The following is a 72,089-nucleotide window of genomic DNA, read 5'->3' on the forward strand; positions in this document are numbered from 1 at the left end:
GATAGTTTGAGTATTTTAATGACTGGTTAATGTAGTAGGAAACTTTTTAGTGTTGTCACTGATCTGCAATCACGATGGAGTTTGTATGTCACTTCGCGTGCTGCGGACTGCTGCCTGCCAGTCCTAGGCGAACCTTTTTAGTACTTTGTTTAGTGAGCTACATAACTTTTCAAGTCGATGGTCCGCAAATCAAGCAATACTAATATCGTAGTAGACCACATGAGATAGGTCAATATATCCCGTGGAATAGTTGTCTATTTGCTATTTCACCAAAATATTTTGTTATTGTTCTTTTGAAATGTTTGATTTGGTTGACAACAATCATCCATGTTTTCGGGTCTTTCTTTCTTTCATGTTGTACATCAGCTCCCCCCAGGGGCAAGAGGACAGAGGAGGAGGTGGTTGCTGCTGCTGCTGTAGAAGGCCAGGATCGGTCCAGCGAGGGCTCCTTTGCTGGCCCCAGTAAGTTTTCATTTTAATATAGAGTACCTATTTTTTCCTAGCGTTCCTCATTCGATTTTTTCTAAATCGTCTTTGATCTTCTTGTAGACTGTATCTAAATTCTTATCCTGCCTCTACTATGACTCCCTGTGGTATTACTAGATTATTCTTATTAGTCTGTCTGTGTAGCTAACTAAGATTGCACAGTTGGCAAAAGGTGTCAAACAAAACTCCCATTCTAGTCATCAATAGCTCTATGAACTGAGTGCAGTCCTCTGGGATTGTCCATAATGTCTTTTCAAGTCTTCAAAATGTTTATTCTTTGACAATTCCCAACAATAAAATGCGAATGACCACCAAGAAAGAATAAGATACTACTTTACTTTTGGTTTGGATAGGAGGACAATCCATACTACTACTGTTGCAGGGACAAATCTGCACAAACAGAACTATGGACACTAAATAGTGCATTGTTTATCAATTATAAAAGGCGCAGGTAGACTTTCCACATACCTCAGTGATAACAGACTTTGAAGAACCCCCAATCTCCTTACTGACTAGATAGTGTGGCAGAGTCATTTAGCTCCCGAATTCATCGATGATTGATCCCCAATGATGATTATCCAACGCAGGACAAGAGTACGGTGTCAGAGGCACAGACTCATGCTTGCAAATTGCAAAATCTTTTGCTCAGTCACTCTTGACCAAAAACCACAGAGTCTATTTAAGTTTTAAAGCTTTATTAAAAGTAAAAACATTTATTAAAATCAGGTTTGTCAGTCAGTCAAGTCAGCTTTATTCGACAATTGTCATAAAAGCATGTTCCATATATAAATGTACATGTATAAACTTTTAGTAATAAAACCAATTTAAAATCAGATTATAAATGTTATAAATAAATAGATAAAATCGTTACATAAACAGTGCAAATGTGCAAAATATTACTCTTAGCAGAGATGCTTAGCCTGCAACGTTAGCTACAATGTTGTTCTTTCAGGAATCGGGCTCTAATAGTCCATGCCCATCCTAAGAATTTCGCCACGGCTATGTACACAGACATATTAGGACTAGTACGAATAAGTCTAAATGCAAGCATTCCTTTCCTTGTTCCCAATGATCTACAGATCGGTTTTAGCCACTTTCATCTCGGCACTGCATACAATGGGCATTCAAACAAAAGATTGACAATGGTTTCAGGAACATCTGAGCAAGCTGGACAAGCCACCTTGCCCCCACTGGTCCATCTGTTAGAGAATGCCCTTATAGGTAGGCTTCCCACTCTTAACTGAAAGTAGAGCTTGCGATCGAGGGGCTTCGTAATGACATCACAGAATTCCTCACGTTTGGGACAATCTTTGATTTCTAGGAATAAACCTACAAGAGATTGTGACGGAGTAGTACTGAAAATCTTTGTGGCCACTGTTGGACTTGGCCCGCAGGGCAGGTTCACCCCTAAACTTTTTGCTTTATGTGTGACCCTGTGTCAGTGATTTTTTGGGTCTCTGCGCACTTTTCACTGTGTCCCAGAGTGAAAGTGCGTGAGTGTAGTATGGCTGGCCTGCCCTCCCATAGGAATGCATGGGGAATGTGTGTGTCCCTGGTAGTTCCTGATGCGTGGGGAGTGCAGGCTCGAGTTTAGTATGTGTAAACTCGTGAGAGTGAATGCTGCGAGATGGTGTCTGCGGCATGTATGTGTCTAGAAGGGAAGTGCTACTTCTGGACATTGAGATATGTGTGCAGTGAGGGTGCTGGAGCGTGATTGGCTGGAGCTGGCTGGCATGCCAGGCTCCAGGAAGTCTGGATGGGTCTGCCCGGTGGTGAGTGTGAGATTAGCATGAGTGATGTGTGGGAGGAGTGTACCTGTGTCCTGGATGGGCTGGGTTTTCCCCACACAATGCTGGCTCCGCCCCCCTGTGGTTTGTCTAACGACCCAAGCCTCCCCAGTGAATGAAAGGGGTGGTTGGGCCATCAAGGGTACTCCCAAGCCAGCTGCAACTGGTTTCCCCCCACCCTGCACCCTAAAGACAAAGGAATTTACAGTATAAGAAGGGGCTGTGTCCCCTTACAATTGGTTCTCTGTTCTACTTTTGGATCCTGCCAGAGGGGGCTGTTGCTGCTGCTGGGGCCAGGAGGACCGCCACTTGGGGTGTCTCCCTGCTTGGAGACCCAGTGTGCTGGCTCTGGCCCAGCCTTGCCCCCCTGCCTGCCTCCAGCCCTTGCTGGAGCCTTGTCCTGTCCTCCAGTGCTGGGGAGCACTGAGGATTCCTTACCTGCAGCCCTGAGAGCGCTGCTCTCTGCCCTTTAGCGCTGGGGAGCGCTGAAATCTCCTGCCTAGCGCTTGAAAGCGCTTTATTTGGCCCCCAGCGCTGTGAGCGCTGTATTTTGTCCTGTGGCGCTTGGGAGCGCCTGTCCTTCGTGCTAGCGCTGCTAGCGCTTGGTGTGCACAGCCGGTGCCCACCCGGTATCTGATCGCCCCGTGAGGTGGTCTAGCGGTGCGGGTGCCACCCCGCTCATCTGCCGCTGTGATTGTGCCCCTCACGCTGAGAGCGCTGCTCTCTTATCCTTGACGTTTGAGGGCGCTTCATGTTGCCCGTTTTTGATGATTTAATTCGGAGCCGGTGCCCACCCGGCATTGCCCCGTGGTCGTGACTTCATCATCGAGGGAGCCCACCCCTCGTTTGCCCAGGAGATCACCGCCACAGCCCCGGGACCGAGAGAGTGCAGCCGCTGACGTCACCCGGAGAGCTGCGCTGTGATTGGTTACAGCTGCCGGAGGCTCGCCGGGCGACTCGCGACGTGATTGGCTGCCTGCCTGAGAGGCAGGAAGCACCCGAGGAGCCAGCGTCGTCGTTCTCCCCCCCCCCCCGGGCTCCGAGGAGCGAGAGGAGATCCCCGGTGCCGAGGGAAGAGGCCGCGACTGAAGGAGAGTCCCGAGGAGCGGGAGCTCTCCTACCCCAGCCGCCGTCAGACCCGGTGAGTGGGGCAGGAAAAGCGAGTGCAGGGAGGAGGGCGTCGGGGCACATCGGCGGTGCCCGCCCCTCCCCTGCAGTACCCGGGCCTGAGAGAGGCCAGTAGCGTTCGAGCCCAGAGAGGCTCGTGGGACCTTTCCTTGTGTTCTGAGTCCCCCGTGAGGGACTCCAACGAAGCCCGCCTGTGAGAGCAGGAGCCCCGAGGCTCCTGGGGGGCAATTTGTTCTTTGAGCCCGAGTGGCTCTCCAGTGGTTCTTGGGTCCCCCGAGAGGGGCCCCCCGCCCCACCAGTGTTGAGGAACCCTGAGAGGCTCCTAGGGGCACTTCATTCTGCGGGCCCAGAGAGGCTCGAGGTCAGTCCCTTTGTGCGTGAGCCTGAGAGGCTCAAGGGGGCATGTTGATTTCGTGAGAGCCCGGAGAGAGGCTCTTGTGCCCACAGTGGTGGTTCTTGAGCCAGAGAGGCTCCAACGTTGCCCTAACTTTCCCTGCACAGCTGCCCAGCACTTTGTGGGCAGCTGCTACGTTTAGGCCCTGACATTGGGACACAGGGACTGTCACAGGTGGTGACTTATCTGAGTTTTGCGCAACTGTGTTTTATTGCTACACCTCTGAATGTTGATACATCATGTGTTTGGTTCTTACACCCCTACAGGTATTGTGATATGTAGGTGGTTGTTTTCTCCCTAGTACAGGTGGTGCTAGTGAGGTCCTGTTACCAGTGATTACTGGTTGTGTGCTCTATTTTTATATTTTTGTGCTACAGTAATTTTATTCTATGATCTAAGAAGTGCTAAGTTTTAAAAGTGCTGATACCCCTGACAGTGGTCCAAGTGGCCCTGTCCTGTACAATATCCCTTGTAAATTCTGCCCGTGCCTGTTGGCACAGTGAAACAATATGTGTGTTTTATCTGATGTATATTTATTATAATACAAAGGCTATTTTTCTATAACCTTGTGTGAAGCTTCCTTTGTGGTGGGCCTTTGGGTGTTGTTGCTGGGGTGCGTGCGCAAATACTTAACTTACATCGCCTCCAAGTTTAGCCTTGCTGCTCGCGCCACGTTACCTAGAGGGTGAGCAGGGGTTATCTTGGCGTGTAACTCCCTTGCCCTGTCTTGGGAGTGGTGGTCTCTGACTGACTTTGGCGAAAGCCCTGGCCAGCCAGGGATCCCATTTCCAACAGCCACCATGTTCCTGTACAAGGTCTTAAGTGTCTTTTTCGGTGGGAACCTGGCGTGTAATGGATCCTTCCACAGTTCACCTAGTCCTAACTCAATCAAAAGATTTTGGATATGTCCCAGCCATTTCACTTTCCGGGAACCATCACTATTAATCACATCCAACAGTCCTCTAGTGTATGTTTCCAGTTCCGGTGTGGTCCAAATTCGCCGCCAATATAGTATTGGGCGCAGAGATGCAATTAGAGCTATTGGTGTTATACCCAGGTCATAAAACAGAGGATTCAATGGGGGGCTTTGTGGTAACCTTATTAATTTTCTAAAGAATGTATTTTCAGAAACAGTCATCCCCTTTAACTTTTCATTTCCCCACATTTCCACACCATACAGAGTAGAACTAACTACCTTGCCATTGTAAACCGATAACACCGGGCTTACCGGGCTAGTCAAAGACCTAGAATGCTCTATGGCCAATGCTCCTGATAGTTGTCGGTGCTTCAGGGTGGCCAGATCAATCTGTTGCCTCCAGGACAAGTCCTGTTGAATGCAGATACCCAAATAACTAAATGCCTGTACCTTCTCAAGTGGTCCGCTACTCATGTGTACAGTACCCCTGCTGACTTTAGGTGCATTAAAAGACATGTACTTTGATTTAAGAACATTTACTTCCAAACCACGAGCGACACAGAAGTCCTCAAAAATTGTCAGCGCCTTCTGTAGCCCGCTCGGGGTCTTGGAAACTATAAGACAATCGTCTGCAAACATTAATATAGGGATTTTACCTCCAGCAAGAATAGGAGCATCAACATTGGAATCAATTAAAATTTTTGCAACGTCATTTATATATAAGGAAAATAATGTTGTTGCCAGGACACATCCTTGGCGGACTCCTGTTTCTACAGGGAACTGTGGTGTAACATTGCCAGGACTACCCCACCTGATCTGGGCAAAATTTTCCTGGTGGAGCTTACTTATCAGAAACAAAAGTTCCTCTGGCATTCCCATATCATTAAGTACTTTCCATAGCATTTGGCGAGGGACCAGGTCAAATGCTGCCCTCAAATCTATGAAGGCAGCATAGAGGCTGCCTTTGCCAATTAGGACGGTCTTCCAGTATAGCATAGTGAAATGCAAAACCTGATCGACCGTGCTAACGCAAGTTCTAAAGCCGGCCTGCAAGTGGGACAGAATGCAGTGATCCCTTTCCCAGACCTGAACCTTATTTAAAATAAGCCTACCAATGATCTTCTGGGTAGTGTCGATCAAACTAATTGGTCGATAATTTCCAGGCTGGGATTTGTCCCCCTTCTTGTAGACCGGAATTATTTCGGCCCCTTTCCATGAATAGGGGACAGATGCTCCCCTTACCACTGCATTTGCCAATAGTAGTATATATGGTCCCCAAGAATCTCTATTTTGTAGAAATAGATCAGCTGGAATGCCGTCAATTCCTGGCGCTATACCAGGAACAACGTTATCCAATGCCAGCTGTACGTCCCCCAAGGTAAATGGATCCTCCAAAAAGGGTGTATAAGACATCGTAGTAGAAGAATCTTGCCCTGCTGCCATCGCAAACTGAGGTTTGAAATGGGACACCCATTTATCCTGCGGGACCCAGTTCTGTGGTTTATCAGAGTTACTATCCGCACCCCTCTTATAGATGTTCCAGAACTTTCGTGGATCTTTATGAAGTCCAGCTTCCTGCAAATCTGCTCACCTCTGCTCATTCGACAAACGCTTGGATTTAAAGATGACCGATTTATACGCTGCCCTTGCTACACGAACATTTAAACTCGAGCCATTTTTAAGGGCTCTACCTAACTCCTGGCGAGCCTGCCTACAATCTGTTGAATACCAGCGTGGAGAAAGTTGTTTACAAGGGCCATTTGTTTGAGAGGGCTTAACAAACACTGTTCGTAGGTCCTGAAAAAAAACCTCATGTATCCTGGTTGCACTCTCGTTTCCAATAGTTGGGCACTCCTCAGTCACTGACCCTTTCAGATCCTTTGTTGCCTGAATAAGCCTACCAGCTATAAAATCTAGGTTCTCCTGATTGACAGCGACTTTAGTCCAGCGGACGTGACGCATATCGTTTGTAGTAACAACGTCCACTGGATTAACGGCGTCACTCGCCCTGTCCGAAGCAACTGATGATTCCCAATAAGATATTTTGGCCGATAGGGGATTATGGTCACTCTCTACTCTATCTATAATTTGCATATCCTGCAGATACCTCCACAGGCTCAGACTAACGAGAATGTATTCTATTCTACTCTGCCGGGGGCCAGTCTTATATGTATTAGCCCCACTTTTATCACCCGGTGTTCTACCGTTGGCAGGTCTAACTCCTTTATTTAGGCAGAGTGAGTTAAGTTGGATAGCAATTTGCGTCCATCTTTTGATGGGTACTAAATCCAGTTTAGGGACCCCCCATGCCCTATCTTCTTCGTCTGAAAGATCCCAATTGTCATTCAGGAGGGGTTCAAAAGTTGCATTAAAATCTCCTCCTATAATAATATTATTAGTGTGAAGAGAATTACTTTCTAAGTATTCCTCCAGAAGTGTTATCGTTTCCGAGTTCTTTCCCCCGGTACTTCTGGCATATACATTGTATATATGAATAGGGTCACGCTTCGGAAACTCCAGCAGGAGGGCCTGAAGATCCCTATGATTAGTAGGAATTACCTTAATCGATACAGCAAGATCTTGTTTAATCCAGATCATCAGACCGCCTGACGGTCGATCTTTCCCTTTCTTTTTTCCGCTAGGATTCCATCATTTAAATACCCCGGGAAATACAACTGCTCCAGAGCCCAGGTTTCCTGGAATGGACATATATCATGCCGGCTGATAAAAGAAGCCCACTCTGGGGAGTCCATTTTTGTGCTCAGTCCAGCGATGTTCCAGGAAAGAACTGACCCAATGGCAACAGGGGGATTTATAGATTTAGAAATATCCTGGGTGGTGACAGATACTTTGTTTTGTGCAGTTGGCAACCCTAAGAGCGGGGGTTCTACAGTAGAGAAAATGGGATCCATTACAGTTGATGGATGATCTGGGGCCTCATCACTGCTTGTCTCTCTAGGTGGTACTTCTCCGTTCTGGTTCTGTAGTCAATCGTTACTGTCCAGACCAGAGCAGGCCATACCTATACTCCTCTCTGTCATTTCTCTGGTCTGTGTCCTTCTATGCTGGGGTTGTGATCTCATTTGTATCCGGGAGTTGTCTGGGGAACAAGTTCTATATTCCAGGGTTAACAAGCCCTCTGCTATCTTCGGGTTTTTTAAGACTACCTCAATACAATCATGGGTGTCGCCAGGAGATGTAATTCTTGTGGTTTTTTGAATGTCCTCCCTGATAACAGACTTACACCCCCTAATGTATCTTATCCAGTGAATTATCTTATTCGTCAAGGAATCCTGAGTCTCCTGGTCTCGTCCCATGGGTATTTTAGGAACATTCACCAAATAAACAGCCTGTGCATGTTTAGAGTGATCATTACGGTGGAGACTAAACGGTTTGAGGGAACTCGGGGGCATATTATCAAGGGGGTTTATCTCCGCTTTTTGGCTTTAAAAGCCAAGAAAGCGGAGATAAAATTATCTCCCTATTACCAAGCTGTCGCTAACACCAGTTAGCGACAGCTAATAGGAGATAGCGACCATCTTGGGCCCCGCTTTGCATGTCAGTGATATTTATCACTAATGACATGCAAAGTGGGCGTGCCAAGATGTTAGCGACTGGAAACAGTCGCTAACATCGCTATCTCCTATTACCAACTTTTGGAGATATTCGCGCTAAGCGCGAATATCTCCAAAAGCTAACACCTGCCCTGAGCAGTTCTTAGCCATGTTATCCAATGGGAGGTGGATAACATGGCTAAGAGCATTTGCTCGATAATGCATGAATATCGCTGACTTTTCAGCGATATTCATGCATTGCGGGAGTTTTTTATCGCATTTGCGATAAACCTTGCTAATAGCAAGGTTTATCTGCGATAAAAATCGCCGATGTGCGGCGATAATTTTTGTCTCTAAACAAGTTAGAGACAAAAATTATCGCTAGTTGTTGGTAATATACCCCTCGGTCTTAATTCTTGCTGACAATTTTCATTTTTATTCTCACCCTTGCTGTCTCTATCCACCAGTATAACTTTGGGTTTTGTGGGCAAGATTTTGGGCGGGTGTATCAAACTTTTACCCACTAGGTATTGGTGGGGTAACTGTCAAGGGGGCAGATGGAACATGGGTCGTCCCTCCGGTCGTACTAGAATTTGCTGGGCCTGCCATTCGTGCTTTTATAGGGTTAGGTGTGCCTTGTCCAGAGAGATCCTTTTGGGCATTAACTATAACAGTCAGGAGATCGACTTTGACTTGTAATGTCTCCACCAAACCACACAGTTGTTTAATGATTACCCACAGGGGATTAGTTGTGTGCTCGAGGGACATAGGTACATCGATATGCCCAGACACAGCTATAGGAATTTCATTAGTAGTGGGTGTCAACAAGACTCCCACTGGATCCTCACTCCCCATCTGGGACAAAACAGAGAACCTGTTGCTGCTAAATAGGTGTTCTAAGTCCTTAATACCAGCATCAGATTCTGTGGGTGGGTTCAATTGTTCTACACATGGGTCATTTGCAACATTTAATATAGTGTTAGCCCCTGTCCCTGTTACAGATTTGACCAGAAACATGTCAGGAATTATCACCGCCCCCTTTTCCTGCATTTTATGCAGACCAGACACAGTTTTCGTAGGCCCCTCATCAAGTTTCACAGCAATTTTTGGAGCTTTAGTCAATATGTCCCCACAGTCTTGGATCAGATTGTCTATTCGATCCATAACACAGTTTGCTCCTGCGTTGGTCATCCGTTTGGCCAATAGCTTGGTTTTAAATTTTTTGGCTTTTTTCCCACCTTTTGGCACTCCTCCTACTGGCTCACCAGAGTCCTCTACCAGTTTCCGTTTCCCCATTCCGCAGGATCACTAAGCCGTATTAATAATAGCAAACAAATGACAAGTACCTTGTTTTAAGATGCAAGGGGCTTGGCCCAGCCTGGTCCCTGCCTGACCCGGACTGTCACAGACTGTCCGCCATTGTCCGGTCTTCGTCCGGTGCTGCGTCCCGCGCTGCGTCAACCTGGCGAAGTTTTGAGCACCGGTGGGCGGGTGGGCGTGCCTCTACGCCGAGCAGGTCTCGCACGGGCTCCTGGGCAATGGAGTCCCCGTGCGACCTTTCCGGCGAGTGGTGCGGGGCTCCTCCGGGAGCGGGGACTGCTTCAATCACGCTGCGGGACCCGCGCCAGCGTGTCCGGCGAGATGTTTTGAACACTGGTGGGCGGGTGGGCGTGCCTCCACGCCGAACAGGTCTCGCACGGGCTCCTGGGCAATGGAGTCCCCGTGCGACCTTCTGGCGAGTGGTGCGGGGCTCCTCCGGGAGCGGGGACTGCTTCAATCACGCTGCGGGACAGGTTTGTCATAAAACATAAACGGTTGATTAAAAATGGAAAAGTGCTTAGTGATTTATTTCACACATTTATTGTGGGCGAGCCGAGCCCTCACCTGGTTTGAACTTTAATTTTTCTTTTTGGTGCTGAATCGTTGGTCACTCCATCCTAGTGATGATGATCTGATCTTGCTCTTGTTCTTAGAAGTGAAGCTTCTGTCTGGTATGAGAAAAATGGTGCGTGTTAAAAAGCAAGCATTCATCAATTGTGCCAAAAAGTGCAGGAAGACAACACCCTTCCCTGGAAAAAGGGACATTTTTACTTTAGAGTAGACAGTCACAAATTATTAGATTGGTTTCTGTATTCACATTTCTTCATTCCTAGACAAAATACTAGTGAGTGGTGTATGTCTATGACATCTAACATTCTTAAATGTACTTTGTAGGTGGAACATCTGGTGCCGGGGTCAGCGTGGAGGTGGAGGAGGACACTTCTGGGGAGGAGGCGGTGCAAGTGCCGGAGGAAACTGCTGTGTGGGTTGCCACGGTAGTGGCGGTCAGTGGTAAGCTCTTATATTCCTTACTTATTGAGATTGCAGACTGCAGAGTGTGCTCTCTGCACGGGTGTAGTATATATGTTGTACAGTTAAGTTACTATACTGTTAAGAAGACTTTCAAATTTAGAACAAAGTTTTTATCAACCAGGTAGTAGCCTCCTCTAATCTAAATGTACTTCAACTCAGCTGTGAAATTTTTTTGGAGAATCCAAATCAGATCTGAGATGAACTTGATGGATGGGATGAACGAAAAGTGAAAGAAGGATGTAAGTAAGTGTGGAAGGATGAGCAAGTTAAAAGTAATGATGACTGACAAAGAAGAATGATACGTGTTTGATTGATGCCCGAGGTGGCTGGGAAGGAATATGATGCATGGCTGGGTGAAGGATGAAGCAAGGATGGGTGGAAGGAGAACAGCCTTGGTGGGTGAAACAGAAACTGTATGTGTGCGCAATATATCCTTTGGTTGAAATTCAAATGCAAGTCAAGCACGGATGTATGGCTTGCGATTTCCCAAATAAAATGAAAAGGTTGTTTTCCCGTGAGAAAACGTAAGGTTTGTCCAGATGAGAGACATGAAGAAGAATGATTGACATATAGTTTGAATGGATGGATGCCTGGACCATGGTACTATCTGACTCTTAGATAGCATATGTGTATCTAGAGAGAGTAGACGGTCACTGGATGAAGTAAGTGTTACTTTGAAGAGCATGTAACACCGCACCCGCACGTCCGTTCCAGTGTAGGAAAGGCAAGGAAAAGAAGTTTTAATTTTGTCCGAATACTACCATGAATAGTAGCAGTAGTTTGTATTGCAAGCACAACATATATCCGGCTATTACGATGGCCACCTCTGTTAATAAGTTTAGTAGAACTCGGTCATTCATGTGTGGATGTATCACTGTTCACTCAATAAAAAGCAAAGCACCTAAAGTCATCCCATATGTAAGCAAATGCATACCATGTGCAGTGATAAATAATCAGAATATTTATCTTCTTTATTTTCCTTTTCTAGTATTCATTGGCACTGTAGGGTGAAAGTTAAATTAATTAAGCAGTAGCCCTTGTACCAGAGTATTCTCAGTGCCACCCGTAATAGAAAAGTAAGAGCATCACAACCTGCATGTACTGGACCGGTACAGTAACGTAAGTCTGTCTCACTCATCATGGTGGGCGTCTGTTTTTCTCGGGTGCAAGTTGACTGCGCTTGCATTATGCCGGCTGGCAGAAGTTAACGTACCAATTTTGCTAAACAAGAGAGAAGAAGAAGAATAAGACTGGTGTATTGTCATAGTCGACTCTAATGGAGTGAGTCCATAGTGCTCGTAGATTTAATTCCTTAAACTCCCACTAATGTTAGAGCAAGGATGAAGAAGTGGGAGGTTAGATAGATACTGGCCACAATAGTTATGTACTGCGCTTGCAAGTTGCTAGTTCTACTGTGACACAACTTTCTGCTGAATCATTTTGTGTTAATTTTAAAGAGCATTGGTTACAGACTATGTCTTTCTTTCTTCATATAGATGCTCCTTCCAAACCAACACGGAAGGAGCTGGCTAAAAGGGCCCGGCAACGGAGGCTGGAGACGACTGTCGCCGAATATCGGCGGCTGGTGGCCCAGGAGGAGGGAGACACGCAGTCGACCACAACATCGACCGGTACAGCTGCATCCTCCTCCGCGCTCCCTGGGTCAGCCAGTCAGCGCAGCAGGTCTCCAGCGGTACGGAGCCGGGGTACCGCAGCCACCCGCCACCGCCGAGCAGCAAAAAAATCAGCTGCCCCCCACAGCAGTACCAAAAAAAGGTTGCACCGCCTTTCACTAAGGGTGTCCTACCTCGAGCAGGAGCTGCTCAACACCAAAACCCTGCTCGAGACCCTCCGCAAGGAGCATGCCGACCTGGCCCGAAAAGTCAACAGCAGCCAGCAGCAGGAGGAGACTGTCCCTTGTCCCTTTTTTAAAGACTTCTGGGGGGTGGGAATTGGGAGTTGGGTTTTCTACTTTTTTGGACTTAGTTTTCACGGACATTCGTTGGGGTTCGGGAGGGGGAGTGGTTGGGTCTTGCGGGAGATTATTTATTTTAGGGATATAAATATACTTTAAACTTTATCTTAGCATATGTGTTTTTTACTTCTTTTGAGGCTGGTGGGTGGGGGTTTAACAGTAAGTTTGTTTTCCTGAAACTTAAGTGGCATCTTGATTCAAGTTGTGTAAGTAATTGCCCAAATGTTTTCAAAACTAAGTGCCTCTCACAGAGTAAGTGAATTCAATAGTCGTAGGACCGTCAGTCTCTCGTCTCTCCTAATACTCCATTATACTACCTCCCCCCAAACGCTTATCTTACCTGTAATTTGTGTTTGGAAATAGGGCTAGGCACAGGGCTGGCTGCACGGAAAATGGCGATTAAGGTTGGCAATCCTGGGCGGATGGAATGTCATCATTGCGGTGGTACTAGTGGTGTTACACAGAGGCAGTTGCAGCATCTGAAAAAAAAGAAAATGAAACTTTGTTTGTCCTTACCGTAGCATTAGAACTGTACAATAGAGAATATAGCAGGTGACAGTACACTAGAACAGTGCCACAATGTAGCCTAACAAATGGTAAAGTATTGAAAGTACTACTTGCGTTGAATTTCTTTGACATTGGCTACTACTACAAGAAATAGTACTGAAGGTGAAGGACACAGCAGCGTAATCATTTGCCACGCCTAGGAGGGGGATGTTCTTGATGAGCAATCAAGTTGATGGCGCACATGAAAAACTGCTTTCATTTGCCAATAGTCATGGGTCTGTGTCAAGCTGAGTAAGAATATATCCTCGGATTCCTTCACCAGCCTGTTGCTATGACCTTATCCTCCCCAGCAAGTGTATGGAATTATTGCTGTTATTTAGTCACACATCAATCAAAACCACACAGCCCGGGGGAAGAGGGTTAGGGTTTGGAAAATGGATGGGAATGGGGGTTTTTGGGAAAGTTTTGTTGAGAGAAGAAAAAAAAGCACAGCATGGACAAACAATAATTGAAGATAAACACATCTTTGGGTACAAAGCTATCCATAAATCTTTTAAGGGACATAAAGGAAGTGCTTGCACTACTGCATGCATGGTTACTGAAAAGTAAGTAGTACTTTAGACAACCGTGAATGAAAGAATGCGACAGTACAGGGCTGCAGTAATTATGCGTTTTCACTTGCCTATCTCTGCACTCAGAGAAACACTTAAAATTAGGTTTGAAAAATAGCAGAAGTAAAACCTATACAATGGCTGTAGGGGTGAATTTAGAAGCAGAGATCAAAGAAATGCAGAGTCACACTCATAGAAGTTCACAGCAATAACATTACTTAAAAGATAATTAGAAAAGAACGGATACTGTATCTGTATGTTGTTGTAGTTGTCCTGTTGAATTTGGGAAGTTGCATGCGTCCAACCATTCCTCTTATTAGCGGGACTCCTCCATTCCATCTGACGCTCCGTCCATCAATGTTGGTGACCAGAAGACACCCTGTCCACTGCCTGCCTGGCGGATGCTGAATTGCGGCTCGCTAATGTGAAGCCTGACTTCATCATTTTTTTCCCATTGCACAGGCTGAAACCCGGCCTGTAATTATTGATGGAAAAACAGGAAGAGATATTAGAACACCACTGACAAATAAATATAAGGTATGTACGCTGTGTAGTGCAAAAAGTCACACTTTGAGTTTCCTAATAGACAGTACAATATTTTTGAAAGTGCGTACTCTGTCTGAGTCTCCTTTTGAAGGATAAATAAGTATGGGCGAATTAATTTAGCGGAATTTTCCCCTCAAGCTATTTGTCCTGTAAACTGTGTTTTAGAACAAAATTAGACCTTCCCAGCAGTGCTCCCAGACCCTTACTAAACCCAGTTGCAAAAATGTAGAAGACCCCCAATCAGATCTCAAAAAATGTGCGATACTGCTACCTGTCAGAGGCCTAGTAGAAAATGGTGACAAAACGTACTTTGAAAGTAAAGTAGGTCCAAATCCCCCCTTACCCACCATGGATTGTATTCAATCCACTTGCAAGCAAGCAAAAGTATCCATACCCAGCATTGTTCCAAGACTCGCAAACCCCCCCACAAACACCAAGAACCCCCACACACAGCCCCCGAAAACGGTAGAGTGAGCGAAATCTCAGAAAATGCAAAAACTTTTCCCCCAGGGATTGTCTCCAAAACACTTTCTTCCCCTTCCCAGCAATGGCCCCAGAACTGTCAATCCGGGCGAAAACAAGTTTAACACCCCCAACAAGCCAAAAGGCAAAACCCGGGAAAAGCCACACTGGAATTCAGTCCAAATGCGCTCTGCAGATAGGCCCCAACTCCTCTTTTCCACCATGGATTTCCTGTAAAACAAATGCAATCAACATTAGAATGTGCCAGTGCTCACAGACCCCAAAACCCACCCCCAACAACCTAAAAGCCCCCAAACAGCACCCCAAAGACAGGCAAGTGATCAAAAGCGCAAAAACTTTTTCTGCTCCGATTTTCTCCAAACCACTTTTAGCCAGTATTACACCTTCCAAGCAAGGCCCCCAGACCCGTGAACCCGGGCAAAAACAAGTTTCACCCCCCCAAAAAGCCGAAAGCATAACCGGGAAAAGGCACACTTAGGAAACTTTGGGCCTACCTGGAATTCAGTCCAAATGCGCTCTGCAGCTAGGCCCCAACTCCCCTTTTCCACCATGGATTTCCTGTAAAACAAATGCAATCAACATTAGAATGTGCCAGTAGTGCTCACAGACCCCAAAACCCAGCCCCAACAACCTAAAAGCCCCCAAACAGCATCCCAAAGACAGGCAAGTGATCAAAAGCGCAAAAACTTTTTCTGCTCAGATTTTCTCCAAACCACTTTTAATCGGTATTACACCTTCCAAGCAAGGCCCCCAGACCCGTGAACCCGGGCAAAAACAAGCCCCCCCCCCCTCCCCAAAAAGCCGAACAGCAAAACCGGAAAAAGGAACACTTAGGAAACTTTGGGCCTACCTGGAATTCAGTCCAAATGCGCTCTGCAGCTAGGCCCCAACTCCCCTTTTCCACCATGGATTTCCTGTAAAACAAATGCAATCAACATTAGAATGTGCCAGCAGTGCTCACAGACCCCAAAACCCATCCCCAGCAACCTAAAAGCCCCCCAAACAGCACCCAAAGACAGGCAAGTGATCAAAAGCGCAAAAACGTTTTCTGCTCCGATTTTCTCCAAACCCCTTTTAGCCGGTATTACACCTTCCAAGCAAGGCCCCCAGAGCCGTGAACCCGGGCAAAAACAAGTTTCACCCCCCCCAAAAAGCCAAAAAGCAAAACCGGGAAAAGCCACACTTAGGAAACTTTGGGCCTACCTGGAATGCAGTCCAAATAACCTCTGCAGCTAGGCCCTAACTCCCCTTTTCCACCACGGATTTTCTGAAAAACAAATGCAATCGACATTAGACTGTGGCAGCAGTGCTCCCAGACCCCAAAACCCACCCCCAAAAACCTGGAAGCCCCCCAAACAGCACCCCAAAGACAGGAAAGTGAGCAAAAATGCAATATACTTTTTCACCTCCGCTTTTCTCCAAACCACTTTTATCCGGTATTAGACCTTCACAGCAATGCCCCAGACCCGTCAACTCACCCGCAAAGAAGTAGAACACCCCCACAAGTGCAGAGTCTTTCTTCATTGGGCGTAATCCAGCCATCTGCTTTGAGGGAAATAGGAGTCTGGAGGAGGAGGATAGAGGAGCATGTTCTTGTGAACTTGTGAACCTGAGGAATGCAAACTGCGGCACCTTCAAATCAATAAGCAAATAAGGGAAGACAGTTCTGCTGATGGGCTTGTTTTTGTGATTAGGTGATTAAAGTTTTTTTTTTATATAGATTTTGCAAAACAAAGAAAGACAGACACACAGGAATAAAAGGGAATAAGGACGAAAAAGAAAGTTAGTGATTCATTGACTCATTTTCAGGGCTCGTGTCAGGGAAGAAGAGCTCGTCCTCAAACTCTGAGCATTCAGACGGGAGTAAATCTAAGTTGGTGTCCTCCTCGTCTTCTTCCTGCGTGCAGTCTCGTATTTTGTAATCTGGCGGTATGAAGTGCTGATTCATCTTGATCATTGTTAACCTCTCCACATTTTTGGGCGAGAGGCGGGTCCTTTTGGAAGTTACAATGCAACCAGCAGCACTGAAAACACGTTCAGAAGACACGCTTGCGAGTGGGCAAGACAAGTAATTTATAGCCAGGTTGGTGATCTCTGGCCACACACCTCTTTTCCCATGCCAATACGCCAATGGGTCATGATGAACATAGACCTCTGTTGAGTCATTCAGATAGGCCTGCACCATCGACTCAAGGTTCACCAGGGTTCCTCCACTTTGCTTACTTTTTTCTGGGAGCTTTTGAGAAGCAAACCTCTTCTTCACACAATATTACTGTTGTGTCTGGTGCAGATGATACGGTTCCTGGTGTCGTTAACGGCTGAGAGGGAAAATCACTCACTTCTGCCAAAGCCACAGATGCAGAAGTGGTATTTTTTTTACTCCGGATGGCCTGCTGATGCTGATGTACTGCCTTTTCCTTCAATTTCCTGCCGTTCTCTTTCAAACCGAGTGGCTGACACAGCCAGACAATGTTTGTACTTTGTAACATCTGCATCATCAAAAGCAAAGAATACTCTGCCTGCCACTGCCTTTTTGTACCGTGGATCCAGAATAGTAGCAGAAATGTAATGCTGTTCTGTGTGGATCTTTTGAAGATGTTCATCGCGAAGTCGGCGCTGTAATAACTTCTCCGCCAACTCAAATGCTTCTTGCTTTCCATCTTTTTGAAACGTAGAAGACACCGCCTTCAGTTTGTCCTCTAGCATGCGCAACAATGGGATAGCTTTTCCCAAATTACATTCCGCCCTGCTGACTGCACGCGTGAAGACCTCAAAAGGACAAACCATTTCTGTCAGGCTTTTAACTAGCTCCCATTGCTCCACCTGTATTCTCAGGTCTATCATAGGTGTACCCAGTTTAAAGAAATACTGATCGACTACCGCATACTGCTCATACAGACACTCAAGCATGTAGAAGGTTGAGTTCCAACGTGTTACCACCTCCTGGATGAGTGCTTTCACTGGCACTTTACGTTCATGTTGCAGGCACCTCAGCTGCTTCCGGGCCTTAAAAGAATGGTTGAAATGTGTGCACATTCTTCGGCAGGTGGTCAGTAACTCGTAGACTGGACTTTCTTCATGCAAGAATTTTTTAACAACCAGGTTTATACAGTGCGCCAAACACGGCACTATGAAATAGTTACCCATATCCATGGCCTTAACTACATTGGCGCCATTATCCGTAGAAACATAACCAATCATGCGTTTTCTTGGGGACCACCATTGAAAGACCTTTGTGTTAAACTCATACAAAATGTTTTCTCCTGTATGAGTTTTCTCCATGGCAAACATGGCTACTGTTGCATGTTTCCGAGCAGCTTTATAAACTTTGTCCGTGTCAACACCTGCGTTTAGCTTTGCTTTAACCCCGGAAAAAGAGACCCAGTGTGCAGTGATGCACATGTAATCAGTGGCTTGGCAACTGGTCCACATGTCTGTTGTCAGATGTATAGTGTGAACAGCACTCTTCTGCAAAGCTGCCCTAATCACCTCTAGCACATCTTCATGTAGTGCTGGAACCGCAACTCTGGCAAAATAGAACCGGCTAGGAACCTGCCATTTAGGGCAGAGCATTGCCACCATTTCAAGAAAACCCACCCCTTCCACAAAAGAAAAAGGGAGAAGGTCCAGCGCTAGCATTTTAGCCAGCTTAGTTTTAAACTGACGCGCCGTTGGGTGGTTGCGTTCAAATGGCGCATCTGAAAACAACATGCTTCTAATGGTGGGCTGGACCATTTTACGGGATGATGATGACTTTTTCGACCCAGTTACGCTCAGTGATGATGATGAACTTTTTCGCATTGGTGTCTCACTCTCTCCCACATTCTTAGTGTGGCTCATATATCTTGCAGGGGGTGTGCTGCTGACAGGGGTACTGGGTGTAACTGAAGAAATGTTTGACGCTTCTTCCTCCTCGTCATCATCAGATGAAACATCAACGGATACAATTTGTTGACTTGCAATTCGGGCTGCCTTGATCTCCCTTAGGTGCGCATGCCATTTGACAGTGTTCTGTCTTTCAAGATGACCTCTCTGGCCTCCTGTACCATAGTTGGTACCAAGCTTACCACGACTAACTCGAACCTTACAAATGGTACAAATGGCTATGTTTTCCCTTGTTGGGCTAACACTAAAGAAGTCCCAAACTGCGGACTTCAAATGTCTGTGGGGGCGGAGGAGGCGATACTGGGAATGCTAATGCCAGATGAAGTGGAGGATGTGTGTTTTGCCAAAATTTAGTACGTTGTGCACTTACAGCACCACTAATTGAGGAAATGGAGGTCGAGGTGGATGGAGGTCCCTTCTGGCGTGAAAATATGGAAGCTGTAGGTGGTGGTGTACTAGTTAACTGCATTGGTGGTGGTCCCATTGACACGTCGCCAACATCACGCTCAGCAGCATTTCGGGATAGGGTAAAAATGTCTGTTTGCTGCATGCCCGCTGAGGCTGGAGTGACGTCTATGATGACTGTGTCGTCGGCGTGAGAGTCTTCATCAGCAGGAGAATACGCCACGTCTTGTTCAGCGTCATCATCACACACCTAACTATGAGACTTTTGGGGACCTTCCTTTTATGCTTAGCTACCTTTGTCAGATCATGGTGTGCCTCACTCTCAGACAGGCCTGGTGGTTCCCAATTTTCATCCATATCATCAGAAGGAAGGGGGCTTGAAGAAGATGTAGACACCCTCCTTGGTCTTTTCCTTGCTGGGGATCTGGAAGACAGTGAATCATCAGGAGGAGTGGCTTCCTCATATGATACCTCGGCTTGAATGTCGATTTCCTGATGTGCCCCTACTTCAGGAGGAACAACTATTGTGGGCACTTGTGCCGCTCCATGCACCTCTGCTTGCGCCTCTCCTTGCGCCGCCTCTCCTTCCACATGTACTTGGGCTTGTACTTGCACATGTGGTTGTTGTTGCGGCTGTGGTTGTTGAACACTCGTCAGATGAGTTATAACAACCTGTGTTGATTGAGGGATGCTGCTACTTTCTTGCGATGAGCCAACATCACTGGTCGATGGTGATTGAACAACTATACTGGCTGCCTCTGCAGCACTCAAGGGCTTGGACCTAAGTTGGCGTGGTGGTGGCACTGAGCCCAATGGAGCGGAGGTGCTGCTCCCAGCTTGGTCCCCAGCAGACCCCGTTGCTGCTGCAGGTGTACTTTTTTATCCCCCAAAAAATGTGGCGGTCTACACAACAGTCTCCTTGGTAAGTGGTGCCACTTGCTTCTTCTGCTCCTTACTGGCAACTTTCTTGCTAGAGGAGCTATGGGCAACTTTTTTTTGGGCCATCTTCTTCAGATGTCAGAACAGCAGGCCGCAGTTGCACAAGTTGCAGAGTTGTCTGTGGCCACACGTGATGTTGTGCTGCACACACCGCAGCAGGACTTCTTCCTGGCACTGATGAGGAACGATGAGGCTGATGATTCGTCTTTCTGCACCTAAAAGCAAACGAAGCCAGAGGAACATCAGTTAAATAAATGTTGCATATGTAGAGCTTCAATTAATAGTTTGCAAGTAAGCATTTTTATTATACCCACCCCCCAAAAGGGAAAGACCAATAAAATGCACCACTGACAGAGTACCCCTGGGTATAATGGATAAAAGCATAGCAGACTGGGTGCAGGCCTATGACACAACAAAGCACATTGCCTGGCTTCAAAATGGCCCCCTGACCCCCACCACATGGCCAGGCCCTGCCTGGACCAGTCCTCAAAATGGCCCCCACCCACATGGCCATGCCCCATCAACACCCCAAAAAAATCGAAAAACACACAAAAATCACCACAATCCAATGCCATCCATGCCCTCAATGATGTTTACATTCAAGACACCCCACAGAAAGACTAGGCCCATGCACCACTGAGTACCCCTGGGCAAAAGGCCCCAACACGAGCACAAAAATCGAAAAACATATAAAAATCACCACAATCCAATGCCATCTATGCCCTCCATGATGTTTACATCAAAGAGACCCCACAGAAAGACTAGGCCCATGCACCACTTAGTACCCCTGTGCATAATGGATGAAAGCAAGGCACATTGAATGCAGGCCTATGGCACAGAGCACACTGCCTGGATTCAAAATGGCCCCCTGACCCCCACCACATGGCCAAGTCCTGCCTGGACCAGTCCTCAAAATGGCTCCCACCCACATGGCCATGCCCCATCAACACCCCAAAAAATCGAAAAACACACAAAAATCACCACAATCCAATGCCATCCATGCCCTCAATGATGTTTACATTAAAGAGACCCCACAGAAAGACTAGGCCCATGCACCACTGAGTACCCCTGGGCATAATGGATGAAAGCAAGGCACATTGGATGCAGGTCTATGGCACAAAGCACACTGCCTGGATTCAAAATGGCCCTCTGACCCCCACCACATGGCCAGGCCCTGCCTGGACCAGTCCTCAAAATGGCCCCCACCCACATGGCCATGCCCCATCAACACCCCAAAAAATCGAAAAACACACAACAATCACCACAATCCAATGCCATCCATGCCCTCAATGATGTTTACATTCAAGACACCCCACAGAAAGACTAGGCCCATGCACCACTGAGTACCCCTGGGCAAAAGGCCCCAACAACAGCCAAAAAAATAAAAAAACACATAAAAATCACCACAATCCAATGCCATCCATGCCCTCCATGATGTTTACATTAAAGAGACCCCACAGAAAGACTAGGCCCATGCACCACTGAGTACCCCTGGGCATAATGGATGAAAGCAAGGCACATTGGATGCAGGCCTATGGCACAAAGCACACTGCCTGGATTCAAAATGGCCCCCTGACCCCCATGATGTTTACATTAAAGAGACCCCACAGAAAGACTAGGCCCATGCACCACTGAGTACCCCTGAGCATAATGGATGAAAGCAAGGCACATTGGATGCAGGCCTATGGCACAAAGCACACTGTCTGGATTCAAAATGGCCCCCTGACTCCCACCACATTGCCAGGCCCTGCCCTGACCAGTCCTCAAAATGGCCCCCACCCACATGGCCATGCCCCATCAACACCCCAAAAAACCCGAAAAACACACAAAAATCACCACAATCCAATGCCATCCATGCCCTCAATGATGTTTACATTCAAGACACCCCACAGAAAGAATAGGCCCATGCACCACTGAGTACCCCTGGGCAAAAGGCCCCAACAACAGCCAAAAAATCGAAAAACACATACAAATCACCACAATCCAATGCCATCCATGCCCTCCATGATGTTTACATTAAAGAGACCCCACAGAAAGACTCAGTCCATGCACCACTGAGTACCCCTGGGCAAAAGGACCCAACAACAGCCAAAAAATCGAAAAACACACAAAAATCACCACAATCCAATGCCATCCATGCCCTAAATGATGTTGAAATTCAACAAAACAGTTGCATCATGCACCCATAACTAACCCTGGTCCTACTGGATACTTTGGCTACCCACAATATATTTTATTTAATGTTCTGAAAAAGTTCCAAAATTGTAGTTGCAGCAACTGTAATGCCCCAAACAAACAATATCAACTTATTTGTGAAATTTCTAATCCAAAAGTGATCAAAAGAAAGTCAAAAAGGCCTCAAATCCAAATATCCAGCAGCATCCACAAAAAGTAATCCTTCCAGGTCAAGATCCAAATCAAAGTGACCAGGACATGAACAAATCACTGGGAGGAGCCTGCTGGACAGGAACAGGAAGTTGGAGACTGTGGGGCACTTCCTTCCTCCCACCCCCCCCAAAATGGACTCCTTGCAAAAAAAAGTGCAGGCAAATGTCAACCTGAGGAGTTATTCTGTTAAAAATCATCATTTTCAGAAGGTTTATGCTGCCTGCTGGTGGATTTCTTGTGCAGAATTGCAAATTTTGCAATTTCGCAAATGCGAGATTGTCGCTGCCCGCTGCATCTACGTGTTCGCAAATGTTTACTCCCGTGATGCGTGATCACGGGCCTTTATGACGTACTCGTGTTGACAAACTCTCGCTGTGCAATGGCGCAGCACACGCAAACATGGAGAAAAACAACTCTTCAAACGCTGAATGACGGTAAGTGAACGCCACGCGCCTCAATATTGTATTTGTCAAGCGCGACCAAGCAAAAAAATCCGCTTCGTGCGAATTTGCGAATTTTCGGCAAATTCGCGAGAGTTCGCGGATTGCGAATTTGCCGAAAATCTGCAAATTCCGCGAGCGGAACGGATTTTACGCCCATACTTACTTTATATAGTGCTTACAATCCCTGAGGAGGCGTTGTAATAATTTAAATATCACTATTTTTTCTTTTAAAGCACTATGGCTAGAGTAAGCTTTACTCTGATAAAAGGCTGCATTGTTTTATGGGTTTGCAAGTATTCTCGAAATGTGCTCAAATGTACTCATGATACACCTACATGTACGTGAGGGCTTAAGATCTGATGTCACTTCTTGTGATGCCACTTCCTGTGATGTCACGTGCCTCACACGCCGCGATGTCACGCGGCCTGATGTCACGTGCTGTGATGTCACTTGCATACTGATTAACTAGGTTAGTCCCCCCACTTCTTTTTCTGGGACTTGTGCCCTGCAGGTTACTAGCTTAACATTGTAACCTACTTTTATTGAGTTTGCTGGTGAACCCGGTGGTGGCGGACAGGGCATGTTTCCGTGATTAGTTATGTGCCGGTTAGGCTTCTCTATGGTGATACCGGCATATTAATTTCTGTGTATTTACAATGTTTATTGTTTTTTTTAATTCCTGAAGTCCCAGGAAAATCTTACAAGACAGCACTGGTGCTGCTAGGCAGCAGAGCTCAGCCTATACGCAGACAAGCCAAAGAAACGTTGTATTTTTTATTTTGGTAGAGTGCAACCGATCTTTCTGCCAATCACCAAGATGGACAGGATGTATTCTGACAAGAGAAAATGATCAAGGTATGCACATAAAAAGTGAAGAAGATGCTTTGCTTTCGACGGGATTGAAAAAGCTTCTTATTTTTGACATTTTCAAAGATCAGTGTAATAATTCATTTAGGGAAAATATTTTGCGCTGATTGTGTCAAGCAAGCAACTTGTCACCCCCCTCAGTGATGATACCAGGGGCGGCCCGCACCAAGCGCACCCCCCTTCCTACTCCGCTGTCTAAATCTCCCCTATATGCCTCGCTGGATGCCACCTGTTTTATTGAGCAAATAACACCATGTCTCGAGCTTACCTTTGTTTCTCTCGACGAACGTCCTCTGTTCAAAGCTTTCGTTCAAGGTAATGACAAAAGGCCCCTGCAGGTGCACGCACCGCTCTTGTTTCACCTTTGTTTGTGCTATAATTGGCGAGGTGTGGCAATTGTGCCTACCTCCACCCAGCCTTAAATATGTAGTGACGGTGCCACCCGGCCCACACTATACTTTGTTGCACACACACACAGAGGGCAGGCTCGCCTGAAGGGTTAAATAAAAGAGCGTAAGAGCGCTCAAGGTGTTTGGCTCACACCATATGCATTGCCTCTGTGTGAGTGTGTATATTTGGCTGTGTATCACGTCAGAGTCCTAGTCCAAGGGCAGCGGGCGACCCAATAGGCCTGGTCACCACACTGGCAACAAAGCGGGTCCCACCCGTGCCTCCGCCGCACCTCATCTGCCCCAGCTGTGCCGTCAAAGAGTGTGACGTGCAGTCTCCGCGCATCTGCGGGCTGCCCTGCTGTGCCCGTGAAATGGAAGCATGATTGTGTGCTGTCTAGCGGGTGCCCACCCCACTCTTCTGCACGACTGTGAGAGGCGCGCTGTCCTGCGGGTGCCTACCTGGCACAGAAGATCATTGTGGTCACACCAACGCCCTGTGGGTGCCCACCCCACCTGGAGAGGCCGGCGCTCGCTCCTGTGATCTCCGCGGCCCAGGTGAGATTAAATGCGGCCCAGAATGACTGCCGGTGGCGCCATGTGAGTCAGGTGAGGTCTGCCCTGCTCAGCACGCGTGCGCGCCCCCTCGGCGAGAACTGTGCTCCCACCGTCACGTTGTGGTCGAGCCAGTTGCCCAAGAACAGGGCCTAGTCATGCCCACGTGGAAGGTGGAAGTGCGGGCGATTGAGACGCCCTAGGGGCACTAAGAACTGTTGCAGGAGCATGCAAGCATTGGCAAGTGCAATCACCTCAATTGTGAGCTCTCCAGCACGTGGCAGCACACCCCTCGCTTCGGAGAGTCAATAAGCACTGGCAAGTGCAAATAAGCACCCCTGCTTGTGCCTGGTGCTGGGAACTGGACAAAGACAGTACAGAGCACACAGTGACCCGGCACTCCTCAGCTCACTCCTTCACCTCCTGCGCCACGCACAGGCTCCAGCAACGGCCCACGGCCCACCCCAACGCACCATCTGCGACACACCAGTCCCATTGCAGCCACCTGTCACGATGTGGGGAAGTTAGTGCAGGCATCTCGCCAGGAGAAGAGCCAGCCAGGCAGCTGTGCAGCACGCAAACTCACGTACAGGCATGAACTTGCACAATGCAGATGGAGCTGGTGCCCCGGCCGCGCAGCCGCCAGCTCCCCAACTAGCACCTCTGCCTGCGACACTGCATCCAGGTCACGCCACTGCAGTCCCCTTGCCCCATTCAGTGAACTCTTGGATCCTGCAATGAGGGCAGCTCGATGGAAGTCGTAGATCGGCCGCCTGGACCACTGTTTCGTGGGTATGAGAGAGACCGACGGGAGAGTGAAGAGATCACCCCTCATGTGCTATGGTGGAGGTGAACTGTACGATTTGTTCGTGACGCCGCCTGCAACAGGGGCGGACGATGACTACGATGGAGCGGTGGCTGCCCTGAACAGGCATTTTGGTCCACAAATAAACCCTGACTTCAAACGTTTTAAGTTACGCCAGGCAAGACAGGGGGAATCCGAATCCATAGATGTCTTTTACGCCCATCCAAGAAATTTGGCGAGCTCCTGTACACAGCCGGACCAGAGGAAGGAGATCAGAGCGCAGGTCATACAAGGATTCTCCGACAGCCAGGCATCAACTTAGATGAGATTCTTGTGCTCGCCAGATCTCACGAGCTGTCCAACACCCGTTGCGGACTAGATGGATACGGCACTCAACCGGCTGACGTCGCAGCCCATGGCCTCCCAACCCTCAGTAATAAAAGAGGAGAGAGTAGACACAATTCAGAGACAACCTGCAGCACCCAGCGGATCCGGAAGGCCACCCCAGAAGAGTGCGTGTGGTAACTGTGGACTGGATCACACACCAGCGGGGAGATGTTTCACAAGGGTGAAGACATGCTCGCAAAGCGGAAAGCTCAATAATTTTGCGAAGGTCGAAGGAGGTAGAGTGAGAGCGAACACCACCGGCCAGTATGGACTGTCAACAGCAGTGCGACAACTAACTCTCGAAGTCCCGATGGGTCAAGTTGACACCACTCCGCCAGGCTATGGCTTATGCATGGAGGATGATGATGGCTTCGTAGTGTTGTTCATTAGTTGAGAAGGCCTGAAGTGTCGGCCTCCGCCAATGTGCACCATCACGGTGGCAGGCTCATCGTTGAGAGCTCTCATGGATACTGGGGCATCAGTGAATGTGATGGACAGTGACCAGTATGAACAGTTATCGCCGCGACCCCCGCTCACTCCTTCAAGGCAAGAATATACACCTTTGGCGGCACGGAGCCGCTACCCCTCCGAGGACTTCTGGAGGTTGAAGTCGCCAGCGAAGGGCGCTGTTTATGCACGCGATTCCACATCACTGAAGGGAAGCGTGGGATGCTCCTCAGCTGTCGCACAGCGGAAGACCTGGAGTTGTTTTTGTTTGCTAACCAGCTGCATGATCTGCATGCCCGGGAGATTCTTAGAGATTTCCCCATGCTATTTGAAGGCCTGGGGTGCCTCAAAGGGAATGTGTTCAAGCTACAGCTCGATCCAACTGCCAAACCCACGGCTTTGAGGCACACGATGGTGCCGTTCCACCTGCATCCTCAAGTGGAAGAGAAGCTGAGGAAGCTGTAGCAACTGGGCGTGTTCCAGAAAGTGTCATGCCCCAGCCCATGGTCGTCACCTTTGGTCGTTGCCCCCTAAGCAGGGAGCCATTCAACTTTGTGTCGACTTGCGCCTTCCGAACAAGGCAGTGAAGCAGGAAAGACAACTCACGCCCACCATGGATGACATCGTGGCCGGCCTCAAGGGGGCCAAGTGGTTTACAAAGCTCGACCTTAATGCTGGTTACCACCAGTTGGAGCTCCATCCTGACAGCAGGAACATCACCACCTTCTCCACCCATGTAGGGCTACTTAGATAAAAGAGACATTAGCTTCGGGGTGTCCTCCGCAGTGGAGGTGTTTCAGAACGCAAAAAGGGAGACGCTCACAGGTTTGCAAGGCATCATTAACTTGAGTGATGACAACCTTGTGTTCTCGAAGACACTTGAGGATCACCATGTAAACCTCAGAGACACCCTTCGGCGGCTAGCAGAAAGTGGACTTACGCTACACCGAGCGAAGTGCTCTTTCTACCAGGAGTCCGTGGACTTCTTTGGTTACATCTTTTTCAGGGATTCTCTATGCGTCGATCCAAAGAAAGCAGAGGTGATACGCGCTGCTCTAAGGCCCACGTCACCAACAGAGGTCCGCAGTTTCCTCTGCATGGCCACCTACTGTGGCTTGTTCATTCCCAATCTAGCGTCGCTCTCCGAGCCTCTTCGTAATATCACCAAGTCTGGTCAACCATGGGCCTGGACCGTGAGGGATGACATGGCGTTCCATGCTGTGAAGGAGGCCCTCATCTACGACAAGATGATGGTGCATTTTTGTCCAAATCGATGCACAGAAGTGGTGGTGGATGCCAGCCCCTCAGGGCTATATGCGGTTCTCATGCAAGAGACGGAAGCGAAAGAGTGGGTCCCAACTGCGTATGGCAGCAGGGTGTTGACCGGAACAGAGATGCGATGTGCTCAGATCGAGTCGAGGGTGAGGCCCTGGCCATCAAATGGGTGTGGCAGCACTTTCATTTCTACTTCTATGGACAGGAATTTTGTGTGGTCACGGATCACAAACCCCTCGTTCCACTCTTCGCCGGCCCCTCCAGGTTGGCGCCCCCCAATAAGAGAGAGGTGGGCGGTTCAACTGCAGGCCTACCGCTTTGATGTGATAATTTGGGCTGGGGTTAACAATCCAGCGGACTTCCTGTTGCACCATCCTGGCAGGCCTCCTCCATCGGAAAACCTGTCAGATGAGGACACCACCGAACAGTTTATTCGGATGGTCTCTCAAGAGGAGTGCCCAAACGCTGTTATGCTGGCAGATGTTGGGAGAGCTACCGTGTCCGATGAATGCCTGGCCAAAGTCAAAGCGATGTTGGTGAATAGGAATTGGCGTCACTTCCTCGACAGGATCAGTGCCCTGACAGAGGAGGAAAAACTGTGCAGTCAACAGATGTGGAGAGCCCAAAGCAAGTTCAGTGAAGGTCTTCATGAATTTGTTCTGCGTGGCACTGCCTTAGTAATCCCCAGGAGTCTCCAAGAGAGAGTGGTCGGTCTGACACATCAAGGACACCAAGGGATGGCTTAAAACCAAAGCTCAGCTATGAAGAAAAGTCTGGTTCCCAGGCATGGACACGTTGGTCGAGGAAGTTGTTCGCACCTGCCATTCTTGCAACATCACAGGAAGTGACCCGGCACCGCATCCGGTGATCACAGAAGCACCATGTCCGGCACCCTGGACCCGAGCGACTTTGGGTCATTCCCCAACGGACGGAACACCCTGGTCCCACTCCAAATTCCCTGTGGTGGAGTTCGTGCTGTCAGTGGCTTTTCCCCATGTTCAGACCGCATTCGATCGCATCTTCGCGATGATGGGGTTTTCGGAGGAGATCAAGTCAGATAATGGTCCACCCTTCAAAGGGAAAGAATTCCAGGAGTATCTGTCATCCCGCGCCATCTGACATCAGAAAATCACACCACAGTGACCGCAGGTGAATGGAGAAGTTGAGCGGTTCATGCGGACCCTGAAAAGGGCTTTCAGGATTGGCGTTGACAAGGAAATGATGTTACATATCGTCAGACGCCACACGGCACATCCCAATGCGCTCCGGCACGCCTGATGTGCAGGAGAGTTTCACGGGATAGCATCTCTGCTGACCCGTCTTGGAGTCCATCAGAGCTGTATCAGGATGCCACACAGGCAAGAAAGAAAAGCGCCAACAACAAGGCAATCCAAGCACGCCATTCACAACCGATGGCCGCCCAAGTAGGAGACTGAGTCATCGTGAAGGACCGATACCCGGGATGGGAGTATAACACTTCATATGAGCCGGAGGTGTGGAAGTCGTCAATGTGCAGGGTACCATGGAGTCTGCCATGCACCGGTCTCGAGTGGTCACCCGAAACGTGTCCTGGTTCTAGAAAGTGGGGGTCAGCCCACAACTGACGGGTGAAGAGATGGAGACTGAAGAAGGGGGAGAGGACGTGACATCAAGTCTGGTCACCCCACTAAAACAGACAGACTGTGGTGCCACTAAGTCCAGAAGGACGGTCACCGGCTGCTGACGAACAGACAAACCTGAATGCAAATTCCTCGTCATCAGCAGGAGACACTGGGAAAACAGGCAGAGAGAACATCTCCCGAAGCCAGAGGTATGGTCTTTGGCCGAATCCTGCCCCAGCCAAAGACTAAGAGACTTTGCGTGCCTTTATTAAAAGGTCCTGACATCTAAATGTTTGGAGGGATGTAGTGGCGGTGCCACATGGCCTGCACTATACTTTGTTGCACATACACACAAGCACCTAGAGAGCAGGCTCGCCCGAAAGGTTAAATAAATGAGCGCAAGACTGCTTGAGGTCTTTGGCTCACAGCATACGCATTGCCTCTGTGTGAGTGTGTATGGTTGGCTGGGTATCACGTCAGAGGCCTAGCCTCAGCGCAGCGAGGGACCCGATAGGCCGGTTCACCACAAAATCGGAGCAACAAATGGGCGTACAATTAACATTAGAGATCTCGCAATCAAAACTCACTCGGCACTTTTACGGATGGATTACAGTTTATTAATTTGGAAATGAATGCTTTATGAATCTTAAAACTAAATATCATTCATAGGGCCTAAATACATCTTTATTCAGATTGAAGTAAACATGGCCAGGGCCCAAGTCCTAAGCAAAGTCGGAGTTATTGGCATTATCAATGCCAATGTGTTTTACCGAGCCATGTTGCAGGGTGCTATACCCTATGTTGCCAAAAGAGGTCTGAGGTTCTGTGCGACCTCTTTTGGCCACATTGGGTACTGCACTCTACAACATGGCTTCGTAAAACACATTGGCAATAATAATACCAATAACTCTAAGTCCAACAAATGCGAGACCAATTGCATTTTAATGCTTGTTACAGTAGCTTGCATGTGACCCAGTGCTTTGCATATCGCATCGTCACATTTGGATATTTAACCAGCAGCACTCCTCCGCATGCTTGGATTTTTAAGCAGATTATGTTGCTGTCTTGCTGGTTCGTATCAGAGGAAGAGAGTGACGAGTTCCCTGAGTTGTTTCCTGCCGGAAGCAGTTGTCCTTAACTGTGCCCTAAGTTACCTCGCTCCGGTATGCCAAATTAGCATTGCTCTTAAGGAAATCAGACGTTTCAATTGCTAATTACACTGAAGTTAATAGTTCCTTAATAGTTTTTTCTGTAGCTTTTGCAGTCCCACGTGTTTTGCCAGCAGTACAGTACAACCAGAATGGCGGGGCAGTAATTTGTATAATTTGCATACCCAAAGTGCATCTGCCCTGCAATTGCTGTAATGCTGGTATTTTTCCATGGCCAATTTCTTTTTTTTTTAAGAAGAAGGCGGAAGTAATGTCAAAGGGAACCTACCACAAGCGTAATACCCACAGATATCTAGTATGAGATGGCCACCCTTCGTAAGTAGTTTTTCGAAAAATAGACTTTATATACCTCCTCGTACAATGATACATTTGAGGTTGTTTCCTCCGCAGAACACAGGGCAACTATCGTAAAATACTGATTTCCACACACAATAGCCTACCAAAGTTTGTTTACTCACAAGGAGGAAATAAAGTTAACAAGCATTGGTCAATGGAAGAAAATGTGCTACTGTCAATAGAACTGGAGGAAAAGTCAGTTGCCAGCCCAGGAACCAATGAAAAGCCAGAAAAGAAAAATGTTGCAAATCCTTTGCAGGCCATACATACCTAAATAACAAGCCCAATCCCCCTTAAAAGAAAGCCCCAACCAAGCAAATATCCTACTAGAAAAATCCCAAATGACGGTGTAGATTGAAAAATATAAAAAGCCTAATTACAATTGTAACCACGAAGAGGCAGGGATGGCAAAAAAGTAACAAGCATTTACAATGCAATGGTTTCGCCTTTGGAAACGTTAGAGCTATTGGCATTGCTCATGACATTTCTTTTTTTTTTTTTACTTCTAAATAAATGGCATTGTTGTTTACATTGCAATAGGTCTCACATTTGTTGGAGTTGGAGCTACTGGCATTGTAAATGGCAATGTTTTTTATTCATGCTTTGTTAGCAGTGGAGTGATATTTTTTTTTAAGTGCCCACTATACCATATTATAAGCTTTTATAGCAACTATACAGTAAAGCTATAGCTATTTTAACGTAAAAGGGTGTAAATGGATGAATACAAATACCAAAAAGAATCTTAAACTGTATGGTGGAATGTATAGCAGGTGACAGACTACCGATCACAACATACGTACTTTAAGTAATTGTGGAAACCATATGTAATAAAAAAATCGGTAGTATGGGGTGTCAATGACGCTTATGCAAATGATGCTCAGCTGGTGAAGTGGTCAGCTCTGTTTGCAGATGCAAAGTGGTGAAAGGTGAAGTATTCAGCTCTGTCTGCAGGCACAAAGGGATGAATGGTGAAGTGGTCACTCTTCAGCTGTGAACATGCTCTTTACTGTTGCTCATGGGCATCAAGAGAATCTGCCAGGTCTGAGTCATTTCAGACACCTTATGTGAGGGCTGGGGTTTGTAAATGCACCTACATTAAACACCACTAAGAGATGAAGCGATTTCTGTGACATCACGTGATTTTTCTCCAAAATGTTTTTTTCACTTTCACTTTTTGGGTTTTCCGGGATGCTCTGGCATAAGATTCCCGGTTCCACCATGATTCGTTTTGTACAATAAGAAAACACAATAACTAAAAATACTCTCAAACTACGGTTTAACAGAGACACCTTTTTCTGTGTAAAAAGCACCTCACCATGGACCAAGCAGGGGCACGTGCCCCTAATCCACAGCAGGATTGAGACACTTCTCTGACAGGAGTTGTGCCAACCCACCTGCAGCCAACGCCATGGGTCACAGGAACATGAGATAGAGAGAAGGGGAGGAGATAGAGAGAAGGGGAGGAGATAGAGAGAAGGGGAGGAGATAGAGAGAAGGGGAGGAGAGACAAAGGGGGGGGGGGAGAGAGAAGGGGGGATGAGAGAGAGAAGGGGGGATGAGAGAGAGAAGGGGGGATGAGAGAGAGAAGGGGGGATGAGAGAGAGAAGGGGGGAGAGAGAGAGAGAAGGGGGGAGAGAGAGAGAAGGGGGAGAGAGAGAGAAGGGGGGGTACATGGAGAGAGAAATGGGAAATAGGAGAGAGAAATGGGTGACAGAGAGAGAAATGGGGGACAGAGAGAGAAATGGGGGACAGAGAGAGAAATGGGGGACAGAGAGAGAAATGGGGGACAGAGAGAGAAATGGGGGACAGAGAGAGAACGGGGGAAGAGTCTGGAAGGGTGAAACGAAAGGGAGAGAAGGCGATAGTTCGGGGGGTACAGGAAAGGGGCAGGAGGTGGACAGGCAATATACATTTTAAAAACAAGCGGTAGATTTGGAAGAGGAAAGCAAAAGAAAGATAGGGCGAGTACAATGTATCAATGGAGGATGTGAGAGGATGGGAGGGAGAAAGGAAAGGAGGGGGCATACTAAGTGGAGAGGGGTGTGTGAAGACAACGGTGAGCGGGCAGGAGGGACGGCGAATGGAGGAGGTTGAGCTGGTCAGGGTGCGAGGAGAAGAACGAGAGGGAAAGGCAGAGCGAGGAACCAACGAGGAAATAGAGGGGAAACGCGAGAGGGGACGGCTGGGGCATAGGGGAGAGTGAGGGCAGAAGAGAGCTACCCACACACACACACACCCAGAGCCCCCCCCCACACACACACACACACACACACACCCAGAGCAGTCACATACACACACACTCTGGAGCAGTCACACACACACACACACACACTGGAGCAGTCACACACACACACTGGAGCAGTCACACACACACACTGGAGCAGTCACATACACACACACACTCTGGGGCAGTCACATACACACACTCTGAGGCAGTCACATACACACACACCCTGGGGCAGTCACACACACACACACACACACACCCTGGAGCAGTCACACACACACACACACCCTGGAGCAGTCACACACGCACACACACACACCCTGGAGCAGTCACACACGCACGCACACACCCTGGAGCAGTCACACACACACACTGGAGCAGTGACATACACATACTGGAGCAGTCACACACACACACACACACACAAACACACTGGAGCAGTCACATACACACACACACACACACTGGAGCAGTCACATACACACACACTCTGGAGCAGTCACATACACACACACCCTGGAGCCCCGGTGTGTCTAAGACGACAACGTACGTTTATCAAGCATCTCAACAAAGCATCAAGGGAACCCTGTTTTGCAAGACTATTTCACCTCAGTTATCATACCACAAATGAGCGGTTTTAAAAAAGAGACCATATTCCATATTTTTAATTGTACACCATGCACCCATAATGACATTTATCCCATATTCAGGTTTAACCATGCTCATTCTTGCGCCTCAAGTTCCTGCTGAATGACTTGTGCAGAGGTGGTCATGGTGCAGTCAATGAGGAGAAAGGTCACAGTTCAAACCCTCTAATCAATACCACTGTCGAGAAGGCTGCACAGATTTACCAGCCCTGGATTTAAAGGTATCCTGGCAACAGCATCACCCCAAGCCTGGGCGCTGACACAGCAGTGACGGATTCACAGGGAGAGGACCCCCGAGCGGTCACGAACTATCGGGCAAGAGGGCGGCGCACATGTTGACAAAGACAAAAGAAGCCTTGGCAAAGCCAGAATGTTTGGTTTGCATTTTGAGTGCCGGCTAAAACATTAAGAGCGCCTGATGCACAGGAAAAAACGAACTAACTGATTTTTATATACGATGCATCTACGGAATATGTACTTTAATGTCCCATGATTTCAGAGTTCTTTTGAGATATAAAATATTCCTTCATGCGCTGCAATGCAATCATTCCATAGCAGGCTGAATACTATACAAATAAGAAAATAACATGGGGTGAGAGAAATACTGTTCAGGGCAGAGCAAACACCGGCACTATGTGTGTATGTATGTATTAAAGAATTGGTAAACATCGGTCTTCAGATAGCTGCTGTCATGACAAACCTAAAGATAATAGCAACTGGTGGGAGTGCTGCCTGCCTGGGAGAGTCCCAGGTGGCCTCATCTGTGGAAAAAAAAGTCCTCTGCCTGGATGCTTGTAAAAATAAGCCTGATGTTTCTCAAAGCGACAAACCAAAATACCTTCTTCCTACTGAGTAACCAGTCCCACTTTGCAGGCGAGATCTCCCACCAAAGACGGAGGAGAGACAACCAGCGGAAGGCCAAGCACCGGACCAGCCTCGTGTTGGCTCGTGCGGGCTTTGTTCAACAGGTTTACTATGAGTCATGAGGCGAACACCCCAAGTGCAGTCCTGCGGTGTAAGCGGATGTGACCAGCTCCACCGCGGGAAACAGCACACCGACACACAGCTAGACACACAACACATTGAACACCCGAACTTGACTTAATAATACAAAGTAGTGCTGAAGGTTGGCTTGGAGCACTGCTCGCTGTAGGAGCGGTTCTGGAGAATTCGGATTGTCCAATTGGACCTCTTCATTAGTTGCTACTCCACAGCACGTGAGCTCTAAGGAGCTGAAAAACGTTGATAAAGTTAGGAATGCCACTGGTTGCAACCACAACCTCATTCTATACAAATGACCCATACATATCGATTCACCTCATGACCAACACCCCGGACACCATTTATGAGCCAGCTAACTCATTCACATTCAGTGCCCCCCCATGACTCCGTGGTTCTCAGACATACCGTCGGAAACATGTTTGCGGTGGCCAGAGGGCAGTGGCGTGGGAAGTTGCAGCATAGCGCTGGCGGTACACGGACGGGGGGGCGCAAACGGACAGCGGGAGCGGGAACGGCGCAAGAAAAATAAAACGGCACTCACCTTATGTGCTTGAACCTTGACAGCATTCTTTGGACTCTAGCGCCCCTGACAACAAAGACGGGAGGGGGACGGGAGAGGACGAGGGGGGCGGGAGAGTACACGAACGGCGGGAAGGGGGCGGGAGAAGACGAGGGGGCGGGAGAGTACACGAACGGCGGGAAGGGGGCGGGAGAAGACGAGGGGGGCGGGAGAGTACACGAACGGCGGGAAGGGGGCGGGAGAAGACGAGGGGGGCGGGAGAGTACACGAACGGCGGGAGGGGGGCGGGAGAGGACAGGGGGGGACGGCGGGAGGAAGGCAGGACAGCAGCAAGCACGGCCCGGCCGGACCAGATTCGTGAGCTCCTAGGGCGGGGAGGGGTGGGGGCAGCGTGGGCTTGGGGTCTTGGCAATTTGGGTAGCTCTGAGAGACAACTAGGGGTGACAAAAGCTAGCCTCTTCGTTTACAGCACAGAAGGGAAAAAAGCGGAGCCCCGCTGAATTGGAGCAGCAGCAACTGCAAATATGATAGCTATTCGAGGTATTCAACAACTCGGGGCTGGTCAACAAGTCCCGGGCCGGGCCGGGCAGTGCGCACGCGTGTTTGCTAAAACAGCGATTGTCCCGGCTCTTGAGAGCCAGCAGCTGCTGTTTTGTTTAGCTGGAGGAGCCCGGGCTATGCCTCGAGGAGGAGGATCGGTCTCTGGGCGCACCTTGGCCAGGAACAGAAGCAGCTGTGAGTAATCACGCCCTCACTCGCTTTCTGAACAAGCACCTACGAAGACACAGGGGGCGGGGGAGGACACGGACGGCGGGAGGAGGGCGGGAGAAGACACGAACGGCGGGAGGGGGGCGGGAGAGGACACGAACGGCGGGAGGGGGGCGGGAGAGGACACGAACGGCGGGAGGGGGGCGGGAGAGGACACGGACGGCGGGAGGGGGCGGGAGAGGACACGGACGGCGGGAAACGTGCACAGGACAGCGAGGGAGGGGCGGGGAGGCACACGGAGGGGGCGGGAATGGACAGCGCATCTGAATTCACTTTCAGTGAAAGGGGAGGGAACGGGAAAAAACGTAACTCCGCCCTGGGAAAAAATCTCGGGAACGCCCCCGAATCTGGTCCGGCCTTGACGGACAGATCCGGCACTCAATGGCTAGCCTCCATTTATGGAGCTAGCCAATGAGAGCCGGGGGACGTTCCCGAAGTGCTTAGTGTCGACATAGGATTTCACCTGCGCTGAAGAGCTGCGCAGAGCGCAGCCTTCGGCAGGCGAAACCCAAAAAGTACCCCCAATACAACTGTGGAATTGGGAGGAGGTGGAAGGGAGAAAAACTATATTAAAATGTAATCATCTAAGGTGCCAAAACTACATATAGTAGAACAGAAACAAAGAAATAAAGTAGTCCCTCAGAGAACAGACAAAGATCTGTAGAGTTATGACACAGTACTTAGTCCCTGCTGCAAGGGAGGAACGGAAGAGAGAAAGGAGAGACAAAGAGGCAGGACTGACCACTGGCAAGCAAGGATTTTTAAGGACACTGAAACAAACAAATTAAAAGCTGGGAGATGGCTTTAACCCAACCTGAGAAATTACTATAGGTCTTGAATGCTCGACCTGAAAAGGAAGGTTTAGGCCTAGCCAAAGAAGTGATTTTGCCACATTGAAATGGCATTTTAAAACTGCACAAGAGGCGGCAGTAGCAGGCCTAAGACATGTTTTACAGGGCTACTTAAGTCAGTGGTACAATGAGTGCTGTAGCCCACTTATAGCATTTAATTTACAGGCCAAAGATACATGTAGTACTAGTTAATGGGAACCTACAATTAAATTAAATATGCCAATTAGTTGTCTGTCAATTTTACCATGTTTGGAAAGCAGAACACAAGCACTTTACCACCAGTTAGAAGGAGTAAAGTGTGCAAAGTCCTAATGTCACCAAAATGAGTACACCAAAACCAAGGTATTGAAGGTAAAAATCTGGGCGAATACAATGCAAAAGACGCTCATTTCCAATATGTGCCCAATCCCAGTAAAAAGCAGGAAAAACTACCCACCATCATGAGAACTCTCATTGCTGAGATGGCATATGATGTCCACTAGTTCTAGTGGGAACCATGCACCAGTCTAATCAACCCTTATTGATGGTGGTTCTAAAGTCAACCTTATAGAAAGCTATCCTAGTGGTAGCATGAACCAGCAGTCTTCAGGCTAAGACTTCAGTAGGCGAGTTACGCAAGTTGTTTTACGATATATAATCCCTTGAATACCAAATGAAAGGACCCCACAGAAGGTATATATCAAATATATATGTATTTAATCTAAACACAACCCCTCTGCACTCTTTATGAGGTCAGAGGTCAAAATACAATACAAATCACACAATGAATATACAATAAGTTGAACAGTATACGTTAAGTCCTAGGGGCCTCACAAACCATATACTAAGAAAGTGGTATAAGTACCATGTGAGAGTTAGAAAGCAGGCCTGGGACCTGTGGAATCGCTGGGGCTACACTACACAATCAAAGGTTAGGAAGTTGGAGGCCCATGGGAGATGCATGCAGTGTCTAAACACAGACGCGGGTTACCATTGACTTTCTATGGGAAACAAATAAGTTACAAATATGCAATTTAAGGACACTTCTGGAGGGACTAGGATGGAACCATTTTAAACTAGGACACTTTGAGAGTCAAGACCAACGGGAGCACCGGAGTACTCGTGTTACCTCACCCAGGGAAGCCGGGTGCATAGGTGTCTTTTCGTGTCGGGTTTCGTCGTCGTTTTCTATGGAGAGCTGCAAAGAAGTGCTGCAGGCGACCAGAGGAAAAGTGTCCAGGTGGATCCAAGGTTGGATCGGTGATGCGAAGAACCTGAAAGCAGAGGGGACAGAGTCTGGGTCACTAGCCAGTGACCAGGAAGGTACCAGGAACGAACCACACGGTGTTGGGTACTTGAAGGTGAAAAGGTGAGTTTGTCTCTTCAGCCACGAGGTCCAGGAGGCATCGATGATGACCAGGCGCTGGATTCGAGCTGAGCCACAATGGATCTAGATGACTGCGGTGCCAACAAGCATTGGCAACCGCAACCCATACAGGCTGTCAAGATTGGCTCTGTTGCAGACCAGCAAGGTTTGTGGTGCTTCTCCTTTTCGAAGAAGCTGGAGCAAGCCTGGAGCAACCGGGAACGCAAGTTAGATTCAAGATGGCATCTTCAGGGGGCTCACTAGTCAACGGGCAAGGAACTGGGAAGACGCGTCAAGCTCAAATGCAAAAGCGGGGTCCACGGAACACTTGCAGAGTGTGGGGGCCTGGGCTTCAGAGCAAATGGTGCACGGGGATGGGGCTTCTCGTACCCCAATGCACAACTTACTGAGGCTTCAGGAAAGGAGTGCAGGTAGCAAAATACAGGATGTACAAGATGTCTGGTCCCACGTCTCTCGTGTCCGCCATGGGTCTCAGTTCTGCTGTGAATGTGGATCGTGGTCAGAGAAGTCTGGAAGTCCAGTTTTTGACTCGCAGAGTCTTCAGGTTCTGACGGGAGCCTTGAAACTGCAGACTGGCGAAGTTGCTGTTGGTGCCTGTTTGCACTGGGTGGTCACTCCTTGACCACAAGTGAGATGTCTTCCATCTTCCAGTCAGAATGGAATGTTGAAGGTCCAAGATATGTCTTTCAAATATTCGTCCAGGATAATCTAAAGTCCTGGGGACACAGCTCCTATACTTATACTAGGAATGGGGGCTGGATTACCTGACTAGGTCCCTCCTATGGATAGACCTGAGAAGGGGGTGGTTACACCCCTTTCCCTTTGCCCAGTTTTGTGCCAGAGCAGGGCTGGAGTGCCCCAGCAACTGGTTTGAACCGGGCTATGCATGGAGCACCTTGTGTGCCCCAGGCAGTGTCTGGAAAAGCATCTGCTGATGCAGCCCTCCATGCCCCAAAACGCAAAACCCTGTCTGGGGAGGTGCTGGCTCCTCCTTGGACAGAAAACCTATTGTCCAGGCCTCCCCTGCCGGAGTTTCGTCCAGCAGCAGGAGGTCAGACTAGTATCTGTGGCAGCAGCACCCATTTTGTGATGCTGAGGCTCTGTTTAACTTTAACCGGGTAAAGTAGTAGCTACATGTCTTCTCCCTCTAGAAGGGTGAAATGCTCCCCCTGCCGCCAGGACTGGCGGGGGGGGGGGGGTAGTATTCCAAAGTGTTTGACATCTTACACAACATGTTTTGATAAAGCCAAACCAAAGTTAGCATTAACCGCAAGGATTATAATGCACTTAAGAGTATATGGTATGGCTATATCATAGAACAGATATAAGGAGATGGTTCTGAAAGCTGCAGAGGGGCTCAGCTCATGCTAGGGCACCCTCTCACAATCAACCAAGCACTCTGCCTCCAGGATTGTCGAGGCCTACCATAGGAGTGGCTTATAGGTGTATGTGTGTCTATATTTAAAGGTAGATATAGGTATACTAAAAGTAAGGGGTGATTACACCACCTTACCCAGGCTGTGTGAACAGACCTGTGGTGTCAGTTTGGAAGGCAAACCAGGGGTGCACAGTACATGCTGCAGTCCCTGGTAGGCCTAAGGTGCACCTATGCCCTGGGTACCTATGGTACACTATGCAGTGGCTCACAAGGGTGACCCAGTAACCAATCTGGTATGTACCTAAAGTACATGGTATCAAGTTAGAGAAGGACAGCTGGGCTGTGGGTCTGATTAGCAGGCCCACAGCCACACTAAAGTTGAAAAACCCGAGAATCACAGTAAAAAGTGGGGGTGACCATAGGAAGCAGACCCTACTTTCCTACACCCAACCCCAGTAAAAAGCAGGGAAAACTACCCACCCTCATGAGAACACTCCCTGCTGAGTTAGAAAAACCTGAAAGTACTATCAGCATTAGTGTGGTCAGTCCCAGGGATGCAAAGGGAGATAGGCCACTTCAACAGTGTTGGATTCTCACCCTTCATTCTTCACCTTATGGGTCTGTGTTCTGTCTGAACCTGGAGTGAGTCCCAAACAAGTACGGTCTTAGCTTCTTTAGTGCCGTGACCATTATAAATGTCTATTTTTCTATTGCCCTCCCATCCGTTCTCTGAGAAGCAACCTCCTGATAATGAAGGCTACAGGTTGGTCCAAGCCCTCATCGTTTAGCTGTGAGAGGACAGCCCCGAGAACATACTCTGATGCATATGTTTTCACTATGAATTCCGTAGAGAAGTTAGGGGAAGGGCCTCATCAAATCTCCTGTGGTGGTGCAGGTGGTCCTCTAAGCTAGAGCTGAAGGCAGCAATGTCATCTAGGTAGCCAGCACCGAAGTCCTCTAAACCACCCAGGACCCATATGACCATCACCTGGAACACGGCGGTGAATTCTTTAAACCAAAGGACATCTCAACTAAAAGTGGCCCTCTGGGGCGGAGTATGACGATCTCTCTTTGGTTCTCTTGGTTAAAACACTCAATACCTTGATGCCAGCTTAAAGGTACTCAGGGCATGGCAGTTCCCAACTAACCAATGAACACATCAGCATGGGGGATGGGGTGAACATCAGCCTTGAAAACTGAACTGAGGCCACTCTCATCCACAGAGAACCGCAGGTCTGGAGTGGTATATCTCTTCTGGCACAATCGGCTCGTTAAGCAGCATCCCTAGATTCTCAGCTTCCTTGGAAATCACCTTGCCAGTCGCCTCTGCCTCCGGTTCCTCCCCAGACACTCCTTCGTCTTCCTCGCCTCTTTCCTCCAGCGCCCTGAAACAAAAACGCTGCGCTCTCTTCCAGCTTTACAGCGTCGCGCTGCGGTCTATGGTCGCTTACTTCTGCCTGACTTCCAGGGTGGATGAGAAAGACAGAGCTGGCTCCAGTCTCCATACCGTCAGGACCGTCAGGTTAGTGACGGACAACTTAGGGGAAGCTATGTGTACAGAACTGGTGCTCAAAGTCCCTGACTTCTCTCAGGAATTCATTGTTCAAACAGATTTTAGGGTGGAACATCTCACTGGAATGCCAGTGCTGATGGTCTTTCCAGGTTCTACCACTAGCAATGAGAAGTCACATAAGGATGGGCAGATTTCCCTACTTTCAGTTCGGGGGAACACGTTACACATGGTATCCTTGGGATGGTATTTCCCCCAAAATGTTGTTTGACTTCACTCTTTCTGTTTGGTGAATTTGGGTTTGCCGGCTTTAGACCTCTGTACAGTTTATAACGTCTAACCAGCACTAAGGTACTTGTGCTGTCTCCCTAAAACATGCTAAAATTGCCTTACATCTAATTGCTACATTTAATTTACTTGTAAGTCCTTAGTAAATGGTACTACATATACCCAGGGCCTGCAGCACTCATTCTGCCACCATCTAAAGTAGCCTTTTAAAACATGTCTCAGACCAGTTACTACATCCTGTAGTGGAGTTCTAAACTGCCATTTCAACCTAACAAAATAAACCTCTTGACAGGCCTAAACCTTCCCTCTCAATATTAATAAGTTACTCCTAGGTTAGGTTCTCATAGAGCAGACTGCATTGTATTAGAAAAGTTAGACATGCCCTGGTAATGAAAACTCCTAAAGTTGTTCTTGGTTACTGTATGGCCTATCTTTCCCATTGATTAACATGGGGTTACTTTTTTACATTTAATAAGTGATAACTTCGAATTGAGAGCAGATAGAGATATGCTGTTTAGAGTTAGACTCAAATGACTTGTAATTTAAAATCTTATTTAATGGTAAAGTCGGATTTTAAGTCACACTTCTGAAAATTTCAGTTTTAGAAAGTTTGCATTCAATGTCCTTGAGTGTGAATGGCTCTGTTTTTGAGGTTTGTGTATTCCTTCTAGGCAGCGACTCAAAAGGGAATTAGGCATGGACAGGATGGGCAATCCTGCCAGAATTGTTAGGGGCTGAGCTCTGTCCAGCCCCACTTACACTTCAATGGGTTGTGCCTCCTGTACACACAAAGACGTCTTGGAGCATTGGCAGGAGAAGTAAGAACTCTGCAGAAATAGATATGGGGTAACATAGGACATCCCACACTTTATAGACTTGCACCAAATATTAACTTCCAGAGCCACTCTTCAGTACACACCTGTACCTGCAGATATTACAAGAGGGAGGACTGCCTTGTTCCCCAGAGAACTACCCTTCTTCTTAAGGCCTGCCTTGTTCCTCACATTACTGCCTTCCTGCTTGAAGCCTGCTTTGTCCTCCAAAGGACTGTCCTACTGCTTGAGGCCTGCCCTGATATCTTAGAAGGAAGACTGGAACTGCTCGCTTCATCACATGCTACCTAAATACCTCCAATATTCAGTTGTCTGACCTCCTGTTCTGAGCTAGAGGGACACAATACGCTCAAGAGGCCTCCCTGCAAAGGCCCAGCTAACCTGTCGCAAATGGACCTTACCTGAATCTGCAATTGTACATGTCTCAGTCCTTCTGGCCTCTGCTAGATTAAGTTCTTGGTCTCCAAGATGTTCTTCTCCAGGTGCTGGACCCTGTAGTGTGTTTATCTAGGGACCTGTATCGATACTCCAATTTCTGACCCTTGTCCGGTTATAAATCACTAATATCCATACAACGGCACAGAAACCAGGTTCATAAATTAGTCATAGCGCATGCTGTCACATTAAGCAAGCACTATTCCTCCAGCCCCCTAGAAAGCACACCGAGTTCTCTAAACAAACCAAGCCTCCATCAAACCTGGGAAATCCCCGCTGCTATTGTTTTGATTTCGTTCGAGAACTCCTGTAAAGAATGTAAGAACAACCAGTTCTTAATTGACGTCTTATGTCCATCCTTACGTCAAACCCGGCACCTCTCAGGTATAAATATACCGACACTGCGCTAATTAAACACACGGTGGTGATGAGCTTGGAGCAGCGACTACTTGCCGGAGAGCCCAGCTGATGCGAGAGCCCACGGACGCTGCCCCTCCCTTTTTGACGCGCTGAGGAAAAACGCTGCCTTTACTCTTGCCGAGGAATCCAGCCTCCAGCATTTCCAGCTTGCCCTCGCGGGTAACTGGGATACCGAGTCCTGAGAAAGAGATACCAGCCCTCCTGCCTTCTAAATCCCAGGTACTGAACTGACTAACCCCTTACAGAGAATTCTTGAGTCAGACTCTTGGCAAAACAAACTTAACTTGAAATGCTACTTACTTACTCCCTCCCATGTATTAGGCTTAGGTCAGGTACACCGGGGTAGGCGTAGTTAGAAGCACCAGTTGAGTACGATTAGTCAATGTATATATGTATGTATATCTTTTATCCATTTTAAAGTATCATATGGCTAAGAAACCATATCAATGCTTTTACAGTATTATTTCATGATCCTGCTTTTACTGTATGCACTTTACTTAACTATCAGTATTACAATTGTAGCGATTCATTTCTCTTGTATGAGAAAAGAGACTGATCAATAAATAACACCTTTTATTGAAAACGCCCGTCTCTCCTTTTCTCTACAATCTGGTGAAACTAAGTATGCACGTATTGACTGAGTAAAATAGCTGTCTTTTGTTTTCACACAACTCTAGAGATATACTCTTGATCAAGGAGAGCAAAGTTGTCATGTTCTATGGTTGTCAGAAACTAAATCCCTTCTTGTCTATCCAGGGAGGTTAAACTCCTCCTCGCCTATTCGAGAAAGTTTCTAGTGAACTCTGAGCTAGCTGGCACACAAAACTTATGTCTAATATCGTCAGTAGAAGACCTAGTTAACCTCTGTCCTACGTCTATACTATTGAAGATATTATTCCAATGCGCAGAGCCTATTGGGAATATAGGAACTACACTACAACCCTTGGCTGCCATCGAAATGCACTACCCTGTTAAGAAAGTTGCAATCCTGAAGTTTTTTACATAGAGACTCTGCTGCTCATGACAACCACAAGCACGAAGCTCTGGTAAACCTGACTCTTCTGGCTACAGCGACCAATAGCAACAACCAGCAATTCGAGATCTACACTTCATGCTACAGCAACAACAGGTTAGATGACCGTCAACTCGAAACTCCAGCAACAACCATCTGCGTGGCTTACCAGATCTTCGTTCTATAGAAATCACCATCTGCAATGACAGACCCGCTCTTTGCTTGACCGCGATGATGATCTGCAATGCTCTCCTGTTCCTCACAGCCTCATCCATAGCGAGTGGCCCTCTTCATGCTGGGAACCGTGCATTGACATCACTGTGTAGATGTGTCCCCCTGGGAACTATCTGTGTCCTCTGTACCGAGGTTTCTATCCAGGAGAACAGGAGAGAAACCTCTCAAAAAATTGGATAGAAACCTCGGTACAGAGGACACAGATAGTGCCCAGGGGGACACATCTACACAGTGATGTGCAGCCTTTTATATTACTCTTCATGCTGGACCTTGAGAAGGAAACTTTTTCAGCTGGACTAACCTGTTCCCTGTATGCAGCCCCGGCTCAATTGTGGTTAACCTGAACTTCTGATTTTCTCTAGTTGTTGCACATAATAGCACTACCAGATGACCACGAGAGGTGCTTTGTGCTTTTAGGTGTTTGCAGTCACTATACATACTTAAAACTTTGAAACTGAATATCTCGGTTTTACTGGTTTCTACTGCTTTGATATTTTTTGTTCTGGTATCATTTTATTTATTTCAATGTACTCTACCTTTCTATATATGTTTGGGATGTTTCTTGGGTTATGGATTTACCACCACCAACGCCAACCAATAAACCAATTTCTTGGAAACATGAGCTATAGTCTTAGAAAACAGGATCATGTGTCCTGGTACTGTGTCTTCTTCTTCTTTACTTTCTTCTTCCTCTTCGTATTATTGTTATTATTAGTAGTAGTAGTAGCAGTTATAGCAGTATTATCAGCAGTAACAGTATTTGTGTTGGTACTGTTATGGTGTTGTTATTATCAGCATTAGTACAGTATCAATGTCATTTTTATTGATAGTATTATTAATATTATTTTGCCACAGCTTCTTATATGTCTTAGTAGTGGTACTCATTTAATACTACATCAAACACTTTAATATCCTTCAACGGCTTTCTACTCAGTTTCAAAATTGATTTTGCTCCAGTTGTACATGTTCACAGTCTGTTGCTAATCTGCATTCTGAAACCTTCATCACTCTAGTACTCAAAAAACCTCACCAACAACAACCATTTCTTCGGCAGACAGGAAAGAAAATAGAAGAGAAAATAGTCCTGATGTCATCATACTAATAAAGTCCAGCCAGGCTAAATGCAGACAACACTTCACATGAGACAAAGCAAAGTGTCATACCAACACCAGCTATGAAATTGATAACAGAATGCTTGCAAAAGCAGAATGCATTTCTAAACAATCTAGCACTGCATCAACTCCCTATCTGACCCTCCTACCCCACACTCAACGGACAAATGCAATGCAATCCACCTCATCTTAAGTGACAAAAATACAGATGATCTGACAGCACATTGACAACATCAAGTTAGCTTTTCTTCTTGGACCGACCCCTTTTCATTGCTCCCTGGAATGGTCAGTCAGTCAGTCAAACAAGCTTTATTATCGGCCATACGGCCACAAAAACAGTACAACAATTTAGATAAAAAGCGACATTCAAGGTGTTCCATGACCAACAAAGTTATAAGACAGCATTACATAAATAAGGTATCACAATTAAGTCTATAATGCTTAAAATATGAAGTTAAAACAATCGAATAGATTACCATCAAATCAATTAAAAGAACAGAAAGACAATGCCATTAGATAACCAGGTAGATACAATGGTGCAAGGCTAGGACTCTAACCATCAGATTAGGAGGAATAGTTATCCCACATTTCAGGTATGTGAAGGAGAGACCGCTACCACGCATCTCCCTAATTCCATTGATTTAATCTTTGCACTTCTAGTACACCACATAGAAAATAGGAACCTGGAGGTGACGAATACCATAAAAAAAGATGGATCATATTTTAGGATTCTGTAACACCTCCAGATAATTCCTAAGACCCAAATTCTTACATAATTGAACAATCCATTTAACTCTGGCCTTTTCAGATAAAGGGCAGAATAAAAGGACATGCAAGTCAGACTCTACACTATCATCGCACCCTGGACAACCCTGGGCAGGGGTAAGTGCACCTATCCACTTGTTAGTGTGAGCCCTTACTGGAAGTGTTCCATATCTGAATTGCAGATATAATTTCTTAGCCAGAAGGGGCTGTATAAAGTCCAAGAATTGCTCAAAATGGAAATCGGACTTTACCTCCAAGAATCTAGAACTCAGTACGCCTAGAGTGCTATTTCGTAATAAGCTATCCAAGCGATAATCCTCAAGGGCAGGTGCAAGAGATTTTTTAGAAATAAGGGGACAAGTCTGTTCTGGTAGAAGCCAGATATCTGCACTCCCTATTGCGTAGCAAAGATTTCGAACTTGCGTAAACCAAGGAATCTTCCCCACCCCCAGGATAGATAAGAGGTCCTTCAATTCCTCTCTGTAACTGGAGAGCTCGGGCGTGCTCCAAAGACGTCTCCAAAAGAGAATGGGGTGGTTGGCTATTATATCCAAGATAGGGACAATGCCCAAATCAAGTCTCAATGGGAGGATAGGGGTGCTCTGGGGAAGTCTTAAAAGCGTCTGAGAAATTCATTCTCAGTCGAAGCCATAGGGTTGGCACTAACATGCCCCCAGAGGTTCAACACCATATAGCGCTCCTCCCCTGGCTTGGGTCTTATAAATTTCTACCGGGGGTCCTAGGATTTTCTGGGAGCAGTCGTTATAAACCTTAAGGATACCCCGGGATACTTGTGCCAACTTCAAATTGGCTTTGGCCACGTGGGTTCCCCAATCCATCCGGTCGTTCAGGGTCACCCCTGGGTAGTCAAATGTAGAGGTTCTCTCAAGGACCATACCATCCATATGGGGGTGGGGGCAATTTCCTGTACTGGCCTCGAGAAAACATATGTTTAGTTTTGGAGAGATTCATCTCCAAATTTCTATTTTTACAGAATTGACAGAACTCTTCCAATGTTCGCTGGATGCCCATAGATGATTTAGACAAAAGGAGAGTGTCATCAGCGAACATGAGAGCTGGTATCTTGGGATCTGCCAATCGAGGAGAGTCTAAATCTTTCTTGCCCAGAAGGTTAGCAATCAAGCCATAAAGAAAAAGAGAAAAGAGGGTGGGGACCAGCACGCACCCTTGCCTAACCCCCCTTTCCACGGGGAATGGTGCAGAAAGTTCCCCCTTTTTCCCATACCGCACCCTTGCAAATATGCCTTGGTGCAAACGTTAGAGCAGGTGGCAGAGATATAAAGGAATACCCATATCTTTCAATATGGCCCAAAGCATATCTCTTTGGACCAAATCAAATGCAGTTCTTAAGTCTACGAATATCAAATACAAACTACCCCCCTCCATAACCACAGCTTTCCAGTGAATTAATTGAAGTCTAAATAGTTGGTCGATGGTAGAGACCTTGGAACGGAAACCAGCCTGTAGGGGAGTGAGAATCTGAAACTCGTCCATCCAAGACTGAAGCCTCGATAATAAGAAGCGGGCGAACAGTTTTTGTAGGACGTCTATCAAACTAATCGGACGATAGTTCGCCGGGTCAAGAGGGGAGCCCTTTTTAGGTTTCGACTGGCCGAAAGCTGCGCACTGCGCTGCTTTTCGGTGCAGCCAAAATCTTATGTCTACAGTATGTGGCTTGGGAATCCGCCCTCTGTTCCATTGGCTAGCTCCATAAATGGAGGCTAGCCATTGGAACAGAGATCTGTCCGTCAATTGCGTAGCAGATTCAGGGGCTTTCCCGAGAATTTTAGGCTTTCTGCTCACGTCATGCGGCGGTGGGCGGATCTTTTCTTTTTTTTCTCGTCCTGTTTTGGTCAGTTTCAAAGTGTCCTTTGCAGGAGTGGGCTGCGAGATTGAAGATGCCAGGATGCGGTGGGCTACGCGTTTCCTTTCCTTGCAGGTAAGCGGCATTTTTAAATATTTTTTAATCCAGTTTTCACCCCCCCTCACGCTGTCCATGTGCCCGTTCCCGCCCCCCCTAACCCTCTGTCCGTGTGCCCATTAGCCCGCCCCTCCTCCCGCTGTCCGTGTGCCCGTTAACCCGCCCCCTCCCGCTGTCCATGTGCCCGTGCTTCTTGTTAAACAGAGCCTGAGGCCCATGCGCCGTCCTTTCCACTAATCGAATAGCGCCCTTTAAACAATACTTTGTCCAACAACGGAATCCTTTTGACACTCCTTAATCTCAGGAATGTTGTTTTGGCAACAAGAAAAGAAACCGAACACATTTGTGTTCCAAATACCTCAGGGTGAGTGGCTATTAGAAATTGCCTCTGTCTGTTTTTTTTTTTGCATTAGAGAGAGGGCTTTTACCGACGTGAATAAACAGGTACACAATCTCTTAAAGCTGTGTCGGTCTCTGAATAGTTACACACTGCAGGCACACAACGTAAATTTAACTATTTCAATGTAACACCGTTCTCACTTCCTTTTATCGGCTGCTTGAATGGGAGTGAATGTGATGTATAGTTTACATTTTGTTTTTTGTGGTCAGAGTCAATTCGACCAGTTTCTCACAGTGCAATTGGAAAGATGATATTGCATCACAGTACACATGATTCATCTTCAAATATCAATGCTTAATCAACTACTACCCCCATTCGAGCTCCCCCCACCCTACCCCATAACACATCAGTGGTGCACACCCAGCACCAAGCGACTTTTTGCCTCTTGGCAATACTGCGCAGAGAGAAGCAGCTGCCTTGTCTGGGCGACTGAGTGACGGAGCCATCTTGCGTCTTGAAGTCCATGTGTTTGAGCCTTTCAGGAGAGACCCCATTATCATGCAAAAGGAACTGCCTGTGGGGCGCAGGAGGGGGTGGGTTTCGATTATTTGCACAGGCCAGTTGTGTTCCGGAGTCACCATTCGCCTCGCCTCCCAATCCACTGTCCCACTTCATCGAAAAGCAGAATGGAATCAACAATTCATTTGCCATGTAGAGCAGGCGCTGTGTTAATTTGAGCCGGTGGTGGCCACCCGCACTCATGTTTTGGGGGACCGGACTTATTCTTTCTCAGCAGACGTTTTCCCAGGAACAAGAAATGGGGAAGACAGTTGGAGAAAGACTGATAACCCTCAGAAAGAGAGAGACAGCAGCGACCTGCAAGAGTGAGAGAAAAGGGAAGATACGGCTTTGGTACTCGGCGCGCTGACATTTAACTGCAACCGGCTGCGGGCTTCTAAGCAGAGCTTTCGGCGCCGGCACTCATCCTTTCACAAATTAAGCACTGGTGAAACTATGCTTGCCAGCCAGTGAATGGTTTGTTTCTGTATATGTTTTCACATTCTCTCAGCTAGTGAATCAATATTGTTCTTGTAATATTATCACATTACTCCCGATAAAATGAAGCGCAGCGATGCCAGGAAACCAGCTTCAATGCGCCAAGGGATAAGGAACAATAACACGGAAAACAGGGAAGAAACATAAAAAGATAAAACTTTACAACAAATGTCAAAGCACATATTTTGCATACAAAACAGATATTGGGTCTACAGATGTGTATTTGAAGAGAACTCGTAAACAGGGGCCGTCGTGTGAGGGAACTTCAAAAGTACTCACACCGGCTTCGATCACCCCTAGTGCTGTAAGATTAAAGCAAAACTCACCCTCTTTCAAGTCAGTGGAGTGCAGGACTGTATTACATATGTATTCATTTGTGTACAGAACCATCACCAGTGGGTGATCATGTTATGCATATTTTGTGTAATGCGGTCTCAACTAGTAATACATTATTACTTCTGCTTGGTGTGAAAAACGATGAATACGATGTTGTTATTAGTTTTGTTAAATGAATTTTGCGAGCTGCATTTAGGTTCCCAGTGGTAGTGACACAAAACACTGCAAAGTGGCTAGGGAGTGCTAGGGAGTGCAGAGTGACTAGGGAGTACTAGGGAGTGCTAGGGAGTGCTAGGGAGTGCAGAGTGACTAGGGAGTGCTAGGGAGTGCAGAGTGACTAGGGAGTGCTAGGGAGTGCAGAGTGACTAGGGAGTGCTAGGGAGTGCAGAGTGACTGCAGAGTGCTAGGGAGTGCTAGAGAGTGCAGAGTGACTGCAGAGTGCTAGGGAGTGCAGAGTGACTGCAGAGTGCTAGGTAGTGCAGAGTGCTAGGGAGTGCGAGGGAGTGCGAGGGAGTGCAGAGTGACTAGGGAGTGCAGAGTGACTAGGGAGTGCTAGGGAGTGCAGAGTGACTAGGGAGTGCTAGGGAGTGCAGAGTGACTAGGGAGTGCTAGGGCTAGGGAGTGCAGAGGGCTAGGGAGTGCAGAGTGCTAGGGAGTGCAGAGTGACTAGGGAGAGCTAGGGAGTGCTAGGGAGTGCAGAGTGACTAGGGAGTGCTAGGGAGTGCAGAGTGACTAGGGAGTGCTATGGAGTGCTAGGGACTGCACAGTGACTGCAGAGGCTAATGGCAATGTAAATGACAATAAATAACACTATTGAAGGGGGTCAAAGGGGAATGGTTACCGACCTAGCATCCCATACCCCTACTTTACAACACAAATCACAAAGGGGGATACTGGGTCAAAAGTGTGTGAAAGCACAGAGACTAAGGAGAAAGAGGCTATATACTACAGAAAATGAGTCATATCTGGCTGAGAAATACCCATCCGACCACCCTCATTGGCGGAGTATCGTCATATGGGAGTTGATACATAATCCTAATACCGCCCAATCCATCAAACGACGGTGCGGATATGGATTTGTAACGACAATCTAGCCAAGATAATGCTCAAGGAGTGGAAAGAATGAAGAAGAAGTGCAGTGCTCTTAGTGAAAGTGAAACTAAAATTGACTACTTATACAAAAAATATGTTTAATGGGAATTGTATAAGTGTCAAAATTAAAACCACGCCCTGTAGTGGAAATTAATAACTACAAAATGGCGCTGTGCAGATCGGTCAACATGTTTCAGCCAGTTGGAAAGATTATCCGGCTTTCTTCAGGACCCAGTGATGTAAATGACAATGCCATTTATTTATCTGTTTTCAAAACCAACACATAAATACAAATTTTGTCATTTACAATGCCAATAGCTCTAACTTTTCCAAAGGCGAAACCATTGCATTGTAAATGCTTGTTATATATGGGTGTGATTTCTGCCCCTAGCCACGTGTGTGGTACCTCCATACCCCGAAGGATGGCATTGAACAGCACCCAACTGTAGGGAGCCCATACCTTCTGTTCACTACGAAACAAATCTCCTGGGATTCTGTCCAAACCCGGGGCTTTCCCTGAGGGTATGCTCTTCAAGACCGCGACTACTTCTTTCATGGTACAGGGCGGGGCTATCAAATTAGAACTAGCGGAGGCGGAGGAGACGAGTGTCCCCTCAAGTGTGGAAGAAAGGTCGGGTGAATAGTGGCCTATTGGTTTGGGAGTACAGTCTTTTAAAGTGTGTGTTCCAAACCTCTTTACTTAAATTGGGCACAATGGCATCACATTAACTAGATTCCAAAAGGCCCTATTATCACGGCTCTCGAGTGCAAATTTAATGGAAGCCCATCTGTCTACCTCCCAATCTTGCTTGGCCTGAGCGATTGTGTTCTTAAAATGAAATCTTGCTGTTCTAATGCTTACGTTAGATCCACTTTTGACCTCCTTTAAAAGGGCACATTTCGCCAGTCTACAGGAATTATTGAACCATAAGTTGAAACGCATAAAAAAAAAACCACGCAAAAAAAAGTTGCTAGTTTATTAGAGAGGTCTTGATGGATGTTCTGAAAAGCAAGTTGGTGTGATAGGTCAAGTTTTTCCACTGGGAGACTGAAAGCATTCTGTAAAAAAGGGACAGCATGTTGGTAAAGTACAGCAACCTTATCAACTCATTGGACATGCTTACCCCATCTGATTCGTCTACCGCCAGCAGTAGCAATTAAGTTCGGTAGGAACGGGGGCTCCTCCGAGGGGGACGATTGGCTATGACCCCACGGAAGCTTTAATTCTAGTAACAAAAGATTATGATCACTATCGTGTCTGGTATTTACGTTAAAGCCCTTGATATGAGTCTAAAATTCAATGTTAACCATTATGTAATCTATCGTGGTGCCTCTGCCTGGTCTATTAAAAGTAAGTTTGCCAGGTATATCTGAAGGAAATCTTCCATTACTCTAAGTGAGTGGGAGATTGTGAGCCTATTTAGCTGGAGGACTAAAGGAGTTCAACCCCTGGTTGGATACATAGTGCATTTTTATTTATTTATTTATTATTTAGGCTTGTATAGCGCGACAGCTACCCATAGGGTCTCCCGGTGCTAAAATACTGCAGCTAACAAGGGATGGTTGGCCAAATAGTTATAGGTTGAAAAGCCAGGTCTTGACGGCTTTATGAAAACAAATAAGGCTGTCCTCAGACCGAATGGCCAAAGGAAGAGAGTTCCATAACTTGGACCCTAAATAAGAAAAGGAGCGACCTCCCATTCTGGAGAGCTTGATTCTGGGAACTGAGAAGAGACATTGGGAGGAAGAGCGGAGAGAACGGGAAGGTGAATAGGATTTTACTAGGGTCTGCAGGTAACTAGGTGCCACCTTGTGCCTGATCTTGTGCATATAGGTGAGAGCCTTAAACTTCACCCGGTTTTCCACCTTCAACCAGATCACGGAGGCGGCTGGATATGTGGTCGGTTTTGCGGCAACCGCTGAGAAGACGCGCTGTGGCATTTTGAACTAGCTGCAGGCGTCGGGTGACAGCCTTGGCCGCCCCCAGGTAGAGTATGTTACCATAGTCCAACCGGGAGGTGACCAAGGCACTCACCACCGTCCTCCTTGTGTCATCAGGCAACATCCACAGGATCTTTCTAAGCCAACGTATAATGGTGAAACATATGGCTGATACTTTACTGACTTGACATTGCATTGTCAGGCCCCTGTCAATGGCAACGCCCAAATTTCGTACCTGCTCCACTGGTACAGGAAGGGGACCTAGGTTTGCTGGCAGTGTCTCGAAGTCTACAGGTTAGGCTTCTGTCCTAGGACAAGGACCTCCGTCTTCTCGCCATTCAGCTTGAGAAGATTGTAATTCATCCATTTTGCTATTTCTCCAAGACCAAACTGAAGGCGGGAGGAGGAGGCCTTGTCAGAGTTGGTAAGTAAAAAGATAACCTGGGAGTCATCGGTGTATGTGAATAACATGAGACCGACGTTATCAGCTATGTGAGCCAAAGGGGTAACATAAAGATTAAAGAGTAGGGGACTGAGGATAGAACCTGAGGGACACCATGGGACTGTGAATAGGTATTGAAAGTGGCGGAATGGGGAAAAATTTGAAAGGTGCGCTTAGAAAGAAAGGAGGCCAGCCAGTCCAAAGCCAATCCTTCCACGCCCATGGTGGCTAAGGCGTCAAGAAGGATTTTGTGTGAGATGGTGTCAAACGCCGCGCTAAGATCAAGTAATATCAGCGCGGCCGTTTCACCTTTGTCAAGCGGGGACCGTAGGTTCTCTGTGACGCCCAGGAGTGTGGTCTCCGTCGAGACACCAGGCCTTAAACCAGACTGCGAGGGATGAAGTAAGTTGTTGGAGCTCACATACTGAGTAAGATGCAGATGGATGTGACGCTCAAGGACCTTGGAAAAAGCAGGTAACAGTGAAATGGGGCGGTAGTTGGCAAGAAGCTCCGGGTCAGCAGTTGGCTTTTTCAAAAGTGGCGTGACCATTGCATGTTTCCAGATGGCAGGGACCGTGGTAGTCTTTAGTGATAGATTCAGAATGGAACAGATTGTAGACAAATGTGGGGGATCGAGCACCCTAAGTACAGAAAAAGGAAGGGGATCCAAAGGGGAACCAGATTTTACATTGCAAAGCAATTTATGAAGACCTTCAGGCTGTAGTACAGGCCAAGTTAGAAGCGGATGGAGAAAGGAGGTCTCGGGCCGGGTGCTTTCTCTACTAGAGTGGGTTGGGCTATGGTCTTGTTATTAGAATTACAAGTGGAGATGTCCTGATGGATCTTCTCCACCTTGCTTAGGAAAAACTGGGCAATTTCATCGCATTTCCTGTCTGTCAGAGGAGGAGTTTTAGCTAATGTGGAAGAACCTGCGAGATTTTTCACTAAGCCGAACAAGACTTTGGAATTGTCGATGGCATCTGTTATGGACTTCGTCACAAAGCTAGCCCTAGTAGAGGTGCACGCTTTGTGGTAAGATTTTAAGGTGATTCTGTAGGTCAGAGCTGCAAGCTGAGAATAATCTTTACGCCAAATGAGCTCAAGCTTCTTACACCGAGACTTCTCAACTTTTAATGCCTCGGTGTACCAAGGAGCGGGCATCTTGTGAGATACATCCTGTTTTAGAGAAGCAGGGAGGACGGTGTCAATGGCGTTTTTTAGCCAGGAGTCGATCAGCATAGCAGAAATTTCCACATCAGCTGGTGTGGACAGTTCCAAAGGGAGGTGAGAGGCAAGAGCTTTATTCAGAGAGCCGATGTCCAATTTCCTCCATGCCCCGCTCCTTTCCACATAGTTGCCTCTGTGCAGAGCTGCGGTAGTCAAAGACGAAATTCTAAAATTAACTAGATAGTGATCTGACCAGAGGACGGGCAAGGCCGGAAAACATTGTAGATCCGTCAGATTGGAGAAAATGGGGTCTAAGAGATGTCCACCTTTGTGTGTGGGACCATGATTATGTAAAATAACGTTCATCGCATGGAGGTCAGTGATCAAGGTTCTAGCTACACTGTTGCTAGGGTCGTCCAAATGAATATTAAGGTCACCCACAATTAGAAGAGTACTAACGTTAGGCAGCAAAGAGGCAATGAGCTTGGACAGGTGAAGGACCCAGTCGTTAGCTGGCCCCGGTGAGCGGTAGATTAGAATGCCATTTAGGGAGATTTTGGGATGAAGGACAAGTCTAAAAGATGCGGCTTCGCAATTTTGTAAATGAACACGGACTAAAAAGCATTGATACACGTTTTTAAAAATAATAGCAATGCCCCCACCAATTTTGGCCACCCTATCACACCTGACCATGGCGTAGTTAGTCAGAAGTGCTTCTGCAATATCCGGGCCCGAGCCTTCATAGAGCCACGACTCCGTGACGAAGAGGGCATCCGGTTATTTGTCATTTAGAAGGTCAAAGATCAAGGACCAAGTTTCTTGGAATAGGCAAAGATCGTACTGATCTATAAGCGAACCCACTCCAGGTGATCTAGTTTAGAAGTGATACTGGCTAGGTTCCAAGAAATAAGCATAGTCTTATGGTCCTCCTCTTGAGGAATAACGGTGACTGAGGGTGGATGCCTAACCATGTGGGGACTAATATGAACTTTGCCAGAAGAAACATTAGGACTAAGGGGACGTTGAATAACGCTATGTGGACTAAATGCCTTCCTCCCTATAGGTCTATTATTTGCAATGGAGATAGTCTCCCCAGTTGTCCCCCGCACCTCCGGAGGAGTACCTTCGGTAGAGCAAGATTTGTCCTCCATATTTTAGACATTGATAATGGCCAATCTACATAATTCAAGGAGCTGAATCTGTTCTCTAAGGGGATGGCATTTGCTCTACCCTGTGCTCCGTGCAGGGGTTGAAATTGGCCATTGCTTCTGATCATCTGGTCTGGTGGGTAGAAATAGCCCAGGGGAAGTGGGTAGATTGTACCAGATGAATTATTACTACCCCAGTCAAGTATATGATTGACCACCCCTCGGTCCCTGAAGTTAATCACCACACAGTCCCCGTCAATATCCTTGCATTTTGACCCCAGCCATCTAACTCTACGGGCGAACAGAATTTCTCCCTGGGCTGGTCCTGTAAGTGGTCTATTCCTATTAAGCCAGTGAATGGTCTTGTTTTTGAGCTCTGCAAAAGATTCGGTTCACTTAGACGTTAACGATGGTACCCCTGCTAGTACGACTACATACGGAGATGCTGCTGGGGGCAAGTCCAGACAGGGTAATTGATGACGATATTTAATGGGATTCGAATTGTGTTTGCTACCAGGTGGAACTAATAACTGAACAGGGTGGTTCAAGTTGTTACCTTGGAAGTTAATTTGTGAGTTCGAGGGGATACCCTCATTATTGTTGTTCAAGCAAGCTTTAGTTGAGCTGGGAGCGGAGGTACACAGAGTCACATGAGATAACAAAGGGGCTGGCCTTTCAACGTGTGGGTCGTTGGAAATAACAGGACCTGGTGAGAAATGGGGATTACTGTGAGTGTCAGTATCAGCAACGTTGATCCCATTTGAAGCAGTAGAATTGCTACCTCCCATGCCACTTGTGCTCAACAGTGTAACAACCTTATCGATCCGACTCATCACAGTTTTAAACTGCGTCTTGATGAGTTGTTCGAGATGCGTTTGCAGATCAATTAATAGGTGGGTTGCCCAAACAGGAGGTGAAAATGCAAGATTTGTGGGCACTGTGCCCACCTGAGAACCCTCTGGTTCTTTGTTATCGACTACTGATGTTTTATTGGCTTGCTTGCCTTTCTTAGATCTGATTTGGCGCTTATAGCTCCTGATGTTGACTTTGAGAGCGTTAGTACTGGGAGGTGTGGGTGTTAATGTGTTGTTTATTTGGGGCTGTGCACACAGTAGCTTGCTAGTAAATAGGTCAGAGTTAGTGCCCGGTGATTTGGGGAGGATAAAACTGGGAGCCCTAGTGTCTACGGGGGGGTTGGAAATTGATGGAGTTATTGAAAGGCGTCGTTCAGTGCTCTCTATGGCACTTGACACGGCTCCAATGGCTTTTTGCAGCATTTTATCGATGGCAGTTGGATTAGTAGGTAAGACAGTTGAGAAGGTTTTTTGCCGTGTCTGAGGACGTGAGCTTATGGGGTTGGATTTGCCCATTCTTACAGCTGTGAAATAAGATTCCACAAAGGTAAAAGGAAAAAACCCCAAGCTTTACGAGAGTAAGATTAATATGCCTTTGGTTGTTTGACATTGAGTGCAACAGCCAACCCTAGCCCAGCCCTAGGTCCGTTATTAACACGCCCCTACAAATAGTTCAACAACTTATAACAATACCATATGTGATACCGTGATCTATATGGGATGGCCCAGTCCAGTCGCTCTCAGGCACAGACAGGCCCGCGCCGCGTCCCGCCCCGCAGAGAAAGGGGAGTGGCTTTTAGGCGCGATGTTAGTGCCTCCCCCTGACTCGCAGCACATGTGTGGGCAGTGATGTACCCTGGGGGCTGTAGTCCAAAGCCCGGGTGAAGGCAGTGTAACGCTCGTTGGTCGGAATGGCAGGCAGCCCTCCTCCTCTCACCGCAGCCTGCACTCTCCACCTCGCAGGTCAATCGCAGAGGCTCGTAAAAAACTCCGGCAGCACAGGGGTAGAGGGAGCGCTTTTAGGCGCGATGTCAGCACCTCCCCCTGACTCGCAGGAGGTGTGTGGGCAGTGATGCACCCTGGGGGCTGTAGTCCAAAGCCCGGGTGTTGGCGGTGTAACGGTCATTGCTCGGGACGGTAGGCAGCCCTACTCCTCTCACCGCAGCCTGCACTCTCCACCTCGCAGGTCAATCGCAAAGACTCGTAAACAACTCCCGCCTCTGTAAAAAAACTCCCTGGAATGGTCATCCTTCAAAGCCCTTGGTCTCTTAGATCTTGTTGTTATACTTAAGACCCTCAAAGCCACCATCTATGAAGAAGATGTTTTACAATCACTGTTCATCAAAGCTCTTTCCCAAGAAACTCTATACCCCTACTCACCATTATCAATGCTTACCTCACTTAAAGCATTTTCCAGGAAGCTCATAAGACAAACCAGATCCTCCGATGTTTTAAGAAACGTATGATAGTCCCTGGCCCACCACTCACCTAACCACTGGCCAACCACTCACCTAACCTTCATTGGCAAGATCATCAAAAAAGTAGTCTATGATTAACTGCAAGGTCACATCAAAGTGAACCATCTTCTTTATGACTACCAATGTGGCTTCAGATCAAGCTGCAGCTCAGAGACAGCTACATTACTGATCATATACAGAATCCTCCTGACCACAGATGAAGTGTAATATTACTTCCTGATATTGACCTCTCAACAGCATTCGACACAGCCACCATCCCATCCTCATCCAGACCATGAAATCTAGAATGAGAGTTACTGTCAAAGCCCTACATTGTTCTCCTCCTACCTTTCCAATGAACAACATTTTGTTCACATGAGCATCTCCAGGTTGCAAAATATCCCAATCCTATGTGGGGTCCTCCATGGTTCTATACTGTCATCTTCAAAGTGTATATAGAGTTCCTTAATAACCAGTAAGGCCTTCAAACTTTGGCTTTGTGCCAATGAAACAAGGCTCCACTTGAAAGTAGTTGCCACTTCTGGAAATCCAATTCCTATAGTACTGCCTCCATCCACCTATGCATGACACCTGGATCAACAATCACATATCCACTATTCAACAAAGAGTTGAAGAACCACCTCTTTAAAGAGCACAGCTTTATGATGCAGTAATAGTCTGCAATTTATTTTCCTCTCATAGCACTTGATGACTCTATCCTTGGCTTTGACCCATTTCTGCCTTTGGCTAGTTTTAGGCTGTTCAGATAACAGCTACCTACTGACATACATACAATGATATTCTCTGTATTTCCCATGTCTGGAATTTTTTTTAGGAATTACGCTCCCTAGGGAAAAGAGCAAAGGGTATAGTAAGAACAATATCCTCCACTGTGGGAGTCAGGGAATTCCAGCATTTCCCCTCCCTTTATTGCATGTGCGTTAGGCCAGTACAAATGTTAATACTGATAAATACAATGTAGATGTATGCCATGATATTTGTACATATAATAACAAACTTGCATCGCTGTTGTCGAATCCACCTAATATGACCTCTCCATCAAACCCAAGTCAGAAATACGTGGTCAGGCAGGCCCGGTGACCTAGGCCTCAAGCAACTCTTCCCTCTTCTGGCCCCAGGAGCTGGGCGACACTCCAGCCCTGGTCCCAGTAGTTAAAAGTCTGGGAATTAAAGTAGATGCTAAACTTACAATGGCCAATTAAGTCTCCACGGTTGTTGGCACCTGCGTGGGCCTACTTAGGCTACTGAGGAGACTCTCTCCCATTCTATCATTTTCCACCATGAGAACAGTGGTATCCGCCATGATCCTAGCCCGACTTGATTATGCCAATTCACTCTATATTGGACTGCCAGATTCCTTAGTAGGCAAACTCCAGATAGTTATGAATGATGCCGCCAGACTCATCTTCAAACTACCGAGGCACACGCGAGCATCACCCCTCCTTCAACGCCTCCACTGGCTGCCTCTCAAACAAGGACAAAATTTAAGGGCCTCTGCATCATTCACAAAGCTATTAACGGCCAGGCCCCCGTGTATATCAAACAACGACTTGTGGTCATTGTAACAACCGTGTTGTAATAACATGCAATGTAACTCATGGGAAGTAAACAATGTCTCCCATTTTTAGGTAAAAATGCGGGATAGTTTGGGGAATATGGCACATAATGTTCGGTTAGGGCCCCCAGCTGCTGTAAGAATATAAGACTGACCAGCTGTGTTTTTTGCGTACCAGTTACGCTTTATTCATCAACCACGATTTTAGTTTGGCAGCTTTGATGGTGATTTTTTTAATGCTGCGTGTCTATTGTTTAGCTCCCAAGCCTCATGTAAGTTGAGGGATGATAAATCTTGGCGGAGCACAGTTGGCCAGCTGTTTTTGGTCTTGTGCTAGCTTTCCATTTCAGACCAACACAAGACGGCCAAGGACTCAGGTATGGCGGCTCTCAACTTCCAGCACAGTTTAAGTAGGGAAGCCATTCTCACCGGGAGCTGGTGCTGGAGCCTTAATTCCAAGCGCACTTCAGCTTGGCAGGTGTGTTGTGGTATACGGTAGATGCTCCTGAACAGGACGGACTGTAAAGTTTTGAGAATTGCTGCGCTGTTTATCCCTCTGGAGTTCTGAGCCATAGGTAAATGATGGTAAAAATTTAGCGCTAATAATTTACAGTAAGTATGACTGAGATTAACTACCCATTTTTTTGTTTATCAGGTTAAGGGTGAAAAAACTGTTTGTTTGCTAAGGACCTTCATTTGGGAAGATCTTTTTGAAATGTTATCTGTAGTCCAGTACCACCCCTAGGTATTTGTAAGTGTTCACCTGCTCGATCTTGTTGCCGGCTACTTTCCATTTAAATTTGAAATGATGCTGTCTGTTTTTTGCCATGAAGCAGATGTCTTTAGTTTTACTGTAGTTTAGCTTCAGGCCTAAAGATTCAATTATGCTATATAAGGTGGTTATTTGACGCTGCAAGCAAATGGAAGTCTGGCTGCATAAAACGATGTCGTCTGCACATTGTAAGCAGCGCACTGGTCTTTGTGCGAGTTTTGGTGACTCGCTCAGTCCTACAGATAGCAGAGTGTACAGGTCTGCTGTATAAATATGAAAAAGGCAAGGGCTGAGAACACATTCCTGTTTGAGGCCAATGGATGTGGGCATCTTTCTAGTCATTCTATCGCCCTTGCCTATTTTAATTTTTACCCTGGTGTATAACTTGATCACTGCTTCGAGAAGGTTTGGAGGCACTCCCCATCTGGCCATTTTTGCCCCAAAAAAGGCGTATCAGGACTGTGTTGAATGCTGATTTTAAGTCGACAAAACAGATGTATGAATTTGAGGCATTATGGGTGGCATTTTCGATCATCAGCGGTTGTGCTCATGCCTGCCCGGAACCCCGTTTGTGTAGCTGGGATAATTTTTTTAAACAATGCCCATGCTGCCAGGTCTATAAGAACGTTGGTGGCTTAAAGTTTTGCTTAAACATCGATCAAGGCTATTAGTCTGTGGTTTGCCGGATTTGTCCCTGATCCTGATTTAAAGATGTGGTGAAGAACACTCCCTCTCCATGACAGTGGGATCGTGTTGGTGGTAAATGCCAAATTAAATAAGGGGGTAACATACGAAGCCCAAAAGGCCTGGTCGTATTCAAATACTGCGTTGGGGGGACCGTTCGGTCTCAGTGCCCCGTCTGGTCTCAGTTTCTTCAAAGATTGACCAACCTACGCTCTTTCCAGTAAATTAGCCTCTTACATTTGGCAATTCGCCCTTAGTGGTTACACCTCTTGGTGTGGCACTATGGGTAGATTTCTCAGGGCAGGCTGCCTCAAAATACTCTATCTAATCTGATTCTGAAATGGCAGCATATCTTAGCAAACATGGCACTGTTCAGCTCTCTCCCATCTACTCAACGCAGTGCAACAACTTGTCTTTCTGCGTTGAGTTGCGGGACTTATTAGTAAATACGTCTCCAAATATGCCAGTAATAAAAACTACAGATATATGCAAATGGGTATATTCTGGCGAGGTACTTACTCAAGCAAATATCCATAGCTTCCTTTAAAATGTTAACTGTAATATGTATGCAAATATGAGATTTAGGTAAGGAAATTAGTGCCAAAGATATTCATATCTCCATAATGAATGTGCACTTCAATTTAAATGCAAATGCGCGATTTAGGTGCTGAAATCAGTGCAGACCGTGTTCATATTTGTAGGATAAATGTGCACTTTAATGATCAGGTTTACATACGTTTGTCAGAACACCGACTGTTTTAATTACTTATTTAAATGTACACACTTTCCAATTATGTGAAGACTTCCAAAGCGGTTAGATTATTTCAGTGATATAACTGAAAGTGCGGAATTCATCTGGTTGGTTGTAAAGTGAGGTGAAATTGATAGTAAAGAAATGGGTCTCTGTCTAATGGCATCTTCAATGTTCCTGACAGCTCTGGGTGTTTAAGAACGAGCTTGTTTTCTTTTCCTTGTTTATTTTCGAGAATCTGTCGGTAGGAATCCATCGAGGGGCCAGATGGCTCTGAAAGGACTGAAGAGAAGCAGACTGCTTTGTAGACGGGACGAATGTGGGTGGGGGCATTCTCGCGAGAGACTGTCTCAGTCGAGGAGCCCCCGTAATATGCAGGGACAGACGCAAACAGAACTGCACGTGCTTTGATTGTGGGATGCCGCCTGAGGGGTGAGCGACATGCCCGGCTGCAAATCCCCTTCTCTTGGTAAGGCAGGTTCTTTTCAACGACCAATGAACGTCATTGTCCACGTTTCCCTAGCCAATTAGAGAAAAGAAAGGAGCAGGGCGAATGCCTCTTTAAAATGCACATAAATACTGTTCTTTGTCCATAACAACCTTAACGCTGCTGGCATGAAAGGACTGCTCAGGGGCCATGGGGAAACCACGTACAGTGTTAACGCGGCACACATTTCAGAGTTTTGCATTTTAATAACAGAACATTTGGTCACACGGCCTTACTGCTTGAAAACTACGGCACTTAAAGGAAGGGGCTCAGTGGTACAGAGCAGTACCCTCCTAAAAGATACCGTACTGTACTTTTATTAGAAAACGATAATTTTAACACAATCAATCAATCAATCATAATACTTGTAGAGCGCACTACACACCCCTGAGGGTCTCAAGGCGCTGGGGGTGTGTGTGTGTGTGGGGGGGGAGGGGGGGTCCTGCTAGTGATCGAAGAGCCAGGTCTTGAGGAGTCTCATGAAGGCCAGTAGGTCCTGGGTCTGAGGTAGGTTGGTGGGGAGGCTATTCCAGGTCTTGGCGGCGAGGTGGCAGAAGGATCTGCCGCCGATGGTCGCTCTTCGGATGCAAGGGACTGTGGCGAGGGCGAGGCTGGCGGAGCGGAGCTGGCGGGTGGGGGTATAGAAGTTTAGTCGAGTGTTAAGGTATGCTCGGCCGGTCTGTGGAGAGCTTTGTGTGTGTGAATGAGGACCTTGAAGGTTATCCTCTTGTTGACAGGGAGCCAGTGCAGGTCTCTCAGGTGTGGTGTGATGTGGCTGCGGCGGGGGATGTCGAGGATCAGACATGCTGATGCGTTCTTGATGCGTTGCAATTGCCTCAGGAGCTTGGCCAACGTTCCTGCGTAGAGGGCGTTTCTGTAGTCCAGCCTGCTGGTGACGAGGGCCTGGGTGACTGTTTTTCTTGTCTCAGTGGGGATCCACTTGAAGATCCCGGCGTTGACCTGCTTGGTCATGGAGAGGTTGGAGTCGAGGAAAACCCCTAGGTTGCGTGCGTGGTCGGTTGGTGTCGGGGCTGTTCCCAGGGTTGCAGGCCACCAGGAGTCATCACAGGCTGAGGGGGTGGAGCCGAGGATGAGGACCTCCATCTTCAGTCTGCTGTTCCTGATCCATTCGGCGACAGCCTTCATTCCTTTGTGGAGGTTGGTCTTGGTGGTGTGAGGGTCTTTGGTGAGGGATATGATCAGCTGGGTGTCGTTGGCAAAGAAGATGATGTTGAGGTCGTGCTGTTGGGCGACATGGGCGAGGGGTGCCATGTAGATGTTGAACAGCGTCGGGCTGAGGGAAGAGCCCTGGGGTACGCCGCTGATGATTTTAGTGGCCGTGGAGCAGAAGGGGTGAAGGCGAACGCTCTGAGTTCTGCCGGAGAAGAAGCATTTTGTCCAGTCCAGGGCCTTCTCTTGGATCCGGCATCGTGTAGGCGTGTGCGTAGTGTGTGGTGGCAGACCTTGTTGAAGGCGGCTGACAGGCCCAGGAGGATGAGGGCTGCTGTTTCTCCGTTGTCATGCAGGGTCCTGATGTAGTCCATGCCGGCGATGAGGGTGGTCTCGGTGCTGTGGTTGCTGCGGAACACGGACTGGGACGGGTCCAGGATGTGGTTATCCTCAAGGAAGCGGGTCAGTTGTTTGTTGACGATTTTCTCTGTGACCTTAGCCGGGAATGGGAGCAGGGGGGTGGGTTGGAAGTTCTTGAGGTCCTTGGGGTCCGCCTTGGCTTTCTTGAGTAAGGCGTTGATCTCGGCATGCTTCCAGCTTTCTGGGAAGGTTGCTGTCTCGAAGGAGGTGTTGATTGTTTTCCGAAGATGGGGTGCGATGGCTGTACAACAGTAACTAAAATCAACACATTGGTTTCTACTGTTTTTCAAGCATGATGAGGTATTAGTTTCTATTGTCAGTTTAATCGTGATAAGATATTAAAGCTGTTACATTTTGTAATAGTTTCTTGTTCAATTTCCGAAGATATGCTTTTCATACTTATGGGCAAATTCACAGAAAAATCATAAACACATTGGTGGAGATTTACATCTTTGCCTGAATGTATTTTTATTTATTAGCAGTATTTTTTGCACAAAGAAGATCAGCGGTTATCACAGCACTTTTTGTATTAATAATTGATTTAGCAGCAAGTCTGAGGTTGAGCAAATCACAAATTGACAATAAGTAAATCAGACGTAAAGAAGAGTTTGGGTAAGAGGGGTTGAAGATGGGAGGGGTGGGGTGAGGGAAATGAACATGAAGTCTGCAATTAACAGTGCTCACATGCTAACCTTGAGGCAGCAAAATATGTTCTGGTTAAATTTACATTCAGCCCTGTCCAGTCACAAAATCTAGCATCCCTACATATAGGGTTGTTATCCAGGGGGAAATAATCTTTTCATCCTGGGTTTATGGGACAGCTCAGGAAGCTGAATGTTAGGGTTAGATGATAGACCAATTTCAAAACATAGTGTGAATCTTGTGGTTTTGACTGAAATGGAGTTATAAAAGTAAGATTTTAAGTTGCTTCTTTGAACATTTTGAAGCAAAGGTTCGTTTTTGTGATTGGTGGGTAGAAGCTTCATATTATGGGTACACATCCTGAGAAGGATTGTTTCAATGTTCTGGCCCTTTATAAAGTAGGTGTTTCGAGGAGGAAAGTGTCCGTGCTTGTCTAAAGCATACAAAAAAGTGATGGATGGATTGCTTGAATTATTCTCTGTCACTGTTAACATCTAAATCCATTGGTATTTTGAACACCACCTCACCTCAGTCTGGACCCAGCTATATGCAAATTAGCTTGACCCTGCTCCAATTGACATTGCATGCAAAGGTTTTGACAGTTGCCATTCTTCTAACACCACTGAGGTCTGCCCACCTACCTAGTGCCATGTCCATACTATTCAGTTGCTTCTTTGACTAACTTGGTACATTGTGATCTACTACTCTTACCTGCTGATTGCCCCACAGAGGGGGACTCATTGTGCCAGATTTCATCATGCCAGGAGGCACTTGCATTGCTGATTGAGGGAGGAGACCCCACGCGCTTATAGCGCCATTGAGATTCCCACAGGGAGAGGTGTGGCGCCGCGGCCAGGGCGACTGACGCTGGAATCTGGGGATCAGGGTTCGATCCCCGGCTCCGGCGGCAGGTTAGCCCAGCACCATGTGACTCTGGGCAATAGCTTGCTTAATCTTCCCGACGGCCCCCAGCGCCTAGAGACCCTTACGGGTGATTGTGCGCTTTACAAATGTGGATTATTATTATTATTATTATTATTATTATTATTATTATTATTACAGTACGGGACCCGCTGATTGCCGCACCGAGGGCGAATCATTGTCCCAGATCTCATTGTGCCAGGATCTGTTTGCAGTGCTGATTGGGTTAGGACTCCCCACGTGCTTAGAGTGGTAACAAGATTCCAGCTGCATGGGACGAGCCCAGGCGAAGCCTAGCTCAAGGGCAGGCCTGTGTTGTGCCCATCATTGCCCGAAGTAGGTTGTAATAAGCCACCCCCCTTAATTTTTGCTTCAAGTTTTTCTGGTTATCAGTACTTTGTCTTGGCTTGGCTCAGAGTGTCCCTGCTGGGCTCTGACTTACCATGTATTTACCATTGACTCCATGCATATATTCCTGCCTAAATTTGCTTCAACATCATAGGCAAGTGGAATCCTCAAATGCGGAGGACAAGCGTCCCAGAAACAGTAAGACTATCTTGTAATTTTCTAAAAACATGGTAGGCATGCTTACTGAGGAGATTTCCAGTGTAGAGGGACAGTTATTGCAAAGAATTGTCTAAGGGGTCCATGGCGGCTGTCTGCAGAGACACTGTGACTACAAATACTGGGGTTGCAGGCAGTGCAGGTAGTGCCACGCCTAGTCCAGGCATTGAGGACTTGTAAGATAAAGATGTCTCTCTGTTGTTTTAGAGCCCGTTTTTTTTGGCCTTGTTTGGTGACACAGGGGATGAGCAAAGCCCAAATGTAAAAAAGTGGTGACCCCTGGTAAAACCCGCACTGGTAAAAAAAAACTAGTAAGGGCAAGGAGGAACTCTGGTGCCCATAGTTGATGGCTTGCATCTGGACTGTCTCTTTAACCTGGATTCTAACATTTTAAATGTGCTTGAAGATTTTAATGCAAGAATTACGAGGTTGGAGGAAGCTGTGAATAAAATGGGTGAAACATTGGGGTCTATTTGGGATTGAATGGTTAACATTCTTAGTAAAATGTCCCTGCCGACCCCACCTCTCCCTCTTATGCCTAGTAATCCATTCCAATGGGTGGGTCATCCTAGGCCCTTCTTATTACCCACATTAGCATGCTATAGAGGAGAGAGAACCCCCGGAATGCAAATCCTATCAGCACTCCCATTTTAACACATGGGTCCTAATTGCCTGCCGAGGAAGCCCTCAATGGTGAGGGGGAGAGGGGTCCCCTCACTAACCAAGTGTGTGCGCAACCAGCAAAGGCTAGTAAGCCTTGTAGGGAAGCCCATCTTGGGCTGTCCTCTTTCGATATGACCATCCAACTCCCTCCCATATCCACCCCATATGTTCTGGTTTTGGCTAAGGTCCACCCCCAGCATGAAGAGGAAAGTCGTCAGCCACTAAAAAACAAGGGTGCACGTTGGTTGTCACTGAGAGTTATTTATGTTATAAAAAAAAGTTATTTGCTATCTTCTCAGAAAAAAAGACTCAATTTTGAAACATTTTGGCAGTCATTCAACTCATCTATAAAAGGGTGAGTAGGTAGATGGATAATGTCTCAGTATGTTCAACATCTATTACACAAAGGCTTATTGCATAAAATGTCAGGCTCTTCAAAAGATGATGAAGTGGAGGCAGACAGTGCAAAAGAGGTTCCCTTATCCCAACTATAAGAAGTACTCTTTTTGAGGAGATGACCAGTTTATGCCTGTGTATACCATCGAGCAGGAATACTCCCCAGTTTGTTGATCCCAAACTCGGCAGCTTTTTTTTTTTTATAGTAGTCCACTTCTGGTGCACCCAGTCGTCTATTTTAAAAAAATGACCACAAAACTCAACTGCAATAACATAATACAGTTGAGTTCTGACATCACAATTCCTTCTTCCATAGTCAGAGCCAATGCGATTGGCAGTTCAGGTGGTTATGGAGAATAATTAAAGAAGTTTTTTAAAGAAAAACAAAATGTTGCTTTTCTTTCTTCTACTCTGTTTTTCTAGCTTGCAGTGACCAGAAGTAAGGAGCTACTTATGGAAACATTTATTTTTTGCACTCCTTAGGTAATTTCAGAAGAACTTCTGCATGTTGCTACACATTCTAAGCTAAAGTATTTATTTGTTTAAATCCATCTTGTAGTAAATTAATTTGAACGTCTTTTGTGCAACAAATATCCAACAGTGTTTTTGATGTGTTTAATTTTAGAATAGAGATTCTATTTTTATTCTTCATATTTGTAAACATGCTTTCTCTTTCATATGAGAGATCTATGCACCAAGGACTTAAGAGGTTTGGGGTAAAGGTAATAATGTGACCATGGATTATTTGTAATGAAGTACCCACTGCCGACCATGATAAGGATATTGCAAGGCAACTCGTTGTTCGATAAACCATATAGTCATGGAACTCCTCAATGACTTGTAATATTCTTATAATGCATGGCAAGGGGTACTTTATCCCATATATAATACTGGATCCAACAAATGCTCACCTCACTTTTATCTTGTCGAACTGAAAGGAGTTCTTATTTTAGCCTGCAATTTCTGTCCACCCCCCACCCCCCTTATTTCTTTCATTTCTCTTCCTTTCACCATGTCCGGAACTTACTCGTATATATCATTATCGATTTTAAGTGTTTGGTTCTTCCTGGTTAACCCCTTGATTTATCTATATCTTTGAACATGAAATTAAATAAGTTGCACAGTTTTTTTTGTAATATTTTGTTGTGTTTATGTAGGTTTTCTATTTATTCTAATGTTAAATGTGTTTAATGTTATAGTGTAGTTTATTCTATTTTTGATTTGGTAATATATTTAACGTTTTTTATTTTCTTTGAATTTATTTATTTGTTGGTTGTTGGGTTCATATGGGAAGTAGTTAGGACTTTTTAAATATTTATTTGTATTTGTTTATAAGTTAACTTTATTTATAATTTGTTAATGTGATTATTATTTCTGAAAATTGCTCATTTGTGAAGTAATAAAAGATAATTTTAAGTGAGATGATAATTCATTGTTGTCATTTTTAGTTAGATGAATTGATTATAATAATTTGTTGATGAATTTTTATTTGGATGTTTTAAAATAAATATTTTATAGCTATTTGTTAAAGTATTTTTGAGTAAATATATTTTTTTAAGTTAATATTCTATTTAATAGGAACATATTAATACACTTAACTGATTCATGATTATAATTTGGGCTTCATTATTTTTGTATTCAGCATTTTGTCCTTAACATGCAAAGTACGTGAAGTTGATATTTTATCGTCAATATTGTTTTGGGAAATATATTTAGCTCCAATGATTAGTCATACAACCACTCTGGATGAAATCCAGCTTAGTCATTGTGACTGGTCCAGTAGAAAACTCTAGAAAGAGACAGATGTGGTGCATTTAAGCCAGCCTGGAGGGTCTCAAGGCTTTAGAAAAGAGCAGAAGTGATTTTCCCAGCACCAAGACATTAGGGGACATATTTAGGAGGGCTTATCACCACCAGCACGTCACTTTTTATGGCATTCTGGTGGCGATAAGCCATTCGCCTTATCTACAAGGCATTTACTTACGGTGGCTTAACCGCATCGCCGCTAGCGTTTTTCCCGCTGTGCGCGGTAATTTTCAAATTACCGCGTTACATGACGAGCTCAGCTCGTCATCCGCATACGGCAGGTTACGCTCATGACGAGCTGAGCTCGTCATCAGCATGGAAGCGGTTAATGCTGCCTTGTAAATAAGGCCCCTTTTCACGCAGCACTTAGCGTGAAAGGGGCGGGCTAATCGGTGTTGCGTTGGGCGTTCTGCCGCAACCCCCTGCTTTTGTCGCTGTCCCCTATTTAGAAGTGTGGAGTAAATATGCTGCAGCGCCAAAATGGTCTTAACCTTGCGAAACAAGGGGAAATTATTAATTTCTCCTTGTATTGACTGTTTCTATGTGTGTTGCATAATGCAGCACACATAGAAACAGCAAATCACCATTAGTGATTGTTCATGTGCAGGAAGGTGTACCTTCTTGCACATAAACAATTGTTTAAAAATGACAAGTTGCAACTTCTATGTGTGCTGCACAAAGCAGCACACATACAGCACATTCCTGCATCTTTAAATGGACGGAGCGCGGCGTTAGTAATTTCGGAGCTACACTACGCTCCACCAGTTTATTGTAAATATGCCCCCTAGGAATCTTAGTTTAAAGAGGAAGTAGGTAGCAAAAAGCCTGTTGTACCAGTGAAGCTATTACTGTACCCCAGAAAATTACAAGAAACAATCAAACTGAAGGAGTAATGTTCCCTTTATTAGATTTTAATCACTTCTGTGTATTTTTTCTCAATACATTTTTCTTGATTTTTGAAATTCGCTGTATTTTGTTGTATTGTGTTCATAACTTTAATGTTGGCTGATACTGCTCAATCTCATTCATCTAGAGATTTACCTGCTGCAGGTGCCAAAGCTTGCAGGGCAGGTTCATTTAGAACTATGTGGCAACCTACCCGCATTGTGTTTATTGCCCACTCTCAAATCAATAACTAACTCTCTGACACCCCAGAGAATGGAGACTCGTATCAGAGAAAGAGAGACCTAATTTCACATGTTGAGTTACCGTGAGCTTAAATCTACATTTAATGATTCAGTATCAAATGTGGAAAAAGAGATCTTACATATTGATCAGGACAGCCTGATCATCACCTACCATTCTAAAGAAATTATTCCAAAAGCCCAACAATTTCTAACTATGTCTCATATCATTTAACCTACATTATGGCAAACATTCCGTATTACCCACAAGAATTGAGAAAGCCTATGACGATTTGAAAAACTCTCACCAGAAAAACTTATCAGAGATCTCAGGAAGCAATCTTTGACTGTCTGCTAGGTTTTACTCCTTTGTAGGTAACACACAATACCTTGATAATCTTTACTCATTGCGAGGGAGTAGGATAAACAGACGGTAGGTTTTGTCCAAAAACACACAACGTACAACTTGTTTAATCCCGCACACCGGAAAAAAAACATTACGAGGAGTATTTGTTAATATCAAGTATATTAAAGCAGTAGTCATGGCCCACAAGAAATCAATTTGAAGCTGTGCCGTCTGAGAAATCAATACATGCATGTATTGCTCGGAACTTCTGACAGACCAATTACTATGTCATGGCCCAAGTCCCTTAGCAATGTCACCTCTTTGCATTATGTTTGGAGTCCACTTGTCCCTGTTTGGTCATATAGAACATCATCAACGTGTGGGTTTTGGTAGATGAACTTGTTTCCCATGTAAATGTGAGATAAAGAATCTCAGTGCGAAAGAGGCCACTCTCAATTGTAAACAATTGATTTGAGTAATTGATTTATGTTTGCTCTCTTAGGTGGGCTTTAAGATAACTGTTTGTTATGTCCAAGAAGGCCTAAAGAGCTTAACTAACAGAAGATTGCATGGGAGTTTGTCAAAATTGGCTGATGCAGATTGTAATTCTGAAGGATTATTAAGGATATTGTGCTACAAGATTATGAAGAACAGAATATCGACAGACAAAATGTCAAAAGGTAAGTGCATATAGGAAAGTACAGATTTACTCTTCCTAACTCCACATCTACGTACCTTGAAGATCTAGGTACCATGGAGGTACATATATATGTGGAGTTAAGTACATAAATTCTAGACTTACTTACCTGTACATATTTTTTTTCAATATTTTGTCCTCAATATTGTGGCCTACTGATATTCTGGTGTCGATATTCAGGGTTCATGCCTGAAATAACCAGAGGCCATGTGGCTGTTGAACTAATCTGGTAAGACATGCTTGGAAATTTCAATATCAGTATTTGAATACTATCAAACCTCTCTTGAGCTGGAAAGACTCAACTGGGGAGTGCCCATATTCACTTCTATGAATATGTTCTGCTGCAATGAGGCAGGAGGTCTTCTTGTTCACTGGAAACCCAAGATTGTGCAAAGGACTGAATGAATATTCTTAGATAAGCATATTTATTGAGCTTAGATAAGCATATTAATTCAGCAAAGTCACTCTCAAGTGCTAGTCATCCATGCAAGAATAAACAAACGTTTGTAGGTGGTATAAATGTGACATCACTACTGCTAGCTATCAATTTTAAAAACAGCCTGGTGGCTGAGGTTAGCCCATATGTGAGGACTGAAATTGAAACTATTCATCACTTATCATGAATCTTCATAATATTTCTGTCTCGTAAAGATACTGGGGTATGGAAATGAACATACAACAACAATTGGTGCTTGCTGGTCATCTTAGCACTCGGCAGCCTTTCTTGTACATAGCGTGACAATTCTGGAAGCGAGCGCTTCGTTTTTATAATTCCTGTTAGCTCTTTTATTATTTACAGCCTCATTTCTTAGCCCCTGTTTTTAATTCTTAGCGCTTACCTGCACTGTAATCGTATTTACACCGCCGTTTGAGCGGGTCCTTAGCTGCTGCATATTGCCGATTCCGCAGCCATCTTGGGGTAGGCTGGGACACTCCACGGGCGCCATTTTGGTCAGCGCTTCAGTGACCCAGGCAGACTCACGAACCGCTATATAAGACGGTCCTTAAGAGGTGAGTCGGTCTCTAAACAACAATTGGTGCTTGCTGGTCATCTTAGCACTCGGCAGCCTTTCTTGCACATAGCGTGACAGTCCTGGAAGTGAGCGCTTCGTTTTTTAATAATTCCTGTTAGCTCTTTTATTATTTACAGCCTCATTTCTTAGCCCCTGTTTTTAATTCTTAGCGCTTACCTGCACTGTAATCGTATTTACACCGCCGTTTGAGCGGGTCCTTAGCTGCTGCATATTGCCGATTCCGCAGCCATCTTGGGGTAGGCTGGGACACTCCACGGGCGCCA

This window comes from Lissotriton helveticus, chromosome 6 (genome assembly GCF_964261635.1).
Source record: "Lissotriton helveticus chromosome 6, aLisHel1.1, whole genome shotgun sequence".
NCBI classification, from domain to species: Eukaryota; Metazoa; Chordata; class Amphibia; order Caudata; family Salamandridae; genus Lissotriton; species Lissotriton helveticus.